The following is a 72,089-nucleotide window of genomic DNA, read 5'->3' as shown; positions in this document are numbered from 1 at the left end:
TGTTGTCTCCCACTTTCTAAAAATAGACCATGACTCATCCTTTTAAAGAATAGAATTCCAAGAAAAGACTGGGTTCTGGTCTATTTTTAGAAACGGTGAGACAACATACCCAGACAAAAGGGGGTGTGTTAATTTCACTTTCAACTCTTCTCTTTTCTATAAAAGCATTCCACGTTTCTGTTCAGAACACTGTGGGCTGTTGAAAAGGCAACACGCCTCCCTCTCTACCCTAATCGGGAATCCTGATCCAGGTGTCCCCCGCTTCACGCTACCCATCTTCACCCATTTCTAAAGAATCTCAGAGAAAACTAAAAGCGAGATTGCGAAAAAAAAGAAATAGCCTCCAGTGAACACAATTCCAACGACAGTGGATAGCTTTTTGGGGTCCTTCCAGATATATTACCGGTAACCGATAGGTTGTTCAGGGTCTACAGCACAGACTCAATGTACCCCCTTTTGTCTGGGAATGTTGTCTCACCGTTTCTAAAAATAGACCAGAACCCAGTCTTTTCTTGGAATTCTATTCTTTAGAAAGAATGAATCATGGTCTATTTCTTTAGAAACGGTGAGACAACATTCCTAGACAAAAGGGATTAGTTAATTTTTATCATGTCTAGAAGACATGATAAAAATTAACAAAAAGTATTTATAATATATATTATATAATATATATTATATAATATATATATTATATAATATATATATTATATAATATATATATTATATATTTTTTCTTTTTTTTTCTCGGCTCTCAGAAATTTTTCCCACCCGATCCCATTTTGCTTTTTGACTTTCACTTTCAATTCTTCTCTTTTCTATAAAAGTATTCCACGGTTTTGTTCAGAATAATGTGGGTTGTTGAAAAGGCAATATGTCTGGTCATCAAGATGGTCCGGGGACGACTTTGTTTAGACTCAACGATGACATCATTTCTATATAGATGGTGGAATTTGTATAGGAAGAGTTTAGAAACCGACTCGAACGCCTGTTTTCAGTATATTGCAATACAAATAGGGCTGTCCACACAATAAAAAAAAGACATCATTTTTTTCGTAAATAGAGCTCCATTTGTATAGAAATAGTCTAGAAAGTGACTCGAAAGCCCGTTTTCAGTATATTACAATACAAATAGGAGGCACTTTCTCATCCAATCTTGGGAGAGAGAGAGAGAGAGAGAGATCCGGTTTCCATAGTCATCCTGTCCATTCAAAAAGACATTCTTTTTGTTTCTGAATGCAACCGAATGTATATAGGAATATACTAGAAAGCGCCCTCCCCTCCAAGCCCATTTTAAGTATATCTCTATACAAATTCGGTATAAAATTGTCCGGGGACGACTTTGTCCGGAGACGACTCTGTCCGGGGACGACTCTGCTTGGACTCAACCATGACGTCATTTTAATATAGTGGAATGTGTGTAGAAATAGTCGGAAAAAGGACTCGAACGCCCGTTTTCAGTATATTCCAATACAAAATTGATTGTCCACAACATAAAAAAAGACATCATTTTTTTCTTGGATAGAGCTCCATTTGTATTTGAATATACTGAAAACCGACTCGAACGCCCGTTTTCAGTATATTCCAATACAAAATAGGGCAGTCCACAACATAAAAAAAGACATCATTTTTTTCTTGGATGGAGCTCCACTTGTATTGTAATATACTGAAAACCGACGTGAACGCCCGTTTTCAGTATATTCCAATACAAAATTGGCTGTCCACAAAATAAAAAAAAGACATCATTTTTTTCTTGGATCGAGCTCCACTTGTATTGTAATATACTGAAAACCGACGTGAACGCCCGTTTTCAGTATATTCCAATACAAAATAGGGCAGTCCACAACATAAAAAAAGACATCATTTTTTTCTTGGGTCCAGCTCCATTTGTATTGGAATATACTGAAAACCAACGTGAACGCCCGTTTTCAGTATATTCCAATACAAAATTGGCTGTCCACAACATAAAAAAAAAGACATCATTTTTTTCTTGGATCCAGCTCCATTTGTATTGAAATATACTGAAAACCGACGTGAATGCCCGTTTTCAGTATATTCCAATACAAAATTGGTTGTCCACAAAATAAAAAAAAGACATCATTTCATTCTTGGATCCAGCTCCATTTGTATTGAAATATACTGAAAACCGACGTGAACGCCCGTTTTCAGTATATTCCAATACAAAATTGGCAGTCCACAACATAAAAAAAAGACATCATTTTTTTCTTGAATCCAGCTCCATTTGTATTGGAATATACTGAAAACCAACGTGAACGCCCGTTTTCAGTATATTCCAATACAAAATTGGCTGTCCACAAAATAAAAAAAAGACATCATTTCATTCTTGGATCCAGCTCCACATGTATTGAAATATACTGAAAACCGACGTGAATGCCCGTTTTCAGTATATTCCAATACAAAATTGGCAGTCCACAACATAAAAAAAAAAGACATCATTTTTTTCTTGGATCGAGCTCCACTTGTATTGAAATATACTGAAAACCGACTCAAACACCCGTTTTCAGTATCTTCCAATACAAATTGGCAGTCCACAAAATAAAAAAAAAGACATCATTTCTTTCTTGGATCGAGCTCTATTTGTATTGAAATATACTGAAAACCGACTCAAACACCCGTTTTCAGTATATTCCAATACAAATTGGCAGTCCACAAAATAAAAAAAAGACATCATTTCTTTCTTGGATCGAGCTCTATTTGTATTGAAATATACTGAAAATCGACTCAAACACCCGTTTTCAGTATATTCCAATACAAATTGGCAGTCCACAAAATAAAAAAAAGACATCATTTCTTTCTTGGATCGAGCTCTATTTGTATAGAAATAGCCTAGAAATCAGTTCGAACGCCCGTTTTCAGTATATTGTAATACAAATGAAATGACATGAAAAATGCAAAAAGAGGAAAAGTAGCCTACCTTGACGGAAATTCTATTCCAAAAGGGGAAAACTTGTATCCAGGTGGGCCCACAGCACGGCCGGAACTCAAGCGAAACTCGATAGGTTGAAATCGATCCATTAAATAACATTCTTAAAAAACAGTAAAGTTTTATTCTATTCCAAAAGGGGAAAACTTGTATCCAGGTGGGCCCACAGCACGGCCGGAACTCAAGCGAAACTCGATAGGTTGAAATCGATCCATTAAATAACATTCTTAACAAACAGTAAAGTTTTATTCAGATCGAGTCGGCTGGGAAAAATTTCTGAGAGCCGGAAAAAATTTCTGTGGTTCAAAGTTAGATATTAAAAAAAAAAAAAAAAAAAAAAAACCTTTTACTCTGAAAATTTGAAAATTGATGTCTTCAATTTTTGAAAAATTGAAGACATCAATTTTCAGACTAAAAGGGGGGTATTTTTTTTTTTTTTTTTTTCAGCCAGAGAAATTTTTCTCTGGCTCTCAGAAATTTTTCCGCACTCGACTGGATGAATAAAACATCCCCGTTTCTTTAAGAATGGGATCACTGTTAACTATTTCAGCATTCGACGTTTCGCGTCCAATAATAACTGCCCGGTTTTCGAGAATGCAGATGCACCTACTAGATTTTCTACAGAGAAGCTTGACTGGATGGAGAGAGTGGATGACTTTTTCCAAGATTCTCGACTTTGGACCGTCAAGAGGTAATGGATCTTTTTGTTTTTTTTCTTTTAAGAAAATTTATGGATAGATTCATTTCTTTTTGAATGGACCTAGAAAAATAGGACAAAGTTCTTTTCCAAGATTGGATGAGAGAGGGACCCAAAAAAAATGGGTCTCGGAAGGAATCGAATGCATTTGCACTCATTCCTTCCAAGACCCATTTTTTTTGGTCTCCTGATTCGTCTCTCTCTCTCTCTCTTCTCAGTCCATTTCCATAAATATAGGGAAAGCGGAGAACCTTTCCCTACTTATTTCTAAAAATCTTTTCTTTATTTTTTTTTCTCCTGAGTTTATGTATATATCAATTCAAATACTTTTGAGAACGGTCATCCCAATTCTCTGTCGTCTTTTCGGTTTCATCGTCCCAACACTCAGTGGACATAGTCTCAGTGGATTTTGGAGCATGGGTCGTCCGTTCATTGTCCCAACACTCAGTGGATATAGTCTTAGTGGATTTTGGAGCATGAGTCGTCCGTTCATCGTCCCAACACTCAGTGGATTTTGTCTTTGGATCCTCTGAAGATATTTTGGGGGTCTCATGAGATTCTTTGGAAGGTTCGTCCCAACAGGCTGCTGGATCGTAATGGGGAATATTTTCAGGTATGTCTCCCCAACCCTCCGTCTTCCTCGAGTTATTGGAGGAAGTTGACGACAAAGTAGAAGAGCCCATCAAGTTTAAAGGCGTATGCTCATCCGGATGTTCCATCACTTGGAAACAGGACAGATTATCCCATTTCTGGATGAGGTTATCGTACGCTTTTGGGGACGGATCCTTCTCTAACTGATCGTAGGCCTTATCAAAAGCTTGCAGAGGATTGTCTGCTTCCTCCTGAATCCTCTCCTCTTTCTCCGTTCCGTCTGGATAGACGTGATTGATAGGAAAATCTCCTTCCGTAATATGCCATCGATAGTTGCGCACTTTGTTTTCGGCACAATGGAAATATTTCATCCTTTGATGATGTCGGGCACATTTTTCCCGATACTTCCAAATAATTCCATCTGGCACATAAATTTCCGTCACGGGTTTTTGATAATCCAAGGCTTTAGCAAAGAATTTAGCTTTCTGGCATCCCACCACATAAATCGTGGAGAAGCTGTGACTGAGCGATTGGAGAATGCGTCCTAAATGGTTGTAGGGAATATGACCCTCGTTCCAACGAAGTCCGTGCCGGTTTCTCGTCAGCCAGGCATTCGTCTTTTGGTTTTTTTCACTCAGTTGGTGGAAGGGGTGAGGAGGAGTAAACGTCAACGATCCCACGGTCAAAAAATCTTTTGTCGCATAGCCCAATTCTTTTAAAACGTAGGTAAATTCACCCTTCTTGTGGTTGTAGGACTGGAAACCCTCTAGATCGAGCACGATAAAGTTTTCTGAACACGCCATGGCGATGAATACGGTGATGTCTTCCACAAAGAGGAGCAAAAAAGAGAATCGAAAAGGTATATATGTATAACAGGGAAGATCTAGAAAGGGGGGGAAAAACAATAAAACGTTTTAGAGTCGTCGTCTTGAAAGAGACATTTTTCTTTTCAAAGGGTTAAGAAGTTTCAAAGGTCTTTTTAAATGAAGTTATGATTATTATTATTATTAAAAAAAAACTAAGAATCAAATCGAGTTTATAGATAACCATATTCATAGGACCAAAGGGACTTACCAGCTCAGTTCACGTCTTCTTCTGTTCTATGAAGAAATCTCGCGGAGGACACACACTTTTATACTCGCGCGACATCTGTCGGGATCGCGACAACATCTAAATGTCAGGGTCATTCCAACCTCTTAAAAGGATCGGAATGAAAGAAACACTTTGATAAAAAATATATTTATGAAAAGATATCTGAGGGTCGTGAGAACATTTTCTCTCCCCACCCCCCGCCTATTTCAAAAAAAAATAATAAAAAGTCTTTCTTGGATCGCGTCAAGATTACAAAACAACTCACAGGACTTGTTTATCTCGATCTTGTCAGGGTCACCGTTTCACATAAGAAGATGGATGGACCCTGAACTTTAGACATGATAAAAATTAACTCTACCCGCCTTTTGTCTGGGAATAGGGTCTCACCGTTTCTAAAAATAGACCAGATCCCATTCTTGGAATTCTATTCTTTAAGAAAGGAGGAGTGATGGTCTATTTTTAGAAAGTGTGAGACAACATTCCCAGACAAAAGAGGGGGGGTAGAGTTAATTTTTATCATGTCTAAGACATGAAAAAAATTAACAAAAAGTTTTTTTTTTTTTTTTTTAAGGCAGAAAAATTTTTCTGAGAGAGCTGAGAAAGATTTTTCCTCCCAATCTTTTTCGACGATGAAAAGGGAAAAACTACTGATCCGATCTCCCTACGCTTTAGGGAAAAAAATACTTATGAAATATTCATGTGTTGAAATTGGCTATTCAAATAAGTGACATTTTGTTTCTCATTGGAACTGTTCAACGGCGAGTCCACTCGTCTCATTCTTTGGGGTAGGGGATGAAAGTACAGCGGTTTGTTGAAATCGATGATAGTTTCCTCTTTAGTCGGCGGAACTGTAAATCTATCCCGTCTTAACTCTTCTAATCTCTTTGAAAGTCTTTCCACTTGCTCTGCTAAGGTTTCCTCGGTACTCATGGTCTCTCTTAGTTTAGGGAAGTCTTGACGTATTGGCTAGAGAACAGAGGGTCTTTTTCTCTCTATACATATATCATGTGGGAGCGTGTGATTTATAAATCCTTGTGAAATCTTTCTACGTCTTGTGTAACTTGGAAGATTCGTCTTGTGTAACTTGGAAAATTCTTCTTCTTCTCGTCGATTGGGCTGGAGTTATGGAAAAGAAATGGGATTGGAAAGAAATCAACACATTACAAAAAAAAGAAACTTTTTTTTTCTATTTTTTTCTCTAGGGATTTACATACCATTTCATTCATGAACATTCAAGGGTTCTCTCCAAGACCAAATTTTAGAAGAGGACCACAAAGAGTACACTTGAGGATCCTCTTTCAGGTCTAGGTGAGATAAGGGTTGAGACCAATATTCTTGGGTCTCTAAAGCATCCCAACTTAGACATTTATTATTATTATTATTAGAAAGTTCATCATCCTCCTCCTCCTCCTCCTCATCGTCGCACGAGTTCTCCTGGGGAGATTCTTCCGCCTCCTCTTCGACAGCTTTGCTCTCGGAGGGGTAACAATGTATCCGCATGAAAAATCATGGATCCGCATAAGGTTAAATCGCAAGTGATGTAGCCCAGTTCTTTCAAGATGAAACATATATCTCCCGTCTTTGGATCATAACAGTGAAAGTATTCCATGTCCAGAACAATGTAGGAATCTTTGAGAGGTTTGGTACTCAAAATGTCCATCTTCTTCAATTGAGGAAAAAAAGAAAACAAAATTCTCTCTCTCTCTCGCTGTGTGTCCTGAAGGAAAAAATGAATAGCGTTCTCTCGCCGTCTCCTCTTTTATATATATATAGAGAGAAGGTTGCACGTGACAGGTCGTATGAATTCTGGGAAAGGTCACATTTGTATATATATATTTGTTTTTTGAATAATATCGTGCGTATCTCAATACACATCCATCATCATAATAATAAAGGTCACCTTGGAAAGAAAAAGAAATAAAAAACATGGAACTCGTGCTCGACTTTGAAGGTTTCTACGATTCTCAAGGAGCCTTTATTGTGAAAGAATTGGCTTACGTCACATTGGACGGTACTTCTCGAGGGGTATTTGTTTTTAAACCCCCGTTTCCATGGCAAATGCTCACCGAGAAAGAAAAACGAACCGCTGTGTGGGCGAGTGATTATTATCACGGCTTGTCGTGGTACGAAGGAGAAATTCCGTACAGTTATTTTCCATGGGTGTTAACGATGTTGACGGAACCCTTTTCCATGATTTGGGTGCGAGGAGAAATGAAACGGCAGTTTTTAGAGAAATGGTTGCAAAGATCCATTTATTGCATTTCGGGATCGACGCAAGAGATTCTCAAATACAATGGGATCGAACACATGAATTGTCCTAACCATACAAAAGGTTTTTTCCATTGCGCTCTACAAAAAGCGGTTCGGTATCATTATTATTTAAAGACACAGAGAAAAAATTCGCAAGGTCGATCCTGCACAATTCAATTTTGACAGAACTCATTAAAAAAAATACATATATCATGTTACTTCTTTAACAGCACAGATGGTTCTGAAGCGAAACTTGGAATTTTGAAATAATAGATCAGGGAGAAATCATTCTTAAAAACAAATGGTACAGTCTCGAATCGGCTGGGAGAAAAAAAATTTCTCAGAGCTGAAAAAAAAAAAAAAAAAAAAAAAAAAAAAACTTTTGGTTAATTTTTATTATGTCTTTAGACATGATGAAAATTAATGACCCTCCCTTTTTGTCTGGGAAGGATGTCTCACCCTTTCTAAAAATAGATCATGACTCATCCTTTCTCTAATGGCAATCATTCCATGAATGAATCACGATTTGTTTTTCAAAAGAGTGAGACAACATTCCCAGACGAAAAGGGAAGAGGGTCGTTAATTTTTATCATGTCTAAGACATGATAAAAATTAACAAAAAGTGTTTTTTTTTTTTTTTTTTTTTTTTTTTTTTTTTTTTTGAGTTGGAGAATTTTTCTCAGCTCTGAAAATTTTTTTCCAGCCGACTCGAGACTTTACCATTTATATTTACGAATAGTCTTTGGATTATTTATTTATTTTCTTTTAAAAAGAAAAATTCTGAGCTAGACCTATCTATTGGCTTAACATTCTGGTCATAGAAACAGTCTAGAATCTCATTTTATTTTTCGAGGCTAATGCACGGGTTCTCCAATCAAAAGGGTTACTATAAAGGGATTGGTTTGAATGCATTTATCTGCAAATGTTGTAGGATTCTGTTGTTGAGAAGGGGGTATATTATTATTATTATTATTATTATTATTATTATTATTATTATTATTATTATGATTGTGGCAGATTCGTTTTCTACATGGAAGTCTAATCTCCTCCGAAGACCTTTTCTGGGGATCGTCGATAGATGGTTTTTCAATAGGAATCGTTTCCCTCGGATCCTCAAGAGATAGAGGGGGGTCCTGTCTTGAGACATGGAGCGGTCTCTCCTCCTCCTCCTCCTCCTCGAGAAGTCTTGAGAAAGGGAGAGGATTTTCGGTTCCCTTATTCTTGAGGGGTCTTGACAAATTGAGAGGTCCCTCCTCTTCGAAAGAGAGAGAAGTTTTGGTTCCCTTATCCTCGAGGGGTTTTGACAAATCGAGAGGTCCCTCATTTTCGAGGGGTCTTGATAAATGGAGAGGTTTTTCATCTTCGAGGAGGTTTGACAATGGGAGAGATTTCTAATTCTCGAGGGGTCTCTCTTCCTCAAGGGGTTTTGAGGAAGGGAGAGGTTTTTCATCCTCGACGGGTTTTGACAAACTGAGAGGAATCTGAACAGGCTTCTCCTCATCCCCATCATTATCGAGGAGGATGAGGATAGGCTTTTGGAAAGGTTTTTTCTTTTTCTTCTGAACAGGCTCCTCTTGATGCTCGGGGAGAGGGATGGGGTAGTTGTTCCACCATTCTATTTTTTCTTGCTCGACGATTTTTTCAAAAGTCGTGGCCTCTCTATGATAAGACGAAGGAGGAGAGTCCTCGAGAAGAATATAATAGGTATTCTTCCCAGTCTTCTCGATCGAGAGAGGTTCGTGCGAACATTTATGCAACCATTCACTAAAATGAACGAGAATCCCTTTTGTCTTCTCAAGACGATCCATAATCCTATTCATTTGCGAGACGGTTAGAAAGTGGGACGTGTAAAAATATTTGGCTCGTTTCATTAACAAAATTTGTGCATCCAAAGGTGGAATGTCACGAGCCATCAACACGTTTTCGTCGGACAAAAATTCGTCCCGCATCTTTTGATAACTCCCCACGGTATAATAACCCGCACATTTTGAAAAATCGGAGGCTTTCAGGTAAACGACTCCTTGGATGATATAAAAGGAAAGATCAACATATTTATATTTGAAAGGAATACACGTAGTGAGCTGGGGATGCCTCCTCATGATCCACTTGGACAAAAATACGACTTTGGGGCTCTCCCCTTTTATTTATAGAGAGAAAGAGAGTGTGACCTTCCCTTCCCTCCTCCTCCTCTCTCCCTGCTTCCTCTATCTCTGGACGTCCTTGGATTGGAAAGGTTGACTTTGAAAAAAAAAAGAAGGTCATGGTTGGATAATTTTTTGTTTATTAAATTATTACTTTCACTTCCTCATTCCCACGCACATTCATCTTTTTAAGAAAAGAAAAAGAGGTCATGGAGATAAGATTTCTTGGAAAGAAGAGAGAGAGAAACAAAAAAAAACAAATAAAACGGACGTCATAGAGCCTCTATGTGTGTCTGTGTGTGTCTATATAGATATATAAAAAGACGAGAGTACTGGGCGAGATCATTTCTTTTCCATTGGGAGCCATGTCGCTATTAGACGTTTTTCCAACTCAACGGATTTCGAACGGGGAGGATTTGAAGACGCTAAAGCAAATCTCCAACTTGAAAATTTTTTTGGCGTGTCATTGTGCGACATTTATTCCGCATTTACCACCTCATCAAGCGATCGTTTCTTTCAACCAAGATGTCGAATCCTCCAACCTGCTCGTTCAGAATATATACAGAAATTTATTCGAATCGCAACAAACGAAAGAGGAATCTCCCTTTTCTTGGAATCGGATGGATCGAGCTTTGAGACGGCCCATTCAAACAGACCGGCGATATACAGATCCGCGCACGAGTTTTCGGTGGAAGAATATTTCTCTCACGAAACGATATTTTACGTTTGGAGTGAGAACGACGGCTGAGGACGAAGTTCATATTGTTCAAACCACAGCCGCTCCTCTCGCCTATTACGAATCATCGTCCCCCAATCTGAAGGAAAGAAGTTTTAAAGTCAGCGACAGGATGAAATATAAGAAATATATTCTAAGACCTTTTCAAAACTATGTCGTTCCCCCGAAAACGCAATATCTCATCGTCACAACCCAGAAGAGTCTCTTTCTCGTCGATCGGTGCTCGTACTCGCTTTGGAAACAATTGAAAGAGGAGATTTCTTTCCAATCGCCGATGATGTTTCAAGAAAAAGAAGAAGAAAACCCTCCGCCACCTTTACCCATCCCTTCCTTAGATGATAAGAGGAGCTGGACCAAACCGTCGTCATGGCCCGAAACAAAATCGACCCGGCAACGGAATGAAATTGAAGTCATCACAATTGAAGATGAGGAGGAAGAAAAAAAATTACCTCTTAAAAAACGGTCAACTTACCGGAACCTACCTGGCGTGCAAGATCCGCTTCAGAATCCAGAAGCTTCTTCTTCTTCTTCTTCTCCCCGACTTGTTCAAACAGGCAACCTCTTTCGGACTCCTCACAGACAGAACCTCTTCCAGTATCCTCTTCTTCTTCTTCTTCTTCTCCTCCAACCTGTCCCGACATCGTAGAGGTAGAATGTCAGACGGGTCCACAAGCTTCAAAAAGTCCCGACATCGTAGAGGTAGAATGTCAGCCGGGTAAACAAGTTCCAACAGGTCCAGAAATCATGGAGGCAGAATCACAGCCGGGTTCACAAGTTCCAACGGGTCCAGAAATCATGGAGGTAGAATTTCAGCCGGGTAAACAAGTTCCAACGGGTCCAGAAATCATGGAGGTAGAATCGCAGCCGGGTCCAGACATCCTAGATCCCTCCACTCATCCCAAAGAGACTCCAAGTGTTTCAAGACAGCCTTGTGAGGATCCAGCCCTTCCCGTATGTAATGATTATATGGACTTACAAAATTTGGTGCAACAGGAAGGAGAAGAAAATGATCATACGGATGGGTGGGTCAAAGACTGTTTAGATCATTTAACCTCGAATGAAATTGAACTGTTATGGAATTGCATTTCTGAAATCACATCGGAAATGGAATAAAAACCAAAACAAAAAAAAAACAATTTTTTTAATAACAAATGGGAGGAGGGTCATGATGTCATTTTTAAAAAAATATTATATAGAGTCCAATCTTGGTGGTTCACTTCAGTTTTCCAGCATGAGGTGATCCACGTTTCCCGAAATATGGATCCCATTCCAAGAGAGATTGTGTAGAGCCTTCACTTCAGTTCTTTTTTTTTCCTACCAAGAGGAGAGGGTCCCCATAGGGTTACCCATGTCCAAAGAGAGAAAGTGTAGAGCATTCATTTCAGTTTTTTTTTTTCAAGTTTAGGGGAGGGAGGTCTCAAAATGACACCCCCCCCATTTTCAAAGAGAGATGGTGTAGAGCGTTCATTTCTGTTTTTTTCCAAAGTTAGGGAGTTTTCAAATGGCTACCCACTTCAGAGAAAGAGAGAGAGAGAAGGTGTAGAGCGTTCATTTCAGTTTTCCAACATTAGAAGGTCCCAAAATACCTTCTGAATTCAAAGAGAGATCGTGTAGAGCGTTCATTTCCAGTTCTCCAAGATCAGAAGAAGAGGGTCTGCTTTTCCCAAAAGGGCTTTCCGCATTCAGAGACAGCGAAATGCAGACTTCAGTTTTCTCCCTCCCCAAGAATAGAGGGTCCCAAAATGGCTTCCCATTTCAAAGAGAGAGGGAGAGGCGTTCATTTCCATTCTCCAAGATAGGGTCGTCTGCTTTTTCCCAAAATGGCTTCCCAATTCAAAAAGAGAGAGAGAGAGAGTAAAAGGGTGTGTAGAGCGGTCATGTTCATTCTCCAAGATAGGGTCGTCAGCGTTTTCTCAAAATGGCATCTCCCCATTCAAAAAGAGATCGTAACCAATTTTTTCCAGTTTTTTCCAAGATGGGGGGGAGAAGAAAACCTAGGATGGAATAACACGACACACAGAGAGAAAGAAAAAAAAACGCCATCTTGTCATTTTCTGATAGGGTACCGGTGTTCGAATACTTTTGTGACCGACTGTACTACCATAATAAAAATTGTATCATCATAGACAATATTAACCCTCGTACCTTTAGGTATCGAAAAACTATGGCTTTCACAGCGTTTTTAATAGCTATATAGGAATAGTTTTCTTCGTAAAGAATACAAACCACGGAGTATATAAACATAGCTTTCATCCACTGCTTTTTTGCGTGAAAAACAAAACTAGCAGAGTAACTAAGTAGCAGACCAAAATTTATACTTTCAAAAATATAATTTATTTCAAAATATAGCTGCAGTTAATTTTTTTTCCCAAATAGATATAAAAGATAAACAGATATAATATACAAAGCAAAGTTGTCTAATGGGCGAACAGCCTCTGTATTCTTACAACCCACCTCCTTGCTTTACAGCTCGGAAAATCGCGCAACTCCTCCTATTTCTCGTATTTTGTTTCTCTTGTGTGTACATGTATTCTTCTGTGAAATAGTTGTTAAAAAATAGTTAATTATGTATGGATTAGTAATTAGGTACTTAAGGAAAAAATATGTATTTAACTATTAGCAATTATGAATTTAAATTCTTGCTCATTTAATTATTTAGCACATTCAGTTACATTTCTCATAATTCGAAACTTTTATCATGTTATTCGATGAGGGGTAGGGCTATGGCAAGGTTCTTTAATATACTAAGGTTAGGCCAGGAACGGAAAAAGCGTGCCATTGGTTGCTGGTAGTGACGTCACCCGGGAGACAGGACGCATCGGCCGACGCGTCTGCTACATGATTTTAGTAATGGAAAAAATGTAAACTAAAGCAAAATGATCATTTTATATGTGGTAGATACACCGGAAATACCGGGTATATACTTTCCGATTAAGTATTTTGTTAAAGAAAATGTTTATTTTATGCATAGAATTCGTACGAATGCTGAAAATAATTGTAAACATTAAATTCTTTTCGTAAAGGGAGGCCTTAGAAAATGAAAAACGATATTTAAGTTAACTAAGGGAAATAAATATTGTAAAACAAGGTATTTTTCAATATTTTTTCGTAGTATTGTTTGCACTAAATAAATTTTGTTGAACAGAACACATGATGGCATAACTGCTAAGACCATGGTAAAAACATAATCAAAAAGTATTATTCTATTTATTTTCATTGCTCATGCACTTTTTTTAATACAAATGAACTTTGACATTCCATGAGAAAGATATGATCGTGATTTTCAGTTTAATTTACATATCTCAAGCAAAAATATATATAAAAAGATTTGACTTAACAAGTTCATATTTAAATACCATGAAATTCTACAAATTTCTTAATATCCGTCATTATACTTTTAAATAGTATACTTATCACATTCTTTTTAAAGTGAAAAGTCACTTCATACTGATTCACTTCAGATTTTAGCAGAAGTGCATATTTTTTCAGTATAATCTAAAAGTACTCTTATAATCCCTTACACTCCCAAGATTTCTATATAACATTTATCCTGACGTGATTATTTGCTATAGTAAATAATCTTCGATATTGGCATCCTATTCTTCCTTCCATACATTAAAAATGGAACAATTAAAATACATTTTCTTAGACATATACGCATAATAATAATAATAATAATAAACTTGCCATACATCTTAGTTTCAGCTCACCAGCAGCTGAGCGGTAAAGTCGCTGAACACTGGTAGTTCGGTCCGAATCCCGCGAACGGGCTGGCTGCATGGGCGTTTTCGTGGTTTTCCTCATGTGTAATGTGTATACGAGCCAGTTTACCTGAGAAAGTCCTCCAAGAAGGCATCACAGCTATTACGCAGATAGCCCTAGTGTGCTTTGCCATAATTAAATACACCACCACATCTTAGTTTCAATTCAGCCTGTACACAAATAAAATATTTTTAATTACTAATGTATTTTTATCAGGTTGTTTCTTAAAATACTTTTGTTATACTCAAAATATGTCTTCAATATTAAATTATTTTTCTTTCTGTTATAATTAAAAACAAGTTATATGGAATCAAAATTAAAACATATGCAGCAGTTAAATAACACTGAAGAGTATCTACTTACTCTTTCGCTATTTGTATTCTAGCATTATACACAGATTTGTTTTCCTTCAGAGCAGCTATGTGTAAGTTCACTTAGTTATATCAATTAAATTACATCAGACATATGCATCAGTTAAACAACATTGAAGGAAATATGTTGCTCGCTCATCGATGTTTGCATCATAGTGTGGTCGAGAAATTGTTCTTTCTTCTGAAGCATGTATCAGTTTACTTAGTTCTCAATGCTTAACCCAGACATTGCTTCAATACATAGAATTACTTTTGGGATGTAAAGAAAGTAACCAAAACATGTGAATTAACTTGGATAAGCGAATTTATCAACTAATCATTCAGGTAGTCACTATTGGTAAACACGAAACTGAGATTAAATATCTCGCTATAAGTCTACTTCATAAAAGGAAAATTATGATAAAATGAATAGCACATATTCTGGCATTTTCGATGTTGAAATTATCTGCTCTTTTGCAGCGAATAGTCCATAACTTACGAAGTTCTGGATCACTTGGAAAACGATGGTATGTGATGCCTTGACTTTTAGTTTTCCTTCTATAATTCTGACACAACGCTATAGCACAACTTGCCATTTCCGACTAGGTATAAAAGCAAATTAACAACACAAATCAAATGTATCCCAGATCAAATGCAACGAATGTAAACAAACGCCGAGAACTAACGACTGTCACCCACATGACGTCATGCGCAGGTGGCATAATTTTCTCCCTGCACTACGCATCGCTCTTGGGCCCCCCCTGGGGCTATGGCGCCCAGGCGTCACCATCGAGATAGATAAGGCCTGCGCTCTGAAACGAAACTGGCTTGTGACGTCACGGTTAAGAGACCCTCAGCAAGCTTTCTGTTGGCTTTTATAAGTTGTAATTTTTTATCCATTATGTTTTAAGAATTGAATTTATGTTTACTTTTGACATCTGAAGCATCATCTCTTGTAATAATTACTAACACTAGTAATATAAAAATTGTCAGCAAAATTTATGATTATTTATTTTAATTGGAAACTAATTTTATATGAAATAACTGTCCTAAGGGGTTAAAAGCATAACACTTATATCATTACATAATATGTAGAATATCAAATGCAGAGTAAATTTGATTCTTGACAGAGTACTGTGTTCTTAAATTTAAATATCAATGTTTTTTGCAAATCGTTATATATCATTTTATCATGATGAAACTTAAATGCATATGTTTAGCTAATATAGATTCTGTTCACTTTTATATATGTTATTATCATGCAATCAGTTTTTTAAAATTTGTTATGCAATATAAATCTTTCTGAGAATGATAGAAAAGTTTCTAAAGTAATGTATGTAAGATTCATATTAAGGTAATTAAATTGCGAAACTGCAAAATTAAATTTTAAAAATGTACAGTTATTGAAGAAGCAGTAGTAATTGAATTCATATGTAGACATACTTGTTTTCATTGTATTCAATTCAATGCAATTTTAAAAACAATTTTTTTAATTATCTTTTAAATTACAATCTTTAATTTGAGTACGTGGCACCACCAAAAGCTATGTAAGTTAAGTTAAGAAAATTGCTTACAGAAAAGATTTGAACATGATGTTAGGATTTATATTTTCTTTTCATGTGGATATTAATAGAAAAAATATTTTCAGAACAGAGGTAACGCTTATAGTTAAATAGGTATGATGCAAATATTTGCACGAAATTTCAGTTTCTAGAAGTTTTTTAAGTATTTCGTATATTTTTAAAATATTTTCAAAAACATTGTGTATAACTTTATTTGAAAAACTTTTTTCCTGACTTATTTGGAATTTTAATATTGATAGTCTTCGCAGCTATGTAATAAACATTACCTCGATTTAACTACAGATTCTGTCGAATAATTATGTAGCATTAAGAGGAAAACATTAACTGTAATACAGATTAACATACAATATGTAAGTAAGAAATAATTTTAAGACTAGACTATTTAGCAATTTATTACATTCAGAAAAATTTTCTGACTGATACAAGGCATTTAAATGTTAGTCTAAATATTAAAAGTAGTCTCTTGCATTCGTTTGATGTTTTATAATCCTGCTACATTAATATGATAAACATAATAAATATTCAATAATTATAGAATGAGAGATAACATGTGTTCCCACTGGCAAACATTTTGTTAAAGTAGTGGGTGAAACAAAAAAATTTGATGCGGTGATGAGAATCAACGAGAAACACAAAGACAGTGCAGAAAAATCAAAGTAAAAATTTCAGCTACTTGAATTTTAAAACCAATTTTTCTTCAAAGAAATGATTTGCTTTTAAAAGCACCACACCATTCTCAAATAATTTTGTTTTGAAAATAAATACCAACAAAAGAAAATGAAAATATTTCATATTCGTATAAGCTTTGTAAAACATTATATTGCCGCTTGTAATTTTGTTTTAGACTGATTTTATAGTATGAGATACCAATTTCATAGAATAGGTTTAGAAAAACGGGTGTTTAGCAAGGAAGCTAAACTGCGCGAAGACCGGTCCCCTAGCAGTGACGTAGTAACTCAGCGCGCAGGCCTTATCTATCTCGATGGTGACGGCCCAGGCACCCTGGTGGTTAAGCACCGCAGTTCAACTCTCCCCCTCTTCCCTCTTATGAAGATCTGCGAACAATGATTTATATAAATATGTTGATCTTTAAATTTGATTTCTCAAAGATGATGAATGTGTCATTTGTAATATTTCTTTCAATTTTCGTAGTAGTTATAGGAGACGAAGCAGAAGGTACTGAGAATGCTGACAAATATACTATTGAAGGTACTGTCATACCTCCAGATGTTATATCACCCGAATGGTTGTTATTAACTAGAGTATTAGTGAATGGAGGGGAAAGAATAGGATTTTTGAGGTAATTTTCAAAATTTATAAATGTGACGAAAATTGTCTTAGTTCTTTATTAGAATTACTCAGTTCTAGTTTTTTTTTTTTTTTTTTTTTTTTTTTTTCATTTTATCAGTTATTTTAGTGAAAATTTATTGTTAATTCTTTAATTTTCTATAAGGACTGTAAATTTCATGAATTTTCGCAGTAATTTCTTGCCTGAGGTGGAAATTAATACATCCTGTTTAATTTGGTTACAGTATACACCCTTTATACGGATTTTGAAGTTTATAAATATCTACTCATTTCTGTGTCACTCGTATTTTTTCTTATTTCGATATGTTATTAAAAAATAAAATATTATGTATCCGAGTTGTATAGTTTATATCCGACTAGCAAGCAAGTACTGAAAACTGTTATACTGGTTCACACATAACATTTCTAATAGAAATATTCGGAGAAACTATTTAATATTACAAAAATCAATGAAGTATATCTTGGTGAATTTATGGAAAGAGGTTATTTGAAGGTGTGAACTTTCATGTTCAAAATATTCTTCAAATTAAATTCAAATGTATCATATGAGCTGAGGTTGCTCTTCACAACTGTTAACTTTTTCCAGAATACTCTCGTCTTCCAAATACTGAATAATATCAGGCAAACACTTTACAGCCATGTCTGCAAAAAATGTTCGGCTATAGATGTTTCTTATTGAACATTTATCTGACATGCTTGAGGGCAGCTGCTACCATTAAGTGAAGGCAGGTGTGAAAATATTTGATTTTTGAAGTTTTCTGTCAAACTGAGCATCTTATCCAGGTATTCCACCTAGTTACAAAATGAAATTTTGGTAGGTGGAATTCAGTGGTTTCTTAATATAAAACATTGTGACTGGAAATATTTACAAGAATCTTCTTCGTGACAGCAGTGAAATCATTTATTCAGCTGTATTTCTCCTTGATATTTTCACAAATTCATTATAGTGCATGTGGAGGCTGAGGTACATGAGCTATTAGAAAGCTAAAACTATGTAACATGCTTGATTGCTAATTACAAGGGTGACTTTTTTATAGTGTATGTTCTCAAGAATTGAATGATTGTGATACCTGGCAAATATGTTGCCAAATTGGTATAGCTCAAAAAGCATAGCTTTCATCTAATCACTAAATAATTGAAACACTAGCTCATATTTTCTCAAGAATATTTATTGTCATCAACATTTTAGAAGCCAGGGAAACTAAGAAAAATTAGCATTGCTGTTGCCGGTATTTGAACTCTACTGTTAGCCACACACATTTCCAGTTACACCACAGAGGCACAAAGTAAGGAAGAAGAGAATTACCTTTCACATTCCCATCAAGTGGTTTTTAAATAATTTTCTTAGACTGGAATTTCTGACTGAATCGCTATCATGGTAACTGATCAGATAAGTACTGGGTAAAAATATATTTATGGGTGCTCCTTGGTAATAATAGGCAGTACAGTTTGTGCAATTCTTCGACTTGTTATTTTGGTCTTCCAAAAATCGCCACTACACAAATCCAATATAACAAGTCAAAGAATTTCACCAACTCGGTATCCATGTACACATCAACCTATTTTCACTTAAAAAAATAAGAAAATAGCACAAACTAGGCATTGCGCACTCCATTTGTTCAGCTATACATCGATCTATATTCACTTAAAAAGTCAGAGGAGCAGCCAACAAAAAATTTATAATCTCAATAAACTACATTTTAAATCAATGAATTAACATAAAAAAGGAAATTCGTCTTAGCTCTACACAAAGGAAGTATCCACTTACCTTATTTATAAATTTCCTTGTCTTTAGTTAAACAAAATTCTGTAACAGCATCCAAAAACTTCTTAAAATTGTCTGAACTATAATCTTTATGCTGGCATTGCCACATAACTTCACAAAATTATCCTCTGTAGTGCAGGTATCCTCCGACATTCGACCACGCAAATTTCCTTGGAATGGAAACTTCAAATTAATCTTACAACATTCAGCCATTTCACCGTGTAAACCACAAAATAACATACTAAAACCCATCCCATAATTTAAGTTCATCACAGTCATGCAACCAATTAATGTTATAATAGGTTTTCCATAGCATTCAACTACACAGGTTACCATAAATGAAACAACTTGGTGATAATCCAAGGGGCATCCTTCAATCTACTCCAACCAATTGCAGCTTAATCCCTTAAATTAAAGTGTCACTTCTTATAGTTCGTGATTAAAGAAATTCATCCTACTTTTCATATTGGAATGGATGAGTGATATTCAATCTCTTTGATGCTTTTCATTGACCATAATAATTACATCTCATAGACAGTATATTAAATCACTTAGTTTTGATGAAATGGTTCTTAGTTATTATAAAAGAGCATAAAAACTTTATCCTTTGAACCTTTGGTACATTTTGCTTTGATCAAACAGTCTTGGGGGAAAAAAAAAGACTTTATGTTGACAGCTGGCAGTAGTGAGAAGACTTTTTCAACAAAACCTCTCTAGCTATGCTTTTACGCAGTCGAGTGGAACAAAAAGCCATCCATGAGGTAAAAATGAGATGCTATTTGCTTTTTATAGCCTATTTATGCATCACAGGAATATAGAGTGCAATGATTTTGATGTGCAGTGTTGACAGAATAGAGTACTTTGATTTCAACCAGAAAACTAAGTCATATGAGTGAAAAAAGGCTTAATAATCTGAGGGGGGTTAAAGGTATGAAAAAAAAGTTCTTTACTTTTATCAAGATCAGCTTCAGAAATGTGTGTTGGTATGTGTGTGTATACATACACATATACATACATACATTTCTCATCTGGTCTTGATAACAGAAACGTACCCCTATCTTTCCCCAAAAAAGATTCAGTAACATATATTTGCTTTGGCTTATGACATATATATATATGAATTTATCTCTCTAAAAACCCTTAAATTATAAAATATTTTGTACCATAAAATTCTGTATGTAGTTATCAAATGATTATTTTAGACAGTAGTTTTTTAATAACATATTTAATTTGATTGTCACCTAAAACACCTTTGAGTGATTCTAATCTCTTTTTAACAGTATTTAAATCTGGCAAAATAAAAATCAGTTGATCTTTGGATTATGGTAACTTGGCGATTTTTTGGCGACCAACTCTGCTGCAGCAACCCTCTATTTTTTTTTTCGCCGCCATTTTGTCTTCACGAAGTAAAGACATGTTTCTTTTCTTTTTATTTACTGAACACTTTTTCCAACAATCTACTAGCCGAATTACACTTATGCTAGAAATTTTATGTAACAAAGCTGCTTAAGCATGACAAATATTAACTGCAAAATTGGGAAAAAGTGCACAATCGCAAACTCCTTGCGCGTTTTTCAGAATAGCACATACGCATAAACCATTTACACGTTGACTTACTTTTACTTAAAAAAAATCCCAGAATTTCACAAAAATGGCATTGCACACACTCTTAACTTTATCCATCTACACTGCTATTTTCTCATAAATTACAAAACTTTGCACGGAAATGCAAAAAAATTCTGTGAATCTTTAAACTCGGTAAAAAGCACATATATGAAATTACCTGATTGTGAAAACGTATATACCCTTTCCAAGGATGAACATTTCCACGTATAAAATAAATAAAATATCCAAAAACTTTTACCTCTAAATTATCTATTATATTATAAACGTCACCAACGAATTCATACCGCAAACATTACAAATGGTTACAAATACTTAGTGTCAAATATTTAAATTATTTCCATACACGTTTACTTCAACTGAAACGTGTACTAAATTCCTACAAACATAAAATTCACAAAATAACTATCATTTAATTAAAATATTACTAAACCATGTACACGTCGACTTATTTTTACTTAAAAAAACATCCCAGAATTGCACAAAAATTGTGCACACTCTTCCCTATATCCATGTACACTGGTTTTTTCTCATAAAATAGAAAAATTTCACGAAAATGCATGAAAATACTCAACGTATTCTACTCAAACGTATTCCAAAATACTACAAACATATAACTCACAAAATCACGATCATTAAATTAAAATATAATTAAATTAAAAAACACTACTTAAAATATAAATAAGCACGTACATTAAATTAATAAAAGTTAGATTACAATCCTAATTACTTTAACTATTGTTGCATATGGATAGAAAAAATTTATTATAATTAAGATGGCTTTTTTAAGAAATTTGTCATTTGAGTGGTAAATTACTGAAATTTTTATGCAACTCAACACATCTTCAGACCATTTCTGTGTAATGGTCAAATCTGCCAATAATCACAATTAAATACTTGTTTTCATTACTATATCAAATAAACATTCAGATCTGTATACTTTTAGGTTGTAATTAGTTTTCCACGATCTTAGAATGTTACATTTTATTTGTATTTTCTAGAAGTCTAGAAAAATTATCATCTTCAAAAGATTTTTTCTTATCTTATTGTTACATTTGCATAAGTAATGATTTTGTTTTAAATTCCTTGATAACAGACAGTGATTGCTTTAACTAGATGAAATGTCTCTTATCTTAACAATAATTACATATATTTCCAAGTAGCTGTTGAGAAATTGAATATCATATGATTTACTATGTTAACTAAAATCATGTTGTTGAAAAAGGTAAAGCAGGTGTAACAACTACTACATAAAAAATTTCAACTGACCAACCTAAGTTAAAATTTTTTAAAGCATATTATGCTACTAATGGTGGATTACTGTGCACATTATATAAAGTGCATTTTATTATGATATGTGGGTTGTATCATAAGATGATATCAATATATTATTATTTGTGTTATAAAAAAGTATCTCATTATTTGTTACAGGAGTGATGGAAGTTTTCATGTCACCAATGTTGAACCAGGATCTTATGTTGTTGAAGTTGTCAATCCCAATCACATATATGAACCAGCTAGGGTAGATATAAATTCCAAAGGCAAGTTTCGAGCTCGAAAACTGAATTATGTTCAAACAAATTTAGTTCAACAAGTTCCTTATCCTATGAAATTCAAAGTTCGGGCTCCACATAAATACTTCCAGATTCGAGAAGCTTGGAGAATCACCGACTTTTTAATGAATCCAATGGTAAGTACATGATTTTTTTGCATTAGTGTTGAAAACTGACAACTTGAAGCTTTAATATTAGAAAATTATTGATATTTGGGTTTGATATAATTGCCAAGCCTTGTTACAAAACCTGTAAATGCTTAATAAATAAAACATGAAAAATGTGGGTAGGTAAGGGTGTATTTTACTCTGATAAAAAAAGTCAAGTTTTATCAGACAAATAAAATGAATTATAAGACATTTAAGTAACTTTTTTAGCAAGACTTTATTTTAAAGTTGATTTTACTTTTTTCTTACTGTATACCATCTTTTCTCACATAATTATAAAAATGGCCATAAGTCATCTCAAAATTATAATGCCAAATCAAAACTGCTTCGATTGTCTCTACTGACAACCTGTTTCTTTCATCTGACCATTGAGTTGAAAGTATTTTCTCCACATTTGTATTGTGGTCTGGGATGGCAAAAATGTATTTACGTAGCTTTATTAGGCATGATCAGTATACTTTCTGTCTGCAAAAACCTTAAGCCATTTCTCTTCCATAGTGAATTTTATAGTTGTTCCGCAGTTTGGGTTGGTATTATTTTTCAATAAATAATTTTTTATATATACAGACCGGCTGAGTAGCATCTCAGTGTTACCAATATTGATGTTTCTTACTCGTAAATATACAGTAGTACATATTATTTCTTCTCATTTAAGATCTTGTTTGAAAGTCATCCGGTCGAGCTTATTGAATTTTTGGAACAATTATGACCATTTCTTTTTATATTCCACAAAAGTATTAAAAAAATAAAGAGCTTAGCATTATCTGTATTGATTAAGGTTTCAGTAGTTAGGCCCTACTGGGCTCTAGCTGTCTTATCCAGAGTTTAGGGAGAAAATGGAACAAATAGTAATATTGGACTGAGTAGTTAAATATGGTTAAAGCCGCAATAATATGGGATGTATGACAACCCTACTAATATTAATATATATATTCTAGAATCACATTAAATAAATACAATTCTGATATAGGTATAGAAGTATACCTACAAAGTCTCCGATTGGAAGCTAAATAGTTCTTGAAAGATACCATATGATACTTTTCTTGAAATATACTAAGCCTTTTTTATCTGAAATCATTATAAAACAAAGTGCTGGGTGATCCATAAATAACAGAAAAATAAAAAATTAATCATTTGAAAAATGTAGATATGATGCGGTTTCCATAGAAAGGCATGGAATTTTTTTATAATAGCTAAAAATTTTATTGTCATGGAAGTAACATTTTTCACTAGCAGAAGGCTAACAGTCCCGGAAAATTGTCATTTCACATGGGATCATGTGACAATCACTAAGGATTATCCTCGAGATGTAACCTTATAAAAATCAACATGTGCACTCTAGCTGATACCAACTGATTTCAAAAGATGTCATAAATTTGTAAACTGAGTTTTTCAACAGGTGCAAAACAATCCGGACTGCTGTTAAATATTCTTTGAACTGATGAGGTGGACTTTTTGCTTAATGGTAATTGTTTTATTAAGAAAGTTTGTTTAAATGTACACAACTGCCACATCTGGGCAAGGGAGAACCTACATATGATTTTGAAAACTTATTGCAGTACCTGAAGATGATACGACTTCATTATTCATTACAGGCTCTTTTTTATTTGAAGAAGCCTGCAGCAGTACATTTCAAATTGCATTATCATAGTTGATCATAATGCAATATTTTTAAGAGATGGCATTAGAGGCAGTATTCCCTTCTTGCAAGAAAGACAAGTTCTCCATAGTGCAATGTTTGTATTAGATGGAGTGCTTCTGCACAGAACCTGTCTAGCATCTGCTGTGATCAAGACTTTTTAAAATGACTGTGTTTTCAGTTTCTTTTTTTTCTACATGAATAGCTGTAAAACCCTGCAGACCTTGCATCTTGTGACTTTTGTTATGGAGCAAGTCACTGGTATGTAGAAATTAATTCTATAGATAGGCATAATTTCTTATTCAGTTCCATTGTTCAATTCTTGTAATTGCTGTGTAGAGAATTGCCATTAAATCGTCATTTGAAATTTTGTTCTGTTCTGACACTTTGTAACTTTCTTCACTGTTGGTAGTGATATTTTCTGGATTTAGAACCATACTAGAGATTTTGCCATTGATTAGGTGATTGATGTTTGGGGCATTACCATCACATATAACTAAGCATTTATTCCATATCCTGAAGGATTATCAAAGTCCTGAATAAGTAAATTCCCACATATACTTAACACCTTAACTGCCACAGAAAACTTACAAGATTCGCTCCCCAGTCCCACCATGTTTTTACACAGGTACACATATTTATGCGATGTGTTAGGGGGAAAATAAGTGCAAGTTTTGCTGTCTAAAACTGTTTAACAAAATAAAGAGAAAATGAAAATACAAAATTTAAGAGTAAAAGTATAATAAAAAAGATATAAGTATAATAAAAATGATGTTTGTATAATAAAAAAGACCTAAATGGAAAGTGTAGAGGTGGCATAGGCAAGTCTTTCATGTCAAGTTGTACCCAACGTCGAGCTTCTTTCGGGTAATAGTCGCAATCCTCTTCATCTGACGTTGTGGTGTCTCTTCATGAGTCATAATTTCTCAAGTTGATTTCGTTTTCAAAAAACAGGTTGGGAGAGCATAAGAATTTCAAATCAAAACTTCAAGATTTCACAAAACATAGAAATAACATTTATTAACAATAAACTTAATGATATTGTATATTACTTCTGCCTATAGCGGCCATGAAAACATAATCAAGCATCAAAAGGGTATGACATGCGTCATTCTTCATGTTCAAGCGTCAAGTGGAATATTTTTCATCGGGGTGCATCAAGAGCGCCACCTATCTACCGAAAAGACGGAACATAATCCGATGAACATTGGTTCATTACAACATTATTATAGATCTTCAATTTTAGATTTAAACAAGTTTCCCAAACATTCAACAGTATCATATAAAATAACAATGCATAATGACAAATTTAAATTGAATAGCAACATTAAATTTAGCACAAAAATTTACAAATAAAACATACTTACAATCTCTAGAAGGAAAACAAAATAATGAAACTGCTAAATTACCATAATCCACAATTGTGATCCATTCTCTGAATCTGAAAAATAATTGAATTAATAATAATAATAAAGACACAAATTATGAATATACAGTTAATGGTTTTTTTTAGAGTCTTATTCATTCAATGGTAAGCGGGAAAGTTTATGTATAGGATGCTTCATTTTGCCCAATAAAGTTTTTAGTTTCACAACACGAACTTTTCCATCAGCACCAGGATATAGTTCAATTACTCGTCCAAGTCGCCACTTTAATGGAGGCAAATTTTCGTCCTTTATCAAGACTAAGTCATTGAGGGCTAAATTTGGTTTATCCCTCAACCATTTGGCACGCCCTTGTAATTGTGAAAGATAATCTCAAGACCAACGTTTCCAAAAGCTCTGGAAAATTTGCTGTGTCAATTTCCATCTTTCAGCAGGGGTTAGCTTATTATTTGTAAGATCAGGTTCAGGAATTGCTGTTAATGTAGTCCCAATTAGGAAATGTCCAGGTGTTAACGGATTAAAATCTTCAGGGTCAGGTGAGATGGAAACTATTGGCCTGGAATTCAAACACGCCTCGATTTGTGTAATTAAGGTGTGAAATTTTTTGTATGTCAGAACCTGGGTCCCAGTAGTCCGCTTTAAATGAATCTTCATTTGTTTCACTCCAGCCTCCCAAAGGCCTCCAAAGTGAGAGGCAGCAGGAGGATTGAAGATCCATTGAATATTTTCACCGCTCAGGTAGTTTTGAAATGCTTCCTCAGAGAAAAGTGTAGCTATGTATCTTCTTAATTCTCGATCAGCCCCCAACAAAGTTGCTTCCTCTATCTGAAAAGATTTTTTTTTTGGGTTTTCCTCTGCGTGACACAAATCTTTTCAGAGATGCTAGGAATATTTCAGTTGTTAGATCACTGACTACTTCTAGGTGAATGGCCTTTGTGGTGAAGCATATGTAAAGGCAAACATAACATTTATATCTCGTTCCCCCTCTTCCTTTCCTAGCTTTAATTAAAAAGGGGTCTGCAAAATCTAGTCCTGTATTCGAGAATGTTCTGTCCGGCAATACGTGAGAAGCAGGTAGGTCGCCCATTATCTGACTGGATGTGCTTGTTCGATTTTTAAAACATTTTATACATTTCCAAATTATTTTTCTTACAATTTCTCGGCCATTAACGATCCAATATTTCTGCCGCAGACTAGATAATGGTAATGTGGCTCCTTTGTGAAGGTTCACTTCGTGAAAGTGTTTGACTATCAATTCAGTAACTTGGTGACTTTTGGGAAGAATGATTGGATACTTTGTGTTTTCTGAAAGATTCGAGTTGCAGAGTCTACCACCGACCCTAAGGATTTCTTCTCTATCAAGAAAAGGATTTAATTTCAGGATTTTACTGCTGAGATTCAATTCTTCCCTGCTTTCAAAAGTCTAATTTCTTCTCTAAATTCGGCATTTTGCATGATTTAAAAAATCAAATTGCTTGCCTTATCCAATTCTTGAACTGTTAAAAAACCCTTGAGTTTTAAAGATGTAGGTTTAATATTGTGGCAGAATCTTAAACACCATGCAGTTACGTGTTTCAATTTTTTCCAGGATGAAAACCTGGATGTCAATTCAAATTCAGCCTCTTGGCTAATAACAGAACATACAGTAGTTTGACGCTGTTCTACCTGTACCTCTTCCACCATAGGCTCGATCAAAGGATCAAAAGATGATGAAGGTAAATTTTTCTCTTTTAACCACACTGGTCCATTGAACCAAAGTTTATTTCCCACCATTTTTCATCGGGACGCATCAAGAGCGCCACTATCTACCGAAAAGACGGAACAGATGTAATATCATATTCTGAGATGTCCAATCCTGAACATGATAGAAACAATGTGCATGGTGTAGAACTGAGCTTGGATAACAGAAACAGGTAACTCATTACATGCTGCTTCAAGTCTATGCCAAACTTCATCAACCATATTAATTGGAGAGAAGTCGCAGGCCAGTCTCTCAGTAACCAATGACCAGATGTTTTCAATGGGTGACAGATCTGGAGACTGTGCAGACCAGGACAGAAATCGAATATCTTGTGTATCGAGAAAGGTCAGACCAAAACGTACAACATGTGGTCTTGCATTATCTTGTTGCATCATCTTGTTTGGCACGCGTCGAAGATAGGGCATAACCACTCTACCTAAAATGGGAGATATGTACCGATTTGCGTTCAAATTACAATTGATCCAAACTAGAGATGTGCGTGTCTTGTACCCAATCGCTGCCCAAACCATCACATCAGATGCAGAGCCCCTATGCCGTTATCGATTGCAAGCAGGTGACATGTGGTCTCCTTGCAGCCTTCAGACACGTATACGGCTATCAGCATACTGCACGCAAAACCAGGATTCGTCTGAAATGACAACATTGTGCCACTACTCTATCCAACTTTGTCATTTGCCACATCAGAGTTGCATTTGGTGCATCAGATGCAGGGCCCCTATGCCATTATCGAATGCAAGCAGGTGACGTGTGGTCTCCGTGCAGCCTCCAGACTGTATACGGCTATCAGAATACTGCATGCAAAACTGGGATTTGTCTGAAATGACAACATTGTGCCTCTACTCTATCCACTGCTGTCATTTGGCACACTTCTATCAAATTCACTCTCTCTATGCTGCATTGTCAAGGGAGACTGAAGTAATTGTCGCCATGCTGATAATCCACGCTGCTGCAAACATCAATGCACCGTACGAGCGGACACTGGGCGTGCTGCAAACATGCCTGTTTTCTGACTAATGTTCTGTGATGTGGTTGCACAGTTCTGCAGGGCTGACGTCACAATATGTCTGTCCTTCCGGGCGTTCTTCATGGGAGAGCGCCGAGATCATGCGTGCTGTTCAGTATGACTCTCAGCAACCTATTGATTCCATATTCGCATGACAGTGGTTGGATGTCGACAAGTGCAACGCCCAATATCACGGAACGATAATCCACATTCTTGATAGGCAATGATCCTAACTGTATCGAATTCCGATACTTGCTGGTAAGCATTTCTTATTATTTGAGGATAACATGATATTCTCAGCAAATCCCGACCTTACAAAATGCTTTTCAAATGAGAAATACACTACTCAACTTTTATGCAGTGCTTCAGATGTCATTTCTCCCTCCTGTGTCGTCTGAATGCGCCGAAACACTACTCATTTGCACATCCCGATCTCTTCTTTCTTTCATGTGGTTTTGACGTTCTTCATATCCTTCCTTTCTGGTGTTGCAATTTTTATGGCCAGCAGTGTACTTGCCTGGAAAACGGTGTACCATGACATGACCATCAACGTGATGAATAAGAAATCATGATTCATCTGAAAAGGCAACTGTCTTCCACTTATCTGTAGTCTGGTCTCTGTGTTCCCAGACACATAGTGGTCGTAGTTAACAATGACGTTTGGTTAACAGAGGCACGTGAGTGGGACGTCTGCTCTGCAGTCTGATATTTAAAAGTGTCCACTGAACTTTGTGTTCCAAAACACTAACAGTTGAACCTGCATCTTTAATGGGCTGTCAGCTAAGCTGCTGTCTGGTGCCGATTTCGCTGTACAAAATGGGACAGTCTCTGATGTCCTTTTTCTTTGATGACATGCGGATGTTCAACACCTTGGTATCTACTGCTGGTTTCACCATCATTTATTTACTTTGCATAAATACTGACAATGGCAGATCGTGAACAACCTTCCTGTTGTGCAGTTTCGGAGATACTCGTTCCAAGTTTTCCGGCCATTACAATCTGCCTTCTATCAAATTCACTTAAATCAGAAGCCTTGTCCGTCACTTGCAAAAGTAAGTGCGAGAATGATTCCTTACCTCCTCCAGCAGCAGTTAAATACCATTCTTACTTAATCATGAGCCCTCCACGTAATCCAGATGAGTTCATTGAATCGTAGCATGTTTGGTTTTCTTAGTTTTGGCTTATCAGTTTATGTGCCCATGTATATAGACACATACACACGTACCTACTTATATACGTGCATACGTGAACACGTACATGCATATATACCTACACACAGACATACATTTCTGAATCCAGTCCTTGATAACAGAAGTGTGCTAATTAAACTTATGATAAACAATAATTAGCCTGTGATGATAATTGCAGCCTTTGATTTCTGAAAACAGTGTTCAGTTTGTAAAAAACATTAAAAAATGAACCTTCTTTATTTATATATGTGTTCATATATTGAGAATTTGTATTAATTGTTATATGACATTTGTAACTAAGCCTTAAAAATTCTTTAGGTTTTGATGATGGTATTACCTTTGCTACTTATTATGGTTTTACCTAAAGTGATGAATGCTGCTGATCCAGATACTCAGAGGGTAAGTTATATTTATAGTTACATATCCAACTTTTTGGATTGCAGGTAATCTAATATTATTATTATGGGGTAATATGGAGAGATTATTTAGTTAAACTAATCTTAAATGATTCAAATTATTGTTGATGTAAACTTAAGTTAATGTAAACTTTTATGTAACAATTGTCTTTTTTTCTGCATTATCATTGCTTTATCTATAATCCCATTTCTATTATTTACTTTTTTAATGAAGAGATTAAAGAAAATAAGGAAAAGGTTGAATCCGTTATTATAAGAACAATATTCTCTTCACATCCAAATCAATAAAAAAATGTAAACTCCAATTTAAGAAATTTAAGAGAATTCAAGTTCCCACAAGTCTGTAAAGATTTAGCTTTGTGTTATTCAGACTTTAATATTGCAATGCACATGCATATTGTTTTGATCAACCAAGCAATATTAGTCATACAATTACTTAAAAGTATAATATTATTATTTGAATATTGTCATTAAATTGTTTTAAGCCTTGGCCATTTATGTCAGAAAAATTTAGTCTTTTTCCTATTTTTGGCATATTGTAAGACATCACCAAGAATGTATAAAATATGGTGCACCTAGGTCATCTAACCAACTGCTGCTGCTGTTTCTTTGTTCTTAATCCATGCTGTGAATGAAATTTAATTTTATAATTTAATTAATATAATTGAAAAAGCTGTAGATGAATATAATTACATTAAGTGATGTTTGCCAGTACAACAACATTATCAAATAAGAATTTTGTATAGTTATTTAATTCATTATTATAAACAAATAACCATAACTTTGCAACAAAAAATTCAAAAATTTGTTTTTTAGGGGGTTAATTAACTAAGATTTATACGCTCCCGGTCAACTTAATGACACTAAGCAGGCTGTACCAAGCTTGAACCCCCGATATCAGGCATGGGTGGTTATTCCAACCAGAAAGCCACCTTGGAAATGGATTAAATACACCAGCTGAAGACCTGGAGCCCACATCCTTGAGTGGGCAAACTAGCCAAAAAGCCACCTTGGAGATGGATTAAACACATCAGCTGAAGACCCGGAGCCCACAACCTCAAGTGCATCTGCTTCAAAATTATCTCCCTTTGTTAAAGAGACCCACTGCTGAGCTTGTCAGCGAAGACCTCTGTCCCAATGATCAGAGACCTCGATGGGGTGGGCTGATTACCTGGAACTATGACTGGTCGTTCATGATGCTACCTTCTAGTACTATGTGGGCAGCCCCTCACTGCAAGCTTTATATCAAATACTGAGGACAACAGAGATTAGGTGCTCAATGGCCCAGGCGTTATTCGGCTACTGATACCGATACCCTCGTTATGGGGACTTAACATCACCGGACCCATGAAAGGTCGGTATCCTTTTCCCACAGATCGTCAGGAGCTGCAGGCTCATGCATTTTGTATCCTCGTGGCCAAGGCTGCGTAGGTAGAGATCCTAGCCAGTAGCTTCACAGAGTTCTCTGCATCGACCCCGGGGGGGGGATAATGCATTCTTTGTAAACCACTGATTTAGTTGAATCCTTTTGATCTGCAATATCTTTCTAATTAAAAATTTAAGCTTACCACCATATGCAATTTCATTAACTCTCTGAGCTATTTTTTTTTATTTTTATTTTTATTTTTATTTTTTATTTAGCCACCTACACAAATATAGAAAATAAGCATTAGGTACATCCCTTCCCCAAAAAAGGGTTAAATTATGGATTATTAGTGTTGCTAGTTTTTTCTCTCCTTTTCCCCGTTAATAGCCAAATTGTTAAGATTGCTGAATACTAATAGTTCAACCTGGATTCAATCCCAGGCGAATGGGCTGGCTGCATGTTTAGTTTTCTTAGTTTTTCCCATGTGTAACATGAATATGAGTCTGTTTTCAGTAAAGGGTTCTCTGTGGAGACATCTCCTACTTTACTAAAAATGTGATGAAATCAAAACCATAAACACTGACATTGAGATAATACGTTTTATCTAAAAATTGTCTTTTGTGCATTGAAAAAAATATTGAAGACTAACAGCAAAATACATTGTCATGTCTTAAGGGAAATTTAATGGTAACAAAATTGTGTAGCTTTTTCTTGTGCCAGCTTTAAAAATGCATTCAAATTAAGTAACACTAACAATAAAAATTGCATTATAAGTGATGTATAATTGGATCCCAAGAAATAGATAAGTTGATCTTTGTCTTTTTTACTTTTGCTGAAAAAGTAAAACTTCATAATATTAAAATATTTACTTTTTTAGTTGTAGACAAATTTTAAAGCTTTATTTTTTAGAAATATAAGTTTATTCGAAATATAAACTATTGAGATTTGATGATAAACCTGCCAACTATTTTGTTAGTATAATTAATTTTATTTTAATGTTATTATTCCAAGAAAACCAACAGCTGTAATATGAGAATAAAGTTAGGAAATGATGTTTTACTTATTTGTATTTTAGATGGTGTAATTAAAATTAGATTTTCTTTTTTTAAATCTAAAGGGGCTTTGGCTCTCAGGGGCTCACGATCCTGGAGCCCTTAGTGATCTTTTCTCCTTTCCTTTACACCTATTCTTCTCTCTCCTATTTCCATTTCTTCCGACTTTGTGGTTTCCTTTTTTGGAGGTTCAGGCTCAAAGTGAGATTCTGTCACATTCCTTTGTTTAGAGTTTCTCATCGAGAGAAAACCACCTGCACTTTTGTCATGTATTGTGACCCGTAAGGCTGGAAAGGAGGGTCCTGATAGTTGAGGGGCGAGGTACTGTCCCCAACACACTGCTTTGGCCTCTGCTTCAGATTGAAACGGGAGGCATGTAGTTGTCCCCGCTAGTGTCAATCAGCTGGTCACTTGTTCTTAAGGACAGTGGCTTGGGTATAAGCTTTCGGGAGAGCTGACTGTGGGGCTTCAGATTGGGTATAGACCCGGTTAACCGTGGCATAGGTTTTTGCATCCCCTTGTTGAACTCCGTGGTGGGGTGGGGCTGCCGTGTCCAAATCATTTCTCCCTTCAATATGGAAAACTCAACATAATGCATCAGAAAACATTTCAATTTCAAATAAAAAGTTAAAAGCAAATGTAAATGCAAATTCTCAACAAGTAAAATCTTTTTCTCGTTTTGTAGTTCTGACAAACACAGCAGGCAAAATTTGAAAAATGTCACAGTTTTTGAAACAAAAACTTATACAATCCTGTGCCGGTGAGCCCAGAAACATCAAATGGCTTTGCTCGGATGATCTTCTAATTAAAACTACAGCTCCTAGCCAATCTGCAACCGTTTTTGCTCTAAAGAAACTAGGAGCTGTCAAGGTAGAGGCCTCAGCTCACAAAACCCTGAACTATAGTTGCGGAGTAATCTCTGAATTTGATCTGCTAGACGTCTCGGATGAAGAATTTGTAACTGAGCTCTCTGCCCAAAATGTCTGTCTGTGCTGCTAGGCGAATCAAGATGCATAAAGATGGCCAGTTGGTAAATACCCAAAACATTATCCTGACCTTCAACACACCTGATTTGCCAAAAAATGTAACGGTTGGGTATCTTCATTGCCCAGTAAGACCATACATCCCAAACCCCATGCAACATTTCCAATGCCAGTGCTTTGCCCACTCAAAAATGTCCTGTCGAGGCCAACCCACAAGTGCTCGCTGCTCTGTGGAGGGCCATGACAGTGATAATTGCAATGCTGTGCCACTGTGTATCAATTGTAAAGGAGAGCACACAGCGTTCTCTCACTTGTGTCTCAAATGGAAAGCTGAGAAGGAAGTACAGATCCTGAAAGTATGCAGAAGCTAGAAAAATTATGGCTAATACACAGCCACGTTTAAAAGTTTTATACGCTGATGCTGCAAAGAAATTCAAAACAGTAGAAGTCCAAACCATGTAAAAAGACAAATAATGAACAAGAAAATACCTTTAAAATAAATGTAATAGGATGTAATCCAGGAAATAACAAACTAACAGAAACCAGCACTACTTAAAACAAAGTAATTGGAACAATAAACACCAAGAATAAGTGCTTAGAAAACAATCCGGCATCATCAAGTAAACCAAATGTACTGAAACAATCCGAAACTCCCATTGTTAAGCATAGGAGTCAAAGTGACAGTTCACTTGAAAGTGTGCGCTCTGACTTTGATAATATGGAAGTTGAAGGTGGACTGGAACTTCTGAAAACTCTCCTTCCTCATCTAAAAAAGAAACAACATCAAAGAAATAAACTTTCATAATGGCCAACATTATCTCATGGAACTGTCGTGGTTTCCACCAGAGTCTCTCGAATATCAAGAACATGATTGATAAGCATCAGCCAGTTTGCTTCCCTTTGCAGTAAACACATCACAAAGCCAATAGAAAAGCCAAACTTGGGAGGTTTTCATTTACGAGAAAAAACAATGTTATTAGTGAACGTGTCTATGGGGGTGTAGGCCTTCTCACCTCACATGACTATCTGTCCACTGTCCTTCCGTTAGCAACATCACTTCAAGCGGTTACTATACAGGCTAATTTTAAAGGATTAATTTCTTTTGCTTCCATGTATCTGCCTTCGAATGAAGCTATCGATCAGAGAGAACTGGATGAGTTGATAGAGCAGCTGCCAGAATCGTTTTTTATTATTGGATAGTTCAGTGAACATAGTCAGCTTTGGGGAAGTAGAGATACAAATTCCCGAGGTAAGCAAATTGAGCAGTTGATTAAAGATGTCCTGTCAGGATACCTACTTTCATGAGCCAACAAGGACGTTTCACGCTCTTGATCTTGCCATCTGTTCACCATCTCTGTTGCCCTTCTGTACATTTAGTGTTGGAGATGATCCTCACAATAGTGATCATTTCCCTATATTTGTAACATTTAGGAATGAATGAACAGAAGGACTGAATCCCATCATAAGACCCTCACGTTTTATATTTGAAAGGGTGGACTGGGAACTTTTCTCCTCTCTGGCCCAACTTACAGAAGAAGTTGTCAATGATGTGCCGGTCGAGAACGCAGTGAAAGCCGTTACTGACATTATCATCCAAACGGCTACAGCCTCTATACCTTTGAGCACTCCAAAGTCTCCCAAATACCCAAAACCATGGTCGAACCACGAATGCCAGGAAACTCTGAGAACACAGAGAAAAGCCTGGAGAAATTTTCGAAGATGTCCTACTCTATCAAATCTTATAGCCTTCAAAAAAGGTGAAGCAAACGCGAGAAAATTGCGACAGCAGAGTAAGAGGGATTCCTGGATATCGTATGTGTCTGGAATAATGCTTTCAACACCCAGTAAACGAGTATGCGGGAAAGAGTTAGAAAAGCATGTGGAATATATCGAGACCACTCACTTTCCATCTTAGAAAAAGATGGCCAAGCGATCAGCACTGCGGAAGAAATTGCAAATACTTCTTGGTGAAACATTTGTGGTAGTCTCTAATGGCCGCAATTATTCCCAATCATTTCTGTCTGCTAAGTAACGCACTGAAAGTATCTGCATCAAGTTCAACTCTGACAGCTTGGAGCCTTACAACTGTGAATTTTCCCTCCTAGAATTAAGAAGAGCTTTGTTACAAACACATCGGTCATGCCCAGGTCCAAATGGCATTAGTTATGAAATGCTGAAGCATTTTTTCTGTAAGTCATTGAATGCACTTCTCACTTTATATACGTAGTGTATTCGAAAACTAAGTACCGTTTCATTCTAACGCCATCACAGCGCTGTGGTAGGCGTCCCCCACATGCGCACTAGTCTTTCTTGTTCACTGACTTTCAATTGTCGCCATTTTGGTTGCTCTATGTTGTGTTTTCAGTTTGCTGTGCACATTCAAAATGTTTAAGACAATTAGTTCTTCCGCTGACTGTGAGATTCGTGCCGTGATAAAATTTTTGAACGTGAGGAATGTTAAACCGGCCGAAATTTATCGTCAAGTGACAGAAGTTTACGGTGAATACGTGATAAGTGATGGAATGGTGAGAAAGTGGGTAAGAATGTTTAATGCAGGTCGAACAAATGTCCACGCCGAGGCTCGGAGTGGTCGGCCTTCTGTTGTCACCGATGATTTGATAAGGAAAGTTGATGAAGCAATTCATGAGAACAGATGCTTCACAATGACAACTCTTTCAGAGGCATTTCCACAAATTTCACGTACTGTTTTGTTCGAAATTGTGTCTGACCGCTTGAATTATCGCAAAGTGTGTTCCCAATGGGTTCCAAAAATGCTCACTGATGTTCACAAAACAAAGCGACTTGGTAGTGCCCTGACATTTCTCACGCGGTACAGTGATGAGGGAAAAAACTTTTTAAACCAAATTGTGACGGGTGATGAAACTTGGGTGTGTCATTTCACACCAGAATCGAAACAACAATCGATGGAGTGGAGACACACTCATTCTCAGAAAAAACAAAAGTTCAAAGTGACAATGTCATCACAAAAAATCATGTGCACTGTCTTCTGGGATAGGAAAGGCGTTTTGCTTACTGAATTTCTTCCCAGAGGTGAAACCATTAATGCGGCACGATATTGTGAGACTTTAACAAAACTAAGGCATGCCATTCAAAACAAACGAAGAGGAATGCTCAGTAAAAGAAATTGTGTTGCTCCATTACAATGGCAAGCACTTTGGATCTGACGATGACACGAAAAATGCTGTGGAGTTGTGGTTATCGAAACTGGCGGGAAGTTTCTTTGACGATGGTATACAAAAACTGGTCACCCGCTATGACAAGTGTTTGATCATTGGCAGAAACTATGTTGAAAAATAGTTTAAGACATGTATTTTCATGTAAAAATAAAATTGGATTCAAAAAAATTGTTTTGCTATTTTTTTTTTTTTTTTTTCAAAACGGTACTTAGTTTCCAAATACGCCTTGTAATCGGTGTGAAAGGAGCATAATTTCCCCAATGCATGGAAGAAAGCTATTGTCATTCCTACACCTAAGCCAGGGAAAGATCTTAAGAATCCCAATAACTACAGACCCATCGCCCTTACAAGCTGCGTTTGCAAGCTTTTTTAGAAAATGGTGAACTGCCGCTTAGTCTATTTAGAAAAGAACAATGTAATTTCCCCATATCAAAGTGGTTTTCATAAAGGCAGAACGACTATTGATAATATACTCCTTTTGGAAACCTCCATTCGTTAAGACGTGAGCAGTTGTCTCTCTGCTACTATTTTAATGCTTTGTCACTTCCTGACCATCCAATTCAGGTTTCTTTCATGGATGATAGTTACAAATTTTTGTTTGAGTTCCACCCATCCTGTGTGCCATATTTCTCTCTTAGATCAAGAACTAATTGAGAAAGAAATACCACATGTCAGACATCAGCACCCAGGCAGTAAAGCATTTTGAAATTCCACCCTGGGAAGATGCTCAGATTTGGCTTCTTGATGTTTTTCAATATTTTGGTAAAAGAGATACTAGTAAGTTTTTTGCCAAAAGACAACTTTTTTCTAACCACAGGCGCAAATACAGTACTTACATTCCCGTATTTACAGATGGGTCGAAAGCAATAGGACATGTTGGTGCATCCTTTGCTATTGAAGACCACATGGAGGGTAGAAGACTATATGATGCATGCTCCGTCTTCTCCTCAGAATTAAATGCGATTTATTATGCGCTTTCATTTATTTCTAAGCTACGTCGAAGACAATTTCTAATTTATGCAGACTCGTTTAGTGCTCTAAAATTTTTAGGATCATATTATAAATGCTCAAAACCTTATCACCTTTGACATTTTAAGTTTGAATTTGAAATTATTAAGCCGTGGCTCTAACATCCTTTACTGTTGGGTTCCAGGACATGTGAGTATAAAAGGTAATGAGCTAGCAGACATTACAGTAAAGTTAGCAGTTCACCTATCATATCAGCTCGTTCCATTTAATTACATTCGTAAAGTCATCAAGCAGAGGGTGTTAATCAAATGGCAACAGCACTGGAATGTCCAGCTAAATAATAAGCTGAGAAAAATCAAATATAAAGTTGATACCCCACTAGGAACCGAAAATATTAAGTTTTGTTAACTCGCCTGAGAATTGGTCACTCGCGCATTACTTGCAGTTATTTATTAAAAGCGAAGAGTGAACTCGTATGCTCACATTGTAATGCTGTACAGTTTGGCATTTTTAATAGACTGGCTATATTTTACAAAATTTCATTTCAAATATTTTAACAAATTTACCTCTAGAATATATTATTGGGAAAGAGGTCAATCCCAATTTGTTTCAATACCTGAAAGAGGCTGGCATCTATTATTTCATTTAATTTGTTTTTTGATGTTATACAGTTTTAATAATATGCATTTTAATATAACTCATGTTTTAAGATTTTACATTGTCTCACCATTTCATCATCTTTAATTGATCATCTTGGATTTTACTTTTCATGTGGTTTTAATCTCGTCTATTCATCCATATGTAACATATCACTGTGTGTGTGTAAAATCTAAAGGTTTAAAAAAAGTCTATTGTGTTCAGCGCATATAATCGTTAAGGTTTTGTGCCAGAAAAACTTACTACCACCACCACCAAAGGGGCTTTATCCCTGAAGGACTATTGTTTTCATTTTGCGATTTTGCATCGGAACCCTATAAACTGCGTATCACTTTTCAAATCGTTGCTACCAAATACTGTCACCCTGTATTATACACTGCTAGCCATCATAAATGCAACACTGTGAATGAAGCATGCAAACAACATGAAATTTATAACATGCATTAGCAGAGGTGAGATATTCAAATGATTAGAATTTCAGCCCAGATGCACATCGCGCGTGCTTGTGGCACCACTTCAAAGCGCTATTTAAGGCTTGGAGTTTTCGACGATTTCAAGTTCAGCAATTGTGTTTTTCTTGTGGTTTTTTTTTTTTCAAAAAAACGATCAGTTATGCCTCGAGTTATGAACAGCTGCATTATGCATCGCTACACTAGTCCTGTACCGGGTATTATGGTATGGGGGCGGTATTGGATATCACTCTCGCACTCCTCTAATATGCATTGCCAGTACTTTAAACAGCCAGCTGTCCTTCTTTACCTTCAGGGCTTGCTCACAGCCATATTTCAACAGGATAATGCGCAACCACACTGTCCAAGGGTTCATCATCTATCGCCAGATTGAATTGCTTTCCTGAGCAGCTTGCTCTCTGGATCTTTCGCCGATAGAAAACATGTGGTCCATGATTGCTGAATGATTGACCGGATTACATCCCAAGCTGCCACACCAGATCAACTTTGGCAACGTGTGGAAGCTGCTTGGTCTGCTGTACCCCAAGAACACATCCAAAGTCTCTGTGATACCTTTTATCTTTCTTGGTGTTGCAATTTGGGTGGCCAGCAGTGTATTTGAAGAAATTAAACAATGAAGAATCTCCATAAATGTGTGTATGTTTCTTGCATTGTGATAAAACAATGGCACCTAGAGCCATCCAATTTTGAATGACGTAATCTTACTGCGAATATAGGCATCTGAAAGCCAAAATTTGGAATTGTTTTATTATCGATTTCATATTTTGTAAAACTTTAACGAGTTTTTGATTAACAAACTCAGGGATTTAAAAGCGAGCTGTGGCAGCACTCAACGGAGGGAACCTTTTTATCTTCAAGGCGCAGAATTGTGTATCGGAAATTCTAAAGATATGCTCATTTTAAAAATATTTTGTGACATTGCTGCTGAACTGAATTTTATGGTTTAAGTGCGAAAAACACGATATTTAATAAATAAAGGTAACACAAAAGACGTTTAAAAAATGCCCTTTAGACATAATTTAAAATCTGAAAACTTGTTTTTTGCTGCCTTTTCATCATAAGTTTGAATATGAAAGCCATTGAATTTTTTAATTTATGAAACTACTGAAATTTATCGCAGAAGTGTCGTAGAGATCTGTTGTGGTTGGAGAAACATGGTAGATACTTTGCAGAAACAGTGATAACTCAAAATATGTGATGACTAAATTTTACATTATACTAGCATATATAATTCTACATTATATTAGTAATGTATATGGCTGAATGACTCGTAAAAATGGCCATTTTAAGAGCTACTTCTGTTTTTGTTTTCTAAAAGTGGAAGGAATTTGAATTTAGTGCATTATTAAATTAATTGCATAACTTTCTTTTATGTCTTCTTAGTTATTTGTATTTATTTTTAAGAAATAGTTTTTTCAGTGGTTCAGTTGAAGAAAGTAGTAACTAAAAGCAGTAGATTGCATACTATGTCATTACCAGAGTGTATTCAAAATTTAAATATTGGAATTTGTTATGTAATACTTGATAAGTATTCATAAGTAAGATTTGTGCTGTTAATTCAATTGCATTTAATGGTACCTTTCTGTTAAAGCCATAATACCATGCATTTTCAGTACCGCATTTGTGCATTTTGATGTATTTCTTTCCCTGACCTTTGCCTAGATACTAAACAAAACAAAACAATTTTGAATGGCAAAGGAACATACTATAATTTCATGACACAATTCTCCAAAAATCCAGTATGGGAAAAGAAGATGTCTTTTTTTTCGGGGGGGGGGGGGTCACGTGTGTGTGAATAAACTTTCATCAATTTCCACATTTTTGTAGTTACCATCAATTTTACAAGCTAACAAAGAATCAGCATATACCTCTGTCATGTAATTATTCTAATCAAATACTGCATTATGCTTCATTTGAAAAGCAAGTTTTCTTAGAACTTAATAGATATTAACTTGTCAAACCTTAAGTAAATGAATTGATAGTAACAAAAGGAATGCATGATCTGACAAAACAAGTTTATTTTCTCTTTCAAACACCTTTCTCTTTCCAGCAGGAATGAATGATGCATAGCCATTTGGGCTTCAAGCCAAATTTTAATTTCATGAGTAGGTTATTTGCATTATTATTCTTTGTTAAAAATATCTCTGTCTTAAAGAAATGGGATAGGTGTTTCTTCATCTTTTGGCAAAACCCAAGTCATGAAACCCATTACGGTTGGGGGTGAGGGATTCATTGACTGAAAAACATGGTTGCATGAGTGATAGTTTTTAAGAAGTTATCTCCAGGAAACAAGCCAAGCTAAAATGGTGATATGAGGCATAAAAAAAATATACCATAAGGAAAAAAGTGCTAAGTGGTATGGCATTAATTGAAAAAGTACTCATTTACTTCCGGGTAATTAATCGTAGAAAAGTTAGGCTAAATTCATGCACGTTCAAAGCATTCTTTATTCTCATCTAATATCTTGTTATGATGTGATTGATAGTATTTTTTTAAATTAATATAGTTGCATAAATTTTATCTTAGGAAATGCAACAAATGCAGATGCCCAAGTATGATGTTCCAGAATTATCAGAAGTGATGACGTCTTTTTTCACTGGTGGAAAAAGAGTTCCTCCACGTACAAGAGTTGTTAAAAAAAGACAGTAAATTATTTAAAAAAATGTACATAGTATAAATAATTTATTTATGATATTTTTATCCTCATGTATGATATTTAAATAAATTCTGTTTTAAAAAATATTTCCCTTCCATTTTATTAAATATTCTGATTTTTTTGTTTCTTCACATAAAAAAATAGTCATATATGAAGCAGAATATTATTTTAAAATTTTACAGAAGTACTGCTAAAATATCTGTAGATTGGAAAAGGAATGAATAAACGTTCAGTTTTTGTTAGCAGATATTTGATTAAGTGTTAGTGTTGAAGCTTGCTTTGTTTATGGTAAATGGCAAGTAATAACTAATCAATGAAAAAAATGTAATAAAACAAATCTCAGATTACTTAAATTTCAGTTTGGTTAGTCAATAGAAAGTAATTTTAGTTGATTTATATTTGAACTGCTATTTATAAATTATTAATTGAGACAATTTTATTTCAAATAATAATAAAGTTTAATGTATGAATGAAATAATAAGTTTTTGAAGCACAAATATATATATTTTCATCATCTAGTAATTTCGGACAAGCATGTTCTCAAATTTGATACTGCTACAGAATGGTAACATCTTTTGTTGAACAAAATTCAAAAGAATTTTTATAAGTGAAATAATCAAGTACTATTAGATAGTAAAGATTAGAATTAAAGTCAATTACAAATTTTATTTAATTTTGGAAGATTTCAAAGATATACAATTCACAATTTGAAGTTTTATGGGTAAGTGAATTTAGTCAATAATTTAGCAGTTTTTTTACAGTGAAAGATGTATTTTTCATCTCTAATTTGTGTTTGTGCTAAATTTGTGTTTTTTAAAATACTAAAATTTGCATTTTTAAGTATACATTAAACCAGCTCGCAGGCTGAATTCAGCCCACGAAGGCTTTTCGTTGCTGTATTTGTTGCAAATACAGTGCTGCAAAAATTTCCAGATTTTAGTTATTTGAAGTTTGAGTCATTAACTTAAAAAATAAGCTCAGTTATGAATTTTTGCATTAAAAATAATAATTTGGTTTGGGAATGCAGCATCTCTTCGCAGCTGAAAAGTTATATGAACCCGATTAATCGATGAGTATCTACAATCAGTGATGAAGATTATTTCCAATAATTTCTGTCCATGGCTGCAAACTTTATCAGAATCTGACGGAAGTGTCAAGCTTATACAGTCAAATGTCTTTAATCCGGACTTGTCGGGACTTCAGCGATTCCGGATTATAGATCATTTTTTTAAAATCTAGTAAGATGGCATGCAGAAATTATAAAATTAAAAATATGAAACCGTAATTTATGAAATAAAAAGCAATTATGATCTAAAGGGAATCAAAATTTACAAAAAAAAAAAAAAAAAAAAAAAAAAAAAAGCTGTTGTTTACTTTATTAAACATTTCTTTCAACGCGCGCATGCGTAAAGCATATATTACGCATAGCCGAAATTAGAAAATTGCAACCAGAAAACTATTTGATGTGTATTTGTGATATTTATAATGATAAGGAATTTGATTTAAATCATGTCAAAGACGGAGCACATCGAGATGAAATACTACATTTAGTAAGGAATTATAAGCCAAATAAAATAAAAACATCTGCCCTGAAGATAAGGATAGTGCTGACAGATCAGCTTCCTGTTTATTGCTCCCCGCGATGTACCCCCCCCCCCCAGAGCAGAGTGAAATTTATAAACAGATTTCGGAATGGTTAGAGAAACAAAGGATATGCCTTTATCCATTTTTTGCAGCAATTCCACTTTTTGTTTGATGGACATCGAAACATGCTTTCGCTTTATAGATCCTTTGGCAGCTCCAAAATTGGAAACTCTTTTTGACATAATCGAAAGTTCAAGCTTACTTTTATAAAATTGTTCTAACAGTCTGCAAAAAATAATAAGCTGAATCCAATTTGAAGATTAAGGAACAACGCAATCTGCAACATTAACTGAAATAGATAATTACATAATTTTAGCTTAGCTTATACCATCCGTTATACATTAAACGCGCATGCGTAAAGGTATTATGTGCGTGCATGAACGCATATACGCATGCCTAAACGCATTAATGCGTTTATGCATTCCCAGAAAGCTTGTAGCTTTGAGGTCCGGATTAAAGACTTTTGACTGTAGTAAGAAACAAAAGAGTCTATAATTATTTACATAGAAGCAATATTCTTATTTATGTGAGAAAGAAAAATTTAATAAATAAGAGGAAGAAATTACGTTGCCGTTATTTTATTCTCAAGTAAAACTTCTTCAGGAAAAAACTGATTACATAAAAAGAAAAATCTGTTCTTGGAAGGTACATTGTTGAAAATTAACAAGCAATGACTAGTGGGAACATTGGTTTGTTAATTGAAACAAATATTATTGGAAAAGACACCAAAGGGAAGGAAACTGATATAAATTAGCTAAAATATGTGTAAAATTTTCAAATTGAAAAGACTTGTAAATATTTTCTTGTGTGTTGTAACAAAGCATATATGTTTTGTAGCTTTTAATGTATGATTATCCCAATATTCTTTTAGATTGTGATTTTAATAGTGCTTTTTCTACTTTTTTTTTAATAGTGTCCATGTAGTGGTTCTTAACCTCTTTTATTCCATGCACCCCTATCATTGCTAGACAATCATTTTCCCTTTCTTTTCCAAAGCTCAAAAAATACATTTGCGTTTATTTTAATTAGATTAATGTGTTTAATAAATTTAAGAAAGGAAAAGTATAGGAAGTATTAATAAATACCAATGAATGAAATGTAGTTTTTTATATTCATTAACTAATTCTAAATACTTCACAGGTAGATAAAAGGCTGACCTTATTCCCGCCTGAAAATATTAAATCCCCCCTCAGTAGAGAAACTTTGATCTATAATAACTAAAAGTATCTAGGTACCTAATTCAATTATTTGTAACTTGTGTTGTAACAAAGCATATATGTTTTGTAGCTTTTAATGTACGATTATCCTAATATTCTTTTAGATTGTGATTTTAATAGTGCTTTTTCTACTTTTTTTTTAATAGTGTCCATGTAGTGGTTCTTAACCTCTTTTATTCCATGCACCCCTATCATTGCTAGACAATCATTTTCCCTTTCTTTTCCAAAGCTCAAAAAATACATTTGCGTTTATTTTAATTAGATTAATGTGTTTAATAAATTAAAAAAAGGAAAAGTATAGGAAGTATTAATAAATACCAAAACTTGAATGAAATGTAGTTTTTTATATTCATTAACTAATTCTAAATACTTCACAGGTAGATAAAAGGCTGACCTTATTCCCGCCTGAAAATATTAAATCCCCCCTCAGTAGAGAAACCTTGATCTATAACGACTAAAAGTATCCAGGTACCTAATTCAATTATTTGTAACTTAACCGATCACCCTCAGAAGTTATTTTTGCATGTTAAGGTGAGTTATTGCATTTCATTAATCTGTACTGTTGACACAAGGGACAAAACAAAAATGTGAAAATTAATGTAAAACTTTATTTCTTACAGCTAGTATGACTTAATAATAATACAAAACAACTTAGCACCTCTGCTTTGTGATTTACTGGAATCTTACTATATATTAATTGGGTTACAACTCCAAATATGCTATGGGAAGCTACGACCCTAACTAGGTCGAGAGACAAAGTATAACTTCCTTTTAAAACTTGCCAACCATGGTGAAATCTGAACACATGATGTAACATCCGTTTGGGTCTGTTCTCTGTCAATAGGTCTCTCTATGCAAGCAACATTGGCAACAGCCAAGCTTCTGTTACGAATAATTCTGATTTGATTTTACTTCTCATATTAACCTTTACTGTTCGATGTAAAGATCTGCCTGCTGTTTGCCGGCATATAAAACGCACCCCCTTTTTTATACATATTTTTGAAGGATAAAACTTTATTCCTGATCATTATAATGAATTAACAGTATTTTAAGTATAAAGTAATACAAATACAAAGCAATAATTTCTGCAAATACACAAGCTATCTGGGAAAGAACATCTTTTAATCTTCGTCAAAACCCAGACACTCATCTCCAGAGTTAAATGAAGAGTCACTTGAAACCTCTTCTAAAGCAGCATCAGAGTCCTTGTACAATAAATTGTCCTCTGTACCCTCCAGTGTTTCCATGTTCTTTAGCATATGCTACCACACGTAGCTTATATGCTATATTATAGCAATGCCGACATTGTTTTTGAGCCATAACTTGCCAACAAATTCAAGAAAAGTGAAGCACACTTGAAAGTCGTTCAAAAAATTGCAAAGTTTAATAAATGAACCCAGCTGTAATTGTCAATGATAGTGCATGCGTATTCACTGAACTCAGCGTCACTGTAATATTCCCACACTCCACAAGGAAACAAGAAATAAATCCATGACTCCGAATAGAGGAAATTTCCAGAAATGAAATACCGACATATAAGACGCACCCCGTTTCTCCAGCCTATTTTCAAAGAAAAACCTGCGTCTTATACGCCAGCAAATACGGTACTAAAATCTGGACTGAGTGTGTACATGATGAACAAAGCATAATGGAAAGAATCAACATAAATATGTTAGTAAAATGTCACGTTATTAAAATATATGGAACTATGCTAAGTGTAAAATATAAATGTTTCAAGAACTTTTTTTTTAAATTACCAGATAAATTAAAGGTGATTTTATTCTTGAATTTCTTCTATAATGTTGAGTGTTATATTATGTTTAATAATAATGTATCCTATTTGATGTATTTTATTCTTAGAATCACACTGCAAAAATAAAACTAAGGCATAGATAATTACTTAAATTTCCATTTCCCAATATGTCCTTAATTTTTTGATTGATGGTCCTTAAAAGTACTTAACTTCCATGTGCACGAACCCTATTGCTTTAGATTTTGCGCAAAATTTAATTAGGTACACAGAAAGTGGTTTTATCTAATGATGATGGAAAAAAGTCACTCAATACTCTGGTGTTCTTCTGTATATCATCTTTTCCCATGGCCGACTGGTAGTTCGGTCTGAGCTTCGAATTCCGTGAACGGGCTGGCTGCATGGCCGTTTTTGTCGTTTTCCCCATGTGAAACGTGTACACGAGCCAGTTTCCCTTAGAAAGTCCTCCACGAAGGCATCCCTTCCCTTAGGCAGATAGCCCTCAAGGCTTTGCCATAATCACACACACACACATCTTTTCCCATGTTATGCTTAATTCGGGTTTCACAGAAGTACAGGCAATGTAAAAAGAATTGATAAATATCCTTAGGGCGAGTTTTAGTGTGTAGTGCCTTCTTCTGACAATACCATTGAATGATTGCTTATACAATGTGATATGAATAGACTGTATACCTAGCAGTTAAGCTAATGAGGCAAAGAGGTGAAATGGAACTGATGTCTTATTTGGTTGCTGTTGTGTTAGGAACCCCAGCGATCAAGTGACAGTGAAGGGATTTTGCTAGTGTCAACATTAATGTTCGTAATAATGATACTTCCGGCCACAAAGTGAACATATTCATGCATATGTTAATAAGTGGATGAAACCTTTTAATTGTCGTAAAGAGGATCAAACATGTCTAATGGTATATGTTATGAAATGTTTGTCTGGAATTGAAAACTGCTGGATATGGCTCTTGACTTATCTTTGGATCTTCACCCATTGATACTGCGAATAAGATTATATCTAGTCGGTAAGATGTATTTGAACAGATGGGTGTACATAACGTTGTTGTACTAACCTTTTAGTGAAACGAATTCCAGAATGGAAGGCACTATGCGGAAATGGCAAATTGATATCAAAAAGTGGAAGTTACATCGCATGCAATGCTGAGACGTGTAACAAAAGCTAGTATCCGCTGTACTAAACTAAAGATTGCAAATTATCTCGTTGCTTTTAGATGAAGGCAAAGGTGGAAGCTATAAGTCATATTTTTGACCTTCAGTGTGCGGCAAGAATTCAATGATAGCATTAAATCATTGATTGTGGAGAAGATGAACGCTAACATATTGTTGCCTGCGTACAGATTCGTAATAAATTAAATGCACAGGTCCGATGAAAAGTGAATAAAATTTATTCTTATCATAACGCATAAAAGAAAATGCTGAAATTTCTTCAGATATATTTGTACAATATCGCAATATCTCACAGTAACTATATTCTAAACTACTAAAGCATTGAATACAACTCAATTCAAAGCAAAGAAACGTATAGAAAGCTAATCTGATCTCGCCGAGAATTCGCTACAGTAAACAACAACAGTCTTCTAAACAACTGAATTGAGATGTTTTCCTCCAGCTTTTATAAACTTTTTAATCTATCACGAGAAGCTTCTCGTAATTTCCCAAGTTTTCTGGAAAGCAAAAGAGTACTTAAGATATCAAAATTATTAAATGCGCGTTATCCTATATTTAAAATTTTATGGCATAGCTTTCTCTTCAAATAAGTCTGATGCTGCATGGCACAGGGATATAAAAGAATTTTAATAATTTCTACTAAACATAGCTAAATGAATAAAAAACCGCAATACTCCCTTCTCAACGACCGCACGTCCCGCGCAGTACAATCCCTGAACAGAAAGCCAAACTTACGACTAAGGCATCAATGCAACAGTAAACATTACAATAACAAACAGCACAAACAATAACTGCAATAAGTAACGTAAATCAACTCAAATACTAAATACATGTCAAATAAGTGCATAAATTTTACAAATTTAGAAACAAAATGGACCATGGTCTTATACTATTTACAATTATATACAATAAGTACTATGGCTATAGTAATGAGCTAACCTGTCGTAATTAACGACTTTAGGTTTAGAGTTCGAAGACTTACGGATCCGAACCACGACGTCATTCAGCCTGTTAAGGACTGTGTACGGACCATCCCAACGTCACTGTAGTTTCGGACAGAATCCTTTCCGTCGAGTCGGATTCCACAACCACACCTTCTCTCCTTCGTTGAATCGATGTTCAGTAGCTCTGGTATCGTATCTTGTCTTCATCTTCTCCGTCGCCAGGCTAACTCGCTCTCATGCAAAGTTGTGCGTCACTTCAAACTGGACCTGGATATCTTGAATATATTCCTCAGGCGATGAAGGCGCATCCGAAGGGTGGCCAAACAAGAGATTTCATGGAAGATGAGGGTCACGACCGAAGAGCATCTGATATGAGGAATAGTCTCATGGACAGCACTGTGGTAAGCCAGTACAAACAGTAGTAACTTCTTGTCCCAATCCTGTTGGTTTCTGGAAACCTCTAATGAGAAGTTGTTAAAAACGGTTCGATTAAACCTCTCTACCATGCCGTCCAATTGGGGATGTAAAGGCGCGCAGTGGCTAATCGTACTGACGGTATTCACACTATTTACATTCGCCCATGCGCATAATCAGCCCAGGTACCAGCATTTTACGCAGATTTCCGTAAGTCAGGCAGTAGCGAGAGCGAAGGTTGTTAACCCTAACTCAGCAATAGAAAGGGTTGTTAATAGTTCACCAGCAAGAGAATAGTTTGCAATCAGTTACAAAAATGAGGTCAATCTATATACATGATAATGTTCAGAAAATAGTTAGATAAAATAGGGTTTTTAATGATGGTTATAATTGCAAGCGAGGATGTGTAATTAGTTAAAAAAATCTTTAATGTATTGACAAAAAGGCTACAGAAATAACTTAAATTCTTTTATTTAACAGAGGAATTTTTATGCAAACTTAGACCATAGTCTTATAGCATAGGACTGTCAGAATTTATTATTCAATAAGAAAACTTACTGAACATTATAATCTTATATATTCATCACCTTTTCAGTATCCACACATGTTTATAGGTTCAAGTGACATATTTCAAAAACAAAGCTATTTATGAAATAAAACCTTATCAAATCTGATAAATGATAAATGGCAATGTGTGCAAATTTTTAAATTTAAATCTCTTACATTAAATTATTCCTGTCTTTTAAATTACATCCCATTATTTATTTAAATTTAATTTATTAATGTGTTTGTACTAATATTTCAAAGTTTTTTGGAATACTTTTTGTGTCCTGAAAATGTCAAGTAATTCCGAAACTCTTCAAAGAGGAATGAATTAAAGTCTTGATTATGCAAAACACATCTTTGAAGCTAAATGTATTCTAAGAAGTACAAAATATGTAAACAAGATTTCCCCCCCCCCAAATCAGTCATTTAAACTATTCCAACCGTTCAGGAAAACGATGAACATAGAGAACATAAAAATCTGCCCTTTTTTGTATATACTTTAATAAAAGGAAATGTGTTCCTTCTTTTTATATATATATAAAAAAGAAAAGGAACTCATTTTCCTCTCTAATCTTTTGAAAGTCGCCAATGCTTAAACAATGATAAACTACGCCAAGGTAGTAAGTAACCTGCCTTTAATAAAAAAAAAAAAAAAAAAAAAAAGATTCACTGCAACACTTAATACGCAGTTCGTGTACGTCAGCGCCGGATTTAGCATTTTTCCTAGGTGGGGCAAAAACTTAAAAATGCCGCCCTTACTCATCTTCCTTTAAGTTTCTGTAACAAATTTTAGTTTTTTAAATAAACATAGAAATAGGTAGTTTTCGAGGTAAAATGGTGGTGTGTTGGTGTATTTAATTATGGCAAAGCACACGAGGACTATCTGCCTAAGGGGAGGGATGCCTTTCGTGGAGGACTTTCTAAGGGAAACTGGCTCGTATACACGTTACACATGGGGAAAACCACGAAAACGCCCATGCAGCCAGCCCGTTCGCGGGATTCGAACCTCGGACCGAACTACCAGTGTTCAGCGACTTTACCGCTCGGCCGCTGGTGGGCCTTCGAGGTAAAATGTAAAATCCATTTTATAGTAAGAAATTCTTTATTTGCCATTTTTGTTCTAAAAGAAATATACATAATAAATGGTTTAATTTCTTTACTTATAGCAAAGCATAAGAGAGCTACCTGCCTAGGAGGGGTGAGGTCTTTCTAAGAGTAATTGGCTGATATGCAAGTTACGCATGAGCGAAACGGCAGAAACACCCATGCAGCCAGCTAATTCGCTTGATTCTAACCCCCTACCGAACTACCAGTGTTCAGACTTTACATCTCAGCCGCTGCTGGCTGTTACATAATTAAAAACCCGTGCTAACCCTCTTAATTCAGTTACTTCTCCGGTGCACTGAAATAATCAAATTTACATTTTCCCTGAAATGAGGATTTTTTTCAATATTTGCAACATTACCTACTCATACTAATAAATGATGCTAATAGAAAACGATTGAAAACTAAATACTAAAATAGTTCAGCACAGCACAAAAATGGGAATCAGACATTAATAAATAATAAAAAAATTCATTTAAACAAATGTAAGCAAATTACAAATCACTAACACAGTGGATTGAATAATTTTTTTACCAATTTCTCGATACTAACAGTAACTTTAACCTAGCACGTTAAATATTCATTTCACAATAACTCCTTCATGTAGCCTACTCAAGAACTCTACTACCGTTCTCACAAAGACCGGTAACATAATAAATATTTACATATTCACGCAAAAGACTATTTTTGTAACTGTAATAATCAAAATTACATTTTCTCTGAAATACGCAATTTTGCAATATTTGCAACAATAACTAGCCACACCATGGAGGTAAGAAAGAAAGGAGGGGCCAACCCCGCACTGCGAGTGAAGCACTGCTCCGAAGGTTTCGAGTTCCAGATTGAGTGTTTTTTGTTTACATTTAGAACCTCCATTGACAGCGCAGTGATAGTATTTTGACACACGACACTTCCATACAAATCGAAAAACGGGACACTTCCGCATAAAAAAAAACATTCATTGTGTGATGAATAATAGCAATTTGTATAGTTATGCTTATGCAAAATATTATGTTTAAAGAATATTTTAGCAAAAATGTTACGCTTTAAAGAATGGAAAATATCTTATGGTATCTTTAAAATTATATGCGTCTTTCGATACCCTTGATTATGCACTCTTAATAAAAATAATCTTTAGTTACAAACAATAGATTACATAGGTTGGGACAATAGATGAGCTGATTAATTATGTAACTAACTTTCATTTACTATACATAACAGCAATACGGGCTACTACTGAAAGGAAAATGTTAGTATTTGTACTTCATTTCATAATTCTTATTTCAATAATAATTTTAAGTTCTTACCTAACGCTCTTAAAATATTACGGGATTAAAATTTTACTCTGCGAGCCTTTTGTTCTGCAAATAAATCTATGGCATCATCATAATTAACTTGATGTGCTGTTTGATTTTCGATTGCCAGAATTGCGAGACTTGATAAACGCTCCTGGCTCATCGATAATCTCAGATAGGTTTTAATTTGCTAAAACGTCGCTCACAGCTTGCGGATGTAGTTGGAAGCATAGAGTAAATCTGCAGGGCAATACAAATATTGTAAAAGGCATCCTGAAAATCATATGTGTAGATCTGTTGCAAGAAATAAAAGCTCTAGCCATTTTATGTCGACAAATAACATCGGGGCTTGTTCTTTAAAATCGGCAAGTTCTTGACAGAACTCAAATGCGTTTAGAGATCTCGCTCATATTTTCGTGCAAGATCTGCTCTATACTTTTGCAGTTCTTCAGTTGACATATTCAATATTTCACGATTATTGAGAAATGGAAATTTGCAGTTAGTGTAATAGCCCTGTTTACCCTCGTTTTAATTTCTCATAGGATTCGATCAAATACAATTTTCATTGCATTAGAAAGTAGCTGAACACGATTAAATGTTCATGATTCGTCCTCGCACAATTCATCAAATTCCTTTTTGCGTTTTAGAATTCACTTATTTGTCAGAATAGGTTCAACCTCAATTTTTTTCGGCTGCTGCTTTAAATCCTTGTATCCAATATTCCGTAGGAATTTATCTCATTTTTTGCAAAGTTTTGATCAGACCTACCATTAATGCCACGGAACGCACAAGAATAATATCTTCCATTTGAATTTCAGAATTTATTCGATTGATTTCTCGAAGAATATTAGGCTAAATTTTCAGGCTGATAATAAATTCAAAATTTTTTACAACATGTAGCAGATGTCCTGCTTCGTACTTTGATAGATAGTTAATTTTAAAATAGTAATATAGTACTTTGAAAAATAATTAATTTCTTTAAGGATTTTACTACTTCTGGTACATTCGTTAGAAGGGCTTTCAAAGCCACATATTTTGCCAACCATCTCGTCTGACTGCTTCCTTTTGAGTTGGGTTTTGTACATGTTTTCGTAATATCCCATCGAATAGTGAATCCCACAAGAAAGCTAAATATCTTCTGAATAATTCCAAAGAAGTTAACTGCTTCGGGGCTAGAAGAGGCAGAATGCACACAGACAAGATTCAAAGAGTGAGCCAAACATCGCGCATATTCGAGCAGCTTATTGATTTCTATAATCCTGGCTTGTACTCCAGGATTACTTCAAGATCTAGTATGGCCGGTAAGTACCGGCAGTACACAATGCTGATATAACGGCAGTGGCATGTTACTGGTAAATCTCACAGGGTGTACAAAAGTTGCACTTTTAGTTTTCGAATATATAAGCCAAGATCATTTAAGACTTTCATTGTTTGCTAATGTTCTGTGCCACAGTGAAGATGTCAAATGTATTCCATCACGTTCAGTGTACCTAAGGTCTGCATTTTCTGGATATTTTTCGGCTAATAATACAGCTTGACTGCTAAGAAAAATTGTTGCTGATCGTTCATTTTTTCTGTGATTGGCCAACTACCTGGGTCCGACAAATCAAAAGATATTAAGTCTTCTTTCCGCTGCCCACACTCACCTAAATGAGAAAAAACATTGTATTCTAATTTCATGTCCTCTAGATGTTCGTTTGGGGTCTAGGAAGAAAGTTGTTCTCTCAGTTGCTGAAATGGAGTCTGTTTGAGGATGATAGAAGTTTGATGATTCTGTTTGAGATGGAGATTCTTCATTTTGGTCATGCAAATTACAAGAAATATCAATATCGTTTAGAATCTCTGCACCATCGGAAGTTGCAGCAGGGTCTGACGGTTCGTCTTTTCCGTGAAGCCATTTTTCATTTTAGCTGCAATTAGTTTTCTCCATTCGGTCCTATCTTTTGATCTGGTTCTATATTCTGCTCCTGGGAGTTTTTTCCTACCCCCTCTCATGATTTCTTGAACCCTAAATAATATACAGTATAACTTGCCTTAATAAGAAAAGCTAAAAATTGATGTAATTAAATTCAACAGTATTAAGGCCGCGTCGCAAACGCGCGCGCTAACTAAATGGTTGCATCTCGTTGAATATAGTGAGGAATAGTAGAAGCAGGCATATTAAAAGAAAATGAGACAACAAAAAACCCTCCAGATTAAAAAAACTAAAAAACTTTAAAAAGTATAAAAATAATAAACCCATTTTTAAAACCTAGGTTGCTGACTGGCTGCAAAAAATCAAAATACCTTACTTCATTTCTGTTGTATATTCTCGACGTACATTAATTTGAATTATTTCATTGGTCCAAGGCTAATTTGTATTGGGTGTGAGGAAAGAGTTACAATTTACAATGCTTCTACATTTACTTCGCAAGAGGCGTTGGTATAAAAACAAGGCGCTTTTATGCAATCGTTCTGTTTTTCACTTGAATATTCCCCCCAGGAGAGAGGACAACAGAGGGACTCTAGGCAAAGAAGTTGAAGGGAAAGATATATAGATTCTTTGCTCTATGCGTCACTTGCAGGGAACAAAGACCAAGGCGTCTAGGGAGTACCTTTGTAATAAAATTACATGTTGGGTTGGCAGAGGGACAGGGTCCTTTGACTTTTTCAGTGACGCCTGGAGTCCCTCTATTGTCCTCTCCCTGATCTAATCTTTGGAGTCGTGTTCGGCTGTACTTAGCTTACTTTTAAAACTATTTGCTCCATTAAAAGGTTTCGACTAATTAATTAAATATTCGTAAAAGAGGTTTTTAAATCTAGCTTTAAAACTACTAATGTTGCATCAAAATTTGACATCATTCCAAATACAATTCAGCGTCACTCTTGAATTTGACGCCCTCAGAAGTTGCTGCCTGGGGCACAGACTCCGGCTTGCCCCCCCCTAGATCCGGGATTGGTGTACGCAGAATCTGTTCTTTTCGATTGGGTTCAAATGACGGATCCGACAACTCAATGGCCATGCATGGTTAATGTTGGTGCGAATAGCTTAAGATATGTATGTTGATAGAATGTTGGTGCAATCGCACCGCTGGTGCGAACAGCATCGGCCTGTAAAGGCGTCGTTTGGGTTTTGTCAATGCCGAGTAGCTTGCAGAGTGCTTTAATTACAGCCGCGGTAAAATTCCTTCCATGATCGGAATGTAACTCAAGAGGCACTCCGAACTTGGAAATTCAGTGCTGTATCATCACCTCTGTTACTGTGACAGCCTCTTGATCAAGAATAGGATATGCTTCAGGCCACTTGGTGAAATAATCAATGACAACGAGGATGTATTTATTACCATCAACAGTTCGTGGCCGAGATTCCAAGATGTCAAAGGCGATACGCTCAAAAGGTGCTCCTAGATTGTAACGTTGCAGCTTGCCTCGGCTACGTTTCTTCAGTCCTTTCCAACCTGCACAGGCATCGCAAGATCTGCACCACATTAAACATCAATGTAGTCTTTGCATTATTCCAGTAGAAGCGCTAACGAACTCTCTATAAAGTCTTCATTATTTCGCACTGACCTCCTGTAGGGCTATTATGTAGTTCTTTAAGGACATCTGGAATCCGGGATCTTGAAAATGTCTGTTGCCATCGGAAATTCTTTCCATCATTCGATTCGAATTTCCGGTACAAGACGCCGTTTTGAATATGGAGTGTCCCCAGAGAACCCAATATTGTTTTGTCGTTGAATTATAGCTCGAAATATCCTGCCATGTAGGTTTTCTCTTTGAAGACTCCATTAAATCAATTATGGGTTTAATGTCACCGTCTTCCAGCTGGTCTTTCCTGACTTCATCATCACTCCACGGGTCTCGATCAGCCGATATTTATGTTGTAATTTGTCGTGCGACCAAACTCAGCAGCTCGTATTTCGCTTCGACCCTGGAACAATATCGGCAGTTTTCTGAGCAAGGTCTTCTAGACAGAGCATCAACGTTTGCGTAAGATGATCCCTTCCGGTGACGGATAGTGATGTCATATTCCTGGAGTCTCTGTATCCACCTGGTTATTTGACCCTCAGGATTCTTGAAATTTAAAAGCTATGCCAATGATGCATTATCCGTGCGGAGCAGGAATTTTCTGCGCTAGAGGTAATGATGGAAATGTTCTACGGCTTTACCTATGGCGAGCAACTCTTTCCTGGTGACACAGTAATTCCTGTCCGGTTTCGATAGGCACTTGCTTCTGTAGGCTACGACACGTTCTTAGCCATTTATTTTTCGGACAAAACACCACCGACACTCATTGCTCGCATCTGTGTCGAGAATAAATGGTTTGTCGAGCTGAGGATACGTCAAGATTGTAGCAGAAGTTAAAGCTTCCTTCAGGTTGCATCCTCAAATTCTTTTCTCCACGAAAACTTTTGTTTGCTCTCTGTCAGCTTGTTAAAGGGGGGGGGTCTTACAATGGCAAAAATTCTTTCACGAATCTCCTATGGTAAGTGCAAAGCCTTAGAGCTTCTCAGCTGATGAAAATTTTCAGGGCGTCTTTAGTCTTAAACTATTGACACTTTTTCAGGATCCGCATACACGCCTTCAGCAGCGATGACATGTCCGAGGTAAGTCACTTCCTGTCTGAATAATTTACAGTTGGCGCGCCTTAACTTTAGATTGGCTTTTTTAAGTTAATGAAGCACCTTTCTAAAATTATCTAGATGTTTTTCAAAACTCTTCCTGCCGATGATGATGCCATCCAAGTATATCAGACAGGTTTCGTAGGAAAGACCTCTCAACGCGGTCTCCATGAGGCGTTCGAATATATAGCCGGCGCATTAAACAGTGCAAACGGCATCACTTTGAACTGCCAAAGTCCTTGTCCCGTAGTAAATGCCGTCTTTTCTCGGTGATCAGGATGTATCTCTATTTGCCAAGATCGACTATTTAGATCAAGCGTCACCACTTGCTTCCAGAAACTGTGCAGAATGTTATAAGTTCTAGGAAGAGGGTAGCTGTCTTTCTTCGTAACCTCGTTCAGCCAACGATAGTGAACGAAAAATCTAGTTGAACCGTCGTCCTTTCTGACCAGGACAATGGGAGATACCCAGGGACTAGCTGAGGGCTTGATGACATTGACTTCTTGTATGTCCTTTAAACGTTTTTCTACCTCTTCCCTGTTTAGCAATCGGTAGACATCTTGGATGTTGCTTAATTGGCGGATGATCCCAGGTACCGATTCTATGCTCTGCCAAACTGTTTCGACCCACGTTAGAAGAAGAGCGGGAGAAAACACCTAAGTTCTTGAGTGACACGTTCGGAAGCACTCCTCTGTTCATCGTTTAATTGTGCATTCTGTAATAACTCCGATGTAATCCTTTCTGAAGACACGGATTCTAGAGTGTTACTGTTTCGTTTAATGCTGGTCACTGCACTACAAGCTGCAATCGATTCACCTTTCTTAATAACTCTCGCCTTGTCAGTTACATTGGCAACTCTCACCGGGATAACGTTCTTCGATAAGTCGAGTGCTGAGGATACTACTACTCCTTTCGGGCTGTTAAAGTTCTTGGGATCTTCTATGGTGCCGTAGCGGAAATGTCTATTTTGGGCTATGGATCCAGGAAGGAAAGTTCTGTTCTTGCTGATATTGTGATGTCGTCTTGAGCTACTATTTTGTGGACAGATTTAACTCCTTCATTATGAATTCCAAATAGGGCTATGTCCTCAGAGGCAGAATGCACTTCATTATTTTTAAAGTCCAAAGAAAAATTGTATTACCTTGGAAAGCCCAATCTGAGTATGCAAGGATCTGTAATATCTGCCATACATGCCGTGTGATGGTAGGCGGCACTTCGAAAATTTTCCATTACTATCGATTTATCACCGGACACAGTCTGGAGGGTAACGCAGGGCGGTGTCCAGATGAGTTTACCTTTCAATTGTTGAGCCAAATCTTTTCGAATGATGGTAACATTGGCTCCTGTGTCGATGGCCATATTGCAAGAAACTCTATTGATGTCCATTATGAAAAGTGTATTACTGCTGCCACTCACGGCAGACATTTGAAGCGCTTTAAACTGGGGCTTTTCATTATCTGGCAACCTCCGCCCAGCGAGATGGCCACCAATTAGTTCCCTCCTTCTTGATAGGTGCGGTCTTAACTTCTGTGCCCTAGAATGTTCTGCAGTTCCGTCGTATGTGGCCTTCAGCACCACACTTACAACACTTTAGGACGGTTTCGTGTCTCTAATATTCCGTCTCAAGCCATCGAATTGCCTGGTTAAATCAGCCAAACGAGCAGCTATTTGATCCTCTGGCTTTTGGACTTAAACAGCTGTGATTGGGTGGCTTTATCTAAGAGCTGCTTGCTGGGCTGCCTCGAATTTCATGGCGTACACCAAAGCACTTTTGAAGTCCTTGACATCCACCATTCGTAGAGCTTTCTGTATTTTAGGATCCCGGATGCCGTGGATCAAATACTGCAAGGACAGGATTTCCCTTGTTTCTGTTGGGCACTCCGAAAAGCCGAGATGAGACAGCCTTTCCACATGCGTGGCGAGCTCCTTGAGTGTTTCCGTGGGTTTCTGTTGACGGGATTTTAATTGAAGTCTGCTGTATTGTTTTAAACATTTCTCCCCAAAACGGAGCTCCAACGCGCCGGACAGAGCTTCGAAATCTAGCCTTTTGTGTTTCGGGAAGAGTGTGAAGAATATCCGCTATGTCTGCTCTCAGAGAAGCAGCGAGATAACAGACCTTAGCTTGGAAATGCCATCCATTGGCTTCGGTTCAGGCGCGATGCCGACGCTCTCTTGGGTACCCGCGATGATTTTCGCTATCCCAGTATAACATGACATGTAAAGATTTCCGAACACATGTGAGTTCATAATTCTCTTGTAGTTCGGTGAAGTCCATAGAAAATATGGAAGAAAGGAATAAAATCATGTCGAAGTAGAATAAAGAGTCCAACGTCATAGTTCATCAAGCGATGTATGCGAACACGAAAGACAGCTCAAAACGACAAATGCTGCAGTAAGTCCAAATCCGGCAGAAGACACTGTGAGGCGTTGAGTAATGTGCGAATCAACAGATAAGCAGGTTTACAAAGATATACCAGTTTTAGTCTGTCATAATAATAGCAGTAAAGAAGAGAAAGCATAAAAGAAAAGGAACATGAGAGGTAAGAGTGGGGCTGAATGACATTAGGAACTTAGGAAAACTGAATATACAATACAAGCATTATACAATACAGCAATACAAAAAAAAATTATGTGATGTGTCTTAAAACAGCCATTGGCCTTTTTCTGTTTACATTTGCAGTAACATCATAATCGAGCACAGGAACAATGCTATATCCATTGGCTTCCGCCACTATAGAAAATTGTATCTTATATACTTGCTAAGAAGTCTTCCCATCATACTATATGGATAAATTCAGAGAGGGACGAGCAGGCATGGGTAAATTTTAAAGCCATCAGAATTGCTTTCTGCAGTCGCTATGCATCTCTTTAATGTGTCAACTTCTTTGGCGACGACTGTAGAAACCCTGTCTTCAATTTGTTGTTCGATTTGTCCTTTCACGTAGAAACTCATTCTTCAATTTGTTATTGGAAGGCCGAAACTCTTCCTTCGATTACTTCTTTCATAGAAGAAGCTCTTTTTCAATGTGTCCGACTTTATTTTCAACAGTGTCAGTTCTGCATTCCATAGCCTCGATTTTGTTTTCTATTACGCAGGTAATTTCTCTTTTCATTTCCTCTTGACCTGGTTTCATCTCCCCTTTAACCGATGCTTGACCCGCTTTTATTTCTGCTTTAACGTTTTCATCTCATTTTTAACAGATTTTTAACCAGCTTGCATCTCTACTCTAACGTAATCTTTCATCTCATCTTTAACAGATTCTTGACCAGCTTGCATCTTTTTCTCATTTTAAATGTAACATCAGCTATCTTAACTGCTCCTCCATCGTTCTTGCTATTGGCATTCAATCCAACTTCTGACACCAAAAAGTGTTGCGTGTGCCCAGGTTCATAATAGATTGAATGCACAAGTCCGATAAAAGTTTAATAAAATTTATTCTTATCGCAAGAAATGTAACAAAACGCTGGAAGTTCCCTCAGAGATATTCGTACAATATCAGAATATCACGCAATATAATCAGTACCTATATTTTAAACTACTCAAAATGTTAAAATACAATGCAATGCAAAGAGAAAGCTGATCCGAACTGAACTCGGTTAAAAAAAAAAGAGAACAATAGTTAACTAAACAATTAAAAAATATCAACGGAGCTGAGATATTTCTCTCTGGCTTTTTAAAGCTCTCAATCGGTTGCGAGAGAGTTCTAGTAATTTGCTTTGCTTTTCGATGTTTCTGGAAACCAAAAGCGTAGAATTGCTGTTACAGCTAACACAGTAGTCAATTACGTTTATTCAAATTAAATATCAGTTATAGACATAAACTTTTATTCAATGTTAAATGCACGTGCTCTAGTATTTTAACTTTTCCGGCATAGCTTTCTCTTAAAATATGTCACGCGCTGCACTGCACAGGAAAAATAAAATCATTTTAATTATAATTCTACTAAAAATATCTAACTAAATGCAAAATTCGTAACACCACAAAGAACTTTCTCTTATCAGTCTCACTACTGAATATATCTCCTTCTGTACTTACTTTCACGAGGCACTTTCAGCCTTTTTGATTTCTCAGTCAGCAAACTTCTATAACTTTTCCAAAAAAATTTCAATTAAATACACAAAGATTACTCACTTTGAGTCTTCTGCTCAATTTTCATTGACCGGATTCTTTGGATGGTGAATATTATCCTCTAAAGGTTTGAAATCTCAGGTTTATCCAGATTGACAGGAGAGATTTAATATTTTGAAAACATTTAATAAAACAATTAATGTTACAAACGCATTTTTTCATTTTTACAAAATACAATATGTACACCGAAAATTCTACATGCTACATTCATATAAAAACTTCGAGTTTTCTGCCAGGTTTAGTTTCAGAAGAAGAACGTTCGCGATAATGACCTTTTATTTTCTTCAGATTTGTTAAATTCTAATTATCCACTCTATAATTCTTACAGTTTTATGTAAGAAGAATAAAGACGGTAATACTTTTCTTCGCATTGCAGAGAAACTCCTGTTACAATAGTTTTCTCCTTCTCTGAATTCACTACCTCCATATTTGGACAGTGTTCCAATTTTTGGCCAATCCTCTTCCAGTTTTAAGAGCCAAGAAGGTCCTTTCCACCAACGTCCTTTGATGAAAATTCTCACAAAACATCCTATCGATGGGTGACCGGCAGGGTTCAGTATACCTGGTACGTATTCTCCACCTCATTTAACGGCAGTCTTCTTACTTCTTCCGATATATTGACAACGAACGTCTCCCATGGACCTTCCCTTTTTATCCAGTGAAGAATAACCACAGAGTCTGACCAAAACGTTTCATAAATATTCTATATGCAATGTTTTCATTATTGACGCAGCTAACCTTATGCCAATTGTGCACGATAATAACTCTAACCTTGGAATTCAAGTTCCCTTTAACGGCGCGACTTTCGATCTCGCTTGAATTAAATGGCGCGTTATTTCATCATCCTTTTCTGTTCGGACAAAGACACAAGTAGCATAGTACAGTTTGGAAGAATCATGAAAAAGTTGTAACAATAGGATGGCATTCCTGAGGTCGAGACTCGAGAGTCTTAGGAGGATTTTGACGTTTTCTAGATCTATAAGCTAATTTTTCCAACTTCAATTTTTTTTTTTTTTTCCTGTGAGTAAAGATAATTTAGAGGCCTACGGAAGCTTTTATTTTCCAACATTCCTGCAACAGCAATTTGGGAATTAGACTGATAGGATATGTGACTCCGACTAGATCGAAAATTCGATGCGCCAAGGAAAGTACTCTATTTTTTTTTCGTAATGACTTCTTTCGTCTCTGTGGCAGACAGGGATGCTTCGTCTTAATTCTGCGTAAGCGCCAGTACCTATAATTTAGATATATCTGGTTTTGGACCGTCAATTTCCCTTTCAAAACTTTGACTCCACCCCACGTGGATCCAAAATTTCCCATAACTAACAGGTCTTTGGAATCTCGTTGGAAAGACTGTAGTCATTCAGCTGAGTTTAGTCATAACGAAACTGACCACATACATAGTATTTCAGTAGCCATTTTCAAATGGTCAGGTGCCTGCCGCTAATAAAAATGGGCTGCACGAAACATCGAAAATAATACGGTTATGCCGGTATATAACAAAATTCTCAGGATTTCCTCCTACCCATCACAAGAACCGCAACAAATTCTCCTCATTTCCACGTAGAGCAATTCGCAAAAATCTTTTCGAATAATCGAGGTGCCAGTTCCCACAAATCTGATAATTTTTTTCTAAAGATCTGTAAGCAAAGAGTTTACGAACAGCGACTTTTTTGGTTTAAAGTCAGACTCTTATTTAGATATTCCTAAAACAGTCCATACTAAATGCGTTTTTACTGCGGTGAGTTCATCAGAAAGTTGTTTTACATTAACAGTTGCTGTTTCTGAAATTTTTGTTCTTTAAAATGTTTTGAGAGTTAAACGCTGTAGTACGTGTAGAACAGAGGTTCTCTGCTGCAGAACTACAAATTGCACTAAGTCGAAAACATAAGATTTAATCGGTGATTTGACTTGAGATTTAACAAAACAGATGAACATATCACGTCAGACTATGACACATTAGTAAAGTCATACGATGGATAATATGCGAATGTACTTGACTGTTACAACATGATTTGAGCCTGCTTAACAGTTCATTCAAACAGGCAAGCAAGCACTTGACGATGTAGAAAAGTTATCCGGAATACTTAGATTCCTATTACAGTTGTACTCTTCCACTGCGCTGTTCCATATTAGGACTCTATGCATCACATTGAGCTGAAAAAAAAGAATAAAACAAAAACGACATTCATTAGTTAAAGTTCAAGTCCTAATAGATTCATAAATTTCCTGTGCTTGTCTTTGCCAAGATTCTTCTTTGAAATATCAGCTGGCATTTCTGTTGCTGACACATACTTAATTGTCAGTTTCTTTATTGTGGCATAACTCTCTGATATAATGAAACCGAGTATCGATGTGTTTTGTTCGAGAGTGATAAACTGGACTTTTCACTAAATGTGAATACAACACAGTTGGTTGTGTTATCTTTAAACCTAGCTCTCTTAATAACAAACACAAGTGCATCGCTTCTTTTGAAGCTTCAGTTAACGCTATGTATTCTGCTTCAGTGCTTGACAGCGCTACAATTCTTTGTTTGCGTGATTCCCAGGAAATCGGGCTCCCAGCTAATATGAAACTATAGCCACTAAATGATTTCCTGTCGAGAGTATTTTTGGCCCAATCCGCGTCCACATAACATTTAAGATTTTCATTTGTTTTGCGATAAGTTATCCTCCTGTTTATCGTAGATTTAAGGTATTGTAGTACGCGTTTTACTTGAATCCAGTGAAAATATTTCGGATTACTGTTAAATTGACTAAGTCTACTAAAAGAATTTGCAATGTAAAGTTGTGTAGATACAGCTAAGTAAATTAAGGATCCAATTAATGACCTATTATAATTTTGTCTACATTTTCATTTTCTGCGGCGACGTTTGATGAATTGCATAGTTTAATGTTAGGATGCAAGGGTGTTGATATAGGTTTACATTCTTGCATACCGTATTTAGCCAAATACGAAATCTGTAACCCTATTTCTATCAGTTCAGTTCTCTTATGTACTGAATCTGGCTAATTGATAAATTTTCATTATGTTCGATGTTAATTCCTAAACACTGTTTTATTTTACCCAAATCCCTCATCTTAAAAGTTTTGCTGAGAGTTTTCGTAGTGCATCATGGAAGATTCGCTTTTAGTTAGAATCATTAAATCATAATCGCTATTTATGTAGAATAAATAGAGATTATGACACAGCCATCTGCTCCTTTTTGAACATATAATGCAATTATCTGACGTTAACATTTCGATTTTAAGTTTTCGTAAAGTTTCATCCACTATCATATTCCACATACGTCTTGCTTGCCTTAGTTAGATTGCCTTTCTCAGCTTGCAAACTCTGCCTTCGAAAGTTACAAAACCTTCTGGTTGAGACATGATCTCTTCATCAATTTTTCCGTTCAGATAAGCTTTTTGAACACCCATTTGATGTAGTGTTACAGATTTTGTATTTATTTAGCTATTTTTAGTAGAATTTGTAATTAAAATTGTTTTATATTCCCGCGCAATGCTGTACGAGACTTATTTGAAGAGAAGCTTAGAAAGACTTATTTGAAGAGAAATTAAAATACAGGGCCACGCGCATTTAATACTTTAATAGGGGAAAGTGCGAAATTGCCCACTGCTTGGCGCGTTTTTAAGAATTGCACATACTTGGTATCCATATACATATCGTCCTTTAAAGAAATTATGTTTTAGTTCTGGTTTCACCAACAGATGGCGCCAATAGCTTATTTTCTATCAGGATGTCTTAGCTTATCATTATATCCTATCTCGTTCATTTGAGCTTTTGCAGCTGACGATGGTGGTTCGGTAAAACCATCGAAACGAGTCCTGTGAAAATTTGAAAATATAACGCTGATTTTTGTTGTTTGACTTGTGAATTAATATGGTTTTCTAGGTTTAAATTTGGTAATTTTGATCTCTCTGACTCCTATCGATCAGGAAGACCAACAGCATTAGACAATGATATGCTAAGATCAGACATGGAAGCAAATCCATGTCAAACAATCGAGGAACTTTCAGACACCCTTAACCAACTTTGGTCGACCATCCAAGAACATTTAAAGCAGATTGGAAAAATGAGTAGAGCAGGTATTTGGGTACCCCATAATCTGCCCGAAGAGAACAAATCCAACCGATTCATCACATGCAACGTATTGCTTCAACGGCACCATACAGAACCGTTTTTGATCGTTTGATTACTGGAAACGAAAAATGGGTCCTATATGATAATCCAAAACGCAAAAGGCAGTTTTAATAGGGCTTACATTCCAAAAATGCGCTTCTGTGTGTTTGGTGGTGTATTCGCGGAATTGTTCTTGAACTGCTAAAACCTGGACAAACTGTTGATGCAGAACTTTACTGTGAACAATTGGATCGAGTGAACCAATTTTTAATCGAAAAATATCCAGCGACTGTCAATAGAAAAGGTGTCATTCTGCAACACGACAATGAAAAACGAACACTGGAAAAAATTAATGAATTGGGATGGGAGGTACAGCCTCGCCCACCATACTCGGCCGATATCGCATTCTCGGATTTCCATTTATTCCGATCCCTACAAACATTTTCTTAGTGACAAAAAATTTGGATGACGTCCAAAATGCCATCTCCAGATATTTTACTCAGAAACCAATTCATTTTTATCGGTGCGGAATTGAAAATCTACACACTAGATCACTTCTCCGCAACCTTTTCTCACCTGCGAAGCACAAAAAAAAATCTTTCTGGAATTTCGTGGCACACCGAAAGCTAATGTATATATGTATTGATTTATATACAAAATTTACAATAAATTTTTGTTTTTAATTTGAAAAATATACAATTATAAAACCATAACATATTTATTTATATGCAATCATAATAATTATCAATGTGATACCTGCGCTTGCTTCAATGAACACAAAAGTTTTATATTCGGCTCAATATCTGACAACGCAACACGAAGTTCTTGGTCAAGATCTTTTAAGCATGACCGCTTATCATTTTTAATTAATAATAAAGTTGAAAAACTTTGCTCACATAAATATGTCGTAGAAAATGGAAGTAATGTTAAAATTGCTTTTTCGGAAATATGAGGATATTCTTTTTTAACGTAAATCCAGAAAACATCTAATGGAACTTCGGAGAAGTATAATTTTAAAGTCGTGTCACTTTTCAAATCTGTAAATTCCTCTCGAATTTTTAGAGGCAGCGCTTCTGTAGAATTTATTATATTGTATGCAAAAGGATTTCGAATCCAATCGTATTGTTCCGTATTAATGGAATAAAAATATTGATCAAATTTCAGCTGAAGCATACTTAAATGTTGTTGGGCCAGATCCAGAACTGATTGTTTGTTTTCGGTTGTAATATAATTAGTCCTTCTGTACATTTCTAAACATCCTTTTTGCAACTCTTTCTCAGTTCGAGTTTTTTAATAAATCCTTGTAATTTATCGGAGCACGTTAAAATATTCTCATTTCGACCTTGCATTTTTTTATTAAGTTCATTCAAATGCTCGAATATATCAGCCATGTATGCAAGCTTGGCTATCCAGTAATCATCATCGAGGTGCTGGCATATTATGTGCTAAAAGAAATTCACGCACCTCGTGACGAAGCTCAAATAATCTAGCCAAAACTTTGTCTCGGGATAGCCAGCGAATTTCTGTATAAAATAATAATGATTCATATTCGGCTCCCATTTCTGCGCAAAGTAATCCAAAAATTCGCGAATTTGTGGCTCTTGATTTAATTAAGTTTATGATTTTGACGCATTCAGTCATCGTGTTCAAAAGTTCTTCTGGTAAATTCTTGGCCATCAATGCTTCTCGATGTATGCAGCAGTGTGTAAAATGTACCGTCGGATTTTTTTGTTTCACACAAGAGACAAACCCTGTTTTACTACCTGTCATTGCCGCAGCGCCATCCGTGCAAACAGCAATGCAGTTGCTCCATTGAATATTACAAATTTTGAAGAAATCATCAGTTACTCGAAAAATTTCTTCGCCGGTTGTTCGCTCTGGAACCTCCTTACAAAATAAATAATGTTCTTTAATAAAGCCCTCATCAACGAAACGTATAATAGCTATCAGCTGTGCTTTATTTTTAATATCAGTTGTTTCATCGATCTGAAGCGCAAATTTTTCAGCCGATAACAGTTTTTTAATCAATGTTTCTAAAATATCGCTTGACATATCACAAATACGTCTTTTAACTGTATCAGCAGACAATGGAATTTTATTCACATCCTCAGCTTCATTGGGCCCAAGCATAAGTCGGACAATTTCCATGCATGCTGGTTTAATAAGCGATTCGCCGAGAGTATGTGGCTTCTTCTGGCGTCCAATTAATTTAGAAACATGATAGATAGCCTCTAGTGCCTTTTCAGAAACTGTTACGGCCGACTTCATAAATTTCTTCTGTTTTTTTTTTTTTTTTTTTTTGTTTGTTCTAAACACCTCTTAAAATATTGTTTGTCTTTGTTGGCGCAGCTGGGGTGGCTTGAATATAGATGCCGCTTTAATTTACTGGGTACCATTCCTCGTTTGATAGCTGATCGCCACAAATGATGCACTGTGGTCTTGGTGATGTTTCATCGCCACACCACGAGAATCCATATTTAATGTAATCCTCGTCGTACTTTCTTTTCACTACTTTCTTCAGGTTTTTTGTAATGCTTGTAGGTGGATCTTCATCATCTGTACGTGAAGAAGAATCTTTCCGGCGAAAAATTTATCCATATTTAAACGGGAAAAAACTAAAAAAAAAAAAAAAAATTATACTAAGAACATTAACAAAACATTATTAAGATAATATGTCGTGCGACGACAAGAATGTGGTCTTATGGCCGCCACATTCTTCGTTAAGCATGACCTGGTGATCAGAAGGATGACGTATTAAAGAGGAGTTTTAAAGTAACAACAAACCAACGCAACATTGAATCAACAGCATTTGCTATTAATTTCATATTCGTCCTTTTACTTGTTTTATGACAGACGCAACCGTCATTTATAAATAATTGCAAAACTTATTATTTTTATTATAAAAGGAAAAACAACCCGGAACGGGATTGAAGATTATGATTTCAATGACAGAAAATAAACTAAATAAAAATATTAAATCCAAAACAAACCATTTTTACGAAGCTGAGGCTACGAATAATGTCTCCGCTTACATAATAAAATATCTTTAATGGTAAAAACGTGTTTATTTAACTTTGTGTTGTGAAATATTGACAACAGTAACGTATGGTTGCACGTGATGTACCGGACAGCAGTGTAAATAACACATGCGCATAACGGGTATTCTGCTTTATCTGTGATCAATTAGGTGGATCTTGGTTGTACACGTACACACTATGCAGTTTTTAACTGTCTCACGATGCACCGTTGAATAATTATTTATTTATAATAATCATTCTTTAGTATATTTAAAAACAATTGTTGATAAAAACTTGTTTTTATATAAATTTATTAGAATTCAAGTAATTTTTGTATACCATTTTTTGTTATTACTGACTGCGAAATTTTTTTAAAAAAATTAAAAAACAAAAATTCTTCAATTTGATTGGTTTATTTCAAATTTAAAAAAAAAACAGTTTTAGAGCTATTATTTTTAATTAAAATGGTCTGAAACCAATATATTTCGTTTAAATTTATGTTTAAAAAAAAGTTATATATTTTTGAGTTCCGAGTTATCAAGGAAGTGCCGAAAAAATTCAAATGCTGACACACTTACAATCACACACACAACCACACAAGAGTGAAATATATAAAAACATTTAAAATAGACATTATTAAGGGAAAAAATTGTCATTGTGTATTAAATACATGATAAAAAATTGCAAAATGTCAAATACATGTATTTGATTGCGGCACACCTATATCCTACTCATGGCACACCAGTGTGCCGCGGCACACCGGTTGCGGAGCACTGCACTAGATGGCAAAATATTGTTGATAACAGTTGTAAATTAATCAGGCATTTGAGAATAAATAAATAAAATGTTTTTTTTAACTCACTTTCTGGGTACCCTAAAAAATGCCAAGACACACAGCCGTCAAACACGTTAACTATGTTAGTTAAGTAATATTAATGTATCCATCATTCTCTTGTTCTTTAGTTATTATTAAACTTCTGCAAGTGCTTGTACTACGAGTAATGTATCTGTACAGGAACTTGCTATTATATCAAATATATCTTCATTTCCAAAGTTACAACGCATATTTGCTTGGATATTAAGATTCATGTCGAATTCTAAAGTAGCATATCTAGAAAGAAATACGTCTTTTTTATCTAGTAATGAAATTCGAGCTGCAACTTTCTGTATTGTCCGAATAATACAGCGATTTCACTTTTTTAAAGAAATTCAATGTTTGGAGTTGGGAAAGGACTTACCTACAAACAGCAACCTCCTTAGCTTGTGTCCAATTTTAGATGACAACAAAGTGTTACGTGTAGGAGGAAGACTGAAAAATGCGCAACTATCAGAAAATGAAAAACATCCAATCTTATTACCTTCAAAACACAATCTGACAGAAATCATAATTAGACACTTTCATGTCAAATATCTGCATGCAGCACCGAAACTTCTTCTATCTTTAATTAGACAGCAATTTTGGATCATAGCTGCTAGATCTGCTATCCGAAAAGTAGTGAAATCTTGTATTACGTGTTGTAAACTTAGAGCTAAAACTGCAAGTCAAATAATGGCTGATCTACCGGAATCTAGAGTAACACAATCACGACCATTTCATCGAACTGGAATAGATTTTTCTGGACCGTTCATGATTAAACATCGTGCAGGACGTGGATACAAAATAATACAAAATATTATATGCGAAGCAGTTCATAGTTTTTAGTCTGAATAGGAAGAGGACACAATTTCACGACTGGTCGTTTTATGACACCATGACCAGTTTTAATACTAGCAACTCTGACTCTTTGATCTGAGCCCGGATGAACAGCAATTATTCTCCCTAACCTCCATTTAAGAGGCGGAAGGTTGTCTTCTTTGATGAGGACTAAGTCATTGACTTCTAAATTGTTTTGACTTTTTTGCTATTTAGGTCTTTGTTGAAGCTGAGACAGGTATTCTCGACTCCATCTTCTCCAGAAGTGCTGAAAAATAAACTGTCTCACATGCCATCTGTCAATGTGATTGAAGGAAATATAATTTAGGTCTGGTTCAGGTATGGCAGTTAAAGACGTTCCCATTAGGAAATGACCAGGTGTTAATGCAGTTAAATCATTTGGATCAGCCGATGTTGGACACAATGGCCTAGAGTTGAGACAAGCCTCAACCTGCGCTATCAAGGTCTGAAATTCCGGATAGGTCAGCACAGTATCACCAACAGTCCTTTTTAGATGTAATTTCATTGACTTTACTGCCGATTCCCATAGTCCACCAAAATGGGGAGATGATGGCGGGTTGCATATCCATTTTATTTCCTCTAAAGACAAAAATTTGTGAATTTCTTGATTTTGCTTACATTGCAAAAAACATTTTCTGATTTCTTTGTCTGCACCTTTAAAGTTAGTACCGCAGTCACTATAAATCTCAAATGGTTTCCCTCTTCTGCAATAAATCGTTTCAATGCACTTAAAAATGCCTTTGTTGACAGATCTCCTACCACTTCAAGATGTACTGCCTTGATTACAAAACACACAAATAAGCATACGTAATATTTAAATGGTTTTTAATAACACAAATAAGCATACGTAATATTTAAATGGAATAATTGCTGTTCATCCGGGCTCAGATCAAAGAGTCAGAGTTGCTAGTATTAAAACTGGTCATGGTGTCATAAAACGACCAGTCGTGAAATTGTGTCCTCTTCCTATTCAGACTAAAAACTATGAACTGCTTCGCATATAATATTTTGTATTATTTTTCTTATGTTTATCTTTATTGCAGACTAAGAAGTTTCAAAATGCTCCAACTGTTGAAATCCCCTGGGATTTCAACGAGGGCCAGGATGTTTATGTGAGTATCGTTTGCTTCATTTTATTGTTGCAAACAGCGTAAATTCCTTTTGCATTCGAATCATAATGAGATGCACAAACTGTGGCTGAAACGTCCTTAGGACTCGTTAATTCATCTCTTTTAATGATAGATTGCGTAGGCGGAGATATACTGCTTAACTGAGTTTTATTCTTTGAATTATTTACAATGTGCAAAATACTGTGATGCTTCTTAAAGCAATGTTGACATGTATTTAAACTCTTGCATTTTTTGAGCAAGTGCATATTAGATAAACAATTAAAACAGTAACGATTTGATTTTACAAATTCTATCTTTTGCTGAACCGATAAATTTAGAAATTTCGAACATTTGGCTAAACTATGATCTTCTTTACAATAACCACAACCCAAAGTAGCAACCAGAACATTATTCTTATTTTGAAACACAGATTTAGGTACCTTATTACTTGTTGATTTGCTATTTTAAAATTACAATCCGAAATTTGAATGGTTTGAATAATGCGATATGAAAGTGGTTTATGTGGAAAGCCACCATATTTGTGGATTGCAAATAACTGAGGACCAAATAGGCCCAGTAGTACAGAGAGAGCAGTAGCCATCAAGGCCGAAGGATATGCTATATTCCTGCTTGTAGAGTCGGGCAGTAACCAGCAGGCGACATCCCATGACAAGAATATCACCAGGCAGCACAAAGACGTTGCGATGAGGCTTCTACTCTCGGGCTGGTTGTAAGGAATTCTGCGCGTAGATACAGCCACTGCTGTTACTAGCAGCAATAAAAACGTGATGTATAGCTGGGACTACAAAATCTCTATCTTTCCAGTGAGACATTCTAAAGTATCTTCAGCCAAAGACGGAGGTCGAATCAACCACCACTGAGTTTCGAGAGCAATCTGAACACTCACAATGAACAGGAGGGTGAGCATCTGGTTACAACGGTTGACACTACCTCCAAGTCCCAAACTGCTCTGGGCTCTTAAGTACATACCTTTTAATAAGAGACAGCCATAACAGAAAGAAAGACTGACATTTGGCATCAGCCTCTGAAGACCACAAAGAAGAGCGGACGGTTTCCACGTATACAGAGCTGCAGCAATGTAGAGGCAAAGAAGTGCCACAAGCTGGGCACCAGCCAGACAACAGTTGGTTTTCTTCAGTGAGCCTTCGCAGGCTTTAACCATGAGAAAAACTAAAATATACAGCGTAGCCAAAATTAAGAACCCACAGACGCCAAGTACTGACAGTGCCCATGGTCTTCCCAGCCATGCCGAAACATGTCGACCGAGACCTGCTCGAACAACCTTCACGTCTTCTGCAGAGGAGGATGTTGCTGATTCTTGAGCAATAATCTTCTCATGGCAGATTCTGCTCTGAAAGCATCGTTCATCCTAGGTTCTTGATGGCTGGTGAGCGAAATGGATCTCAGATTTGAAGCAGCAGTTCTGGATTTGTGCTCATTAGCATAAGAAGGTCCTAGAACAATTACATCATCATCGCTAATGAACGATGAATTGCCATCCGAAAGATGCTGCAGATTTCTATCGTCTTGAAGAGGAACCACCACATCAATGTCACTCTTAGTGCTACTGGCAGTATGAGTATCAGCCTCCTCATTTGCCATTGCTGATTCAACATCGTCAAGAATTTTCCATTCAACATAATCTTTCACGTTCATTACAGATGAAGAAGCTGTAGTTTCTTCTGTCTCGTTTACGTGAGTAATTTTTTTTTTTTGAAATATTTTATTGAAAAGACATCTGTTTTTGAAGCAATTCTGTGTTATATACACAATAAGAATAAAAACAAAGAAAACAAGGAAATGTAACATTTTAGTCAACATAAGGACGGAATGTTTCAAGATAAAAAATTCTTATGAAAGTGAATATTTTTCTATACAATAAATAAATTAAGGGAACAGTATCTATCGCTTATATTATTTTAGTTGCAGTAGAATAAATATGTTATTAGTGTTTAAATCTGCAT

At 35.8% G+C, this 72,089-nt stretch overlaps 1 protein-coding gene and 1 pseudogene across 1 annotated transcript; one reads left to right on the top strand and one right to left on the bottom strand.

The window, feature by feature from the left end:
• Positions 1-17,141: 17,141 nt before the first annotated feature.
• On the top strand, positions 17,142-41,390 carry EMC7 (ER membrane protein complex subunit 7). The gene is made up of 4 exons (XM_085816760.1): positions 17,142-17,443; positions 22,271-22,529; positions 29,857-29,937; positions 41,175-41,390. The coding sequence occupies exons 1-4, from the start codon at positions 17,208-17,210 to the stop codon at positions 41,295-41,297; spliced, it is 699 nt and encodes a 232-aa protein (XP_085672886.1). The 5' UTR covers positions 17,142-17,207; the 3' UTR covers positions 41,298-41,390.
• Positions 41,391-62,179: 20,789 nt separating this feature from the next.
• Positions 62,180-71,829, bottom strand: LOC146997137 (uncharacterized; annotated as a pseudogene).
• Positions 71,830-72,089: the final 260 nt, after the last annotated feature.

This window comes from Stegodyphus dumicola, chromosome 5, assembly GCF_044657685.1.
Source record: "Stegodyphus dumicola isolate Sdum_Otavi_A_Nest chromosome 5, ASM4465768v1".
Classification (NCBI taxonomy): domain Eukaryota; kingdom Metazoa; phylum Arthropoda; class Arachnida; order Araneae; family Eresidae; genus Stegodyphus; species Stegodyphus dumicola.
Note: the sequence above shows the minus strand (reverse complement) of the source record. Positions and strands in the feature narration are given on the sequence as shown.

Coding starts and splice junctions, on each gene's coding strand:
- EMC7 (XM_085816760.1), top strand. CDS start 17,208: ATGATTTATATAAATATGTTGATCTTTAAATTTGATTTCTCAAAGATG. Junction 22,530..29,856: donor ACTTTTTAATGAATCCAATG/GTAAGTACATGA, acceptor AAAATTCTTTAG/GTTTTGATGATGGTATTACC. Junction 29,938..41,174: donor CTGATCCAGATACTCAGAGG/GTAAGTTATATT, acceptor ATTTTATCTTAG/GAAATGCAACAAATGCAGAT.